Source organism: Leishmania martiniquensis, chromosome 22 (genome assembly GCF_017916325.1).
Source record: "Leishmania martiniquensis isolate LSCM1 chromosome 22, whole genome shotgun sequence".
Lineage (NCBI taxonomy): Eukaryota > Euglenozoa > Kinetoplastea > Trypanosomatida > Trypanosomatidae > Leishmania > Leishmania martiniquensis.
This window is the reverse complement of record NC_090157.1, coordinates 624432-692238: the sequence shown is the minus strand read 5'-3', so window position 1 is coordinate 692238 and position 67807 is coordinate 624432. Positions and strand designations below refer to the sequence as shown.

The 67807-nt window shown below is 59.2% G+C and overlaps 15 protein-coding genes across 15 annotated transcripts in view; all 15 read right to left on the bottom strand.

Moving 5' to 3' along the window:
* Positions 1-2585, bottom strand: part of LSCM1_03003 (uncharacterized protein) — a gene marked incomplete at both ends in the record, with an annotated part of 8376 nt that extends 5791 nt beyond the window's left edge. Inside the window, one exon of the mRNA XM_067320557.1 lies at positions 1-2585. This exon is cut by the window's left edge and continues 5791 nt beyond it. Coding sequence (XP_067178869.1) covers positions 1-2585 — 2585 coding nt within the window.
* Positions 2586-4516: 1931 nt separating this feature from the next.
* LSCM1_03002 (uncharacterized protein) lies at positions 4517-6553 on the bottom strand (the record flags this gene model as incomplete). The annotated part of the gene is made up of 1 exon (XM_067320556.1): positions 4517-6553. The coding sequence occupies one exon, from the start codon at positions 6551-6553 to the stop codon at positions 4517-4519; it is 2037 nt and encodes a 678-aa protein (XP_067178868.1).
* Positions 6554-10949: 4396 nt separating this feature from the next.
* On the bottom strand, positions 10950-13373 carry LSCM1_03001 (uncharacterized protein; the record flags this gene model as incomplete). Its single annotated transcript, XM_067320555.1, has 1 exon — positions 10950-13373. One exon carries the CDS (start codon positions 13371-13373, stop codon positions 10950-10952), a length of 2424 nt encoding a protein of 807 aa, XP_067178867.1.
* A 3596-nt stretch (positions 13374-16969) lies between these two features.
* Positions 16970-21595, bottom strand: LSCM1_03000 (uncharacterized protein; the record flags this gene model as incomplete). Its single annotated transcript, XM_067320554.1, has 1 exon — positions 16970-21595. One exon carries the CDS (start codon positions 21593-21595, stop codon positions 16970-16972), a length of 4626 nt encoding a protein of 1541 aa, XP_067178866.1.
* A 942-nt stretch (positions 21596-22537) lies between these two features.
* On the bottom strand, positions 22538-23626 carry LSCM1_02999 (uncharacterized protein; the record flags this gene model as incomplete). The annotated part of the gene is made up of 1 exon (XM_067320553.1): positions 22538-23626. One exon carries the CDS (start codon positions 23624-23626, stop codon positions 22538-22540), a length of 1089 nt encoding a protein of 362 aa, XP_067178865.1.
* An 805-nt stretch (positions 23627-24431) lies between these two features.
* Positions 24432-25550, bottom strand: LSCM1_02998 (uncharacterized protein; the record flags this gene model as incomplete). The annotated part of the gene is made up of 1 exon (XM_067320552.1): positions 24432-25550. The coding sequence occupies one exon, from the start codon at positions 25548-25550 to the stop codon at positions 24432-24434; it is 1119 nt and encodes a 372-aa protein (XP_067178864.1).
* Positions 25551-30990: 5440 nt separating this feature from the next.
* On the bottom strand, positions 30991-31983 carry LSCM1_02997 (uncharacterized protein; the record flags this gene model as incomplete). The annotated part of the gene is made up of 1 exon (XM_067320551.1): positions 30991-31983. One exon carries the CDS (start codon positions 31981-31983, stop codon positions 30991-30993), a length of 993 nt encoding a protein of 330 aa, XP_067178863.1.
* A 2873-nt stretch (positions 31984-34856) lies between these two features.
* On the bottom strand, positions 34857-35699 carry LSCM1_02996 (uncharacterized protein; the record flags this gene model as incomplete). The annotated part of the gene is made up of 1 exon (XM_067320550.1): positions 34857-35699. One exon carries the CDS (start codon positions 35697-35699, stop codon positions 34857-34859), a length of 843 nt encoding a protein of 280 aa, XP_067178862.1.
* A 129-nt stretch (positions 35700-35828) lies between these two features.
* On the bottom strand, positions 35829-37685 carry LSCM1_02995 (uncharacterized protein; the record flags this gene model as incomplete). The annotated part of the gene is made up of 1 exon (XM_067320549.1): positions 35829-37685. One exon carries the CDS (start codon positions 37683-37685, stop codon positions 35829-35831), a length of 1857 nt encoding a protein of 618 aa, XP_067178861.1.
* A 2657-nt stretch (positions 37686-40342) lies between these two features.
* On the bottom strand, positions 40343-43231 carry LSCM1_02994 (uncharacterized protein; the record flags this gene model as incomplete). The annotated part of the gene is made up of 1 exon (XM_067320548.1): positions 40343-43231. The coding sequence occupies one exon, from the start codon at positions 43229-43231 to the stop codon at positions 40343-40345; it is 2889 nt and encodes a 962-aa protein (XP_067178860.1).
* A 706-nt stretch (positions 43232-43937) lies between these two features.
* LSCM1_02993 (uncharacterized protein) lies at positions 43938-44663 on the bottom strand (the record flags this gene model as incomplete). Its single annotated transcript, XM_067320547.1, has 1 exon — positions 43938-44663. One exon carries the CDS (start codon positions 44661-44663, stop codon positions 43938-43940), a length of 726 nt encoding a protein of 241 aa, XP_067178859.1.
* A 594-nt stretch (positions 44664-45257) lies between these two features.
* On the bottom strand, positions 45258-46286 carry LSCM1_02992 (uncharacterized protein; the record flags this gene model as incomplete). Its single annotated transcript, XM_067320546.1, has 1 exon — positions 45258-46286. One exon carries the CDS (start codon positions 46284-46286, stop codon positions 45258-45260), a length of 1029 nt encoding a protein of 342 aa, XP_067178858.1.
* Positions 46287-47311: 1025 nt separating this feature from the next.
* On the bottom strand, positions 47312-48799 carry LSCM1_02991 (uncharacterized protein; the record flags this gene model as incomplete). The annotated part of the gene is made up of 1 exon (XM_067320545.1): positions 47312-48799. One exon carries the CDS (start codon positions 48797-48799, stop codon positions 47312-47314), a length of 1488 nt encoding a protein of 495 aa, XP_067178857.1.
* A 908-nt stretch (positions 48800-49707) lies between these two features.
* Positions 49708-53376, bottom strand: LSCM1_02990 (uncharacterized protein; the record flags this gene model as incomplete). Its single annotated transcript, XM_067320544.1, has 1 exon — positions 49708-53376. The coding sequence occupies one exon, from the start codon at positions 53374-53376 to the stop codon at positions 49708-49710; it is 3669 nt and encodes a 1222-aa protein (XP_067178856.1).
* A 331-nt stretch (positions 53377-53707) lies between these two features.
* On the bottom strand, positions 53708-54787 carry LSCM1_02989 (uncharacterized protein; the record flags this gene model as incomplete). The annotated part of the gene is made up of 1 exon (XM_067320543.1): positions 53708-54787. One exon carries the CDS (start codon positions 54785-54787, stop codon positions 53708-53710), a length of 1080 nt encoding a protein of 359 aa, XP_067178855.1.
* Between the last annotated feature and the right edge of the window lie 13020 nt (positions 54788-67807).

The window sequence follows — 67807 nt, the reverse complement described above, 5'->3', positions numbered from 1 at the left end:
ACCGTCAACCACGCGGGCAACGCGCCAACGGAGAAGTACGCGTTCGTCCTACCCTTGTTGGTGAGGGGAAGCGTCGCCATAGCGGGGACGCCGGCTGCGATACGCCCCAAAGACAGCACGCCTGAGACGGCAGCCGGGTCCTTGGAGGCGGGGGCCAGCGGAGGCGTCGTGAGGCCCACAGCTTCCCCCCACGCACACTTCGTCGGCGCTACGCTTCCAGTCAGCAGCAGCACCTTGTCCTCCGTCGCCCCCACAACCTTCAGACGCGCCTCGCAGGAGGCATGCGATGTACCTGCAGCGGGACGGAAAAAAAGCGTCGCACTGCCCTCTGCGCCGGCGCTCAGTAGCCCAGTCCTTGGCTCCACCTCGAACTCGCCCGACGGCGACGCGATATGCCAGCAACACGCCGCGGCGCAGTTGCCCTTGTTCGTAAGCGTCACTTGTGCTGTGCACACAGGCTCCTCGGCCTGTCCAGTCAGCGCCAGCAGTACCTGCGTCTGTGAGAGGGTCACCTCCACCGGCACCACATCCGCCTGGACCGAGAAGCGCATGTGATGCCTATGGTTCACAACGACGCGCATGACCTGCTGAAAGGCCTGCACCGCGCCGAAGCGGAGATGCACGTCGAATTGCGCCATGCGTTGCGCCGGCACAACTTGGGTGGAAGGTTCTACCGTCACAGGACCTTCCGCCTCTGTCGGAACGCCGACCTGGACGCTTGCCTTTGTGCCGTTGTACACGAAGAGTGATGCCACCGCATCAGCGTGAATGGTGACGCGCCCAAGTTTCAGCGACTTGCATGGCAGCACAATATTGAGCACCTCCATCGGCGTCAACTCGCGCTTGCAGTCACGCCGCTCCTGCGGTGTTGCTGGGGCGAGATGGAAGCGCCGCTTTGCCAAAGAGTGCACATCAAACACGGGTGGCGCGACGTGGCTGCTGCTGCAGCTCTGCACCGCCGTGTCTTCTGCCATCAGCGCTGCCGCGGGCACCTGTCGGGGGAGCGAGGGTGGTGTCAGCCCCTCCCCAGGGATCATGCCGAGGTCCACCGCCGCTGGTTTCGCCATCTCGTCCTCCGCGCCGGAAGGGCGAGAGTTCGCTGGCAGCGCGGCGCCCTCGCGGTATAGCGGCGTTCCCCGCAGCTCCACGACGCTCCTCACCGTATCGTTGGCGATGAGGGTGAGCGTCTCGACGTACGGCTCAAGGCGACGCGGGCGAAACGCTATGCGCAATGTGACGCTTCCGCCAGGGGCCACTACGCCGCGCGCCGGTGTGACAGAGAAGTGCGGCGGGCACTGCACTGCGTAGCGCATGGGCAGGTGGGCGACGTCGTTCGTGAGCGTGAGTGTCGACTCCTTTGACTCCTTCAGGACGCAGGGTCCAAAGTCAATCACCGACGTAGAGAGGCGGACGAGAGTCTCGCACGACGTGCCCACCATCCGGAAGCTTTGCGTCTGCTCCGTCTCCACAAAGAGCAAGGAGAAGAGGGCCTCGTATTTTCGGACCTCCGCAGTCTCCGCAGGCGCATTGAGCGGAGTGGTGCTCCATCCAGTGCGGCGCACTTTCAGCTGTGGTTTAAACAGCGCAATGACGGAGAGGCGCCCCTGCGGAGGCAGCCGCCCTTGAGTGGGGGCGAAGGAGAATGGGGTTGCTCCACCTTCGGAGAGGTCGTGCGCGGAGCGGATCGCGAAGCTGATCGCATGCGACCCGCCGTTGACGACCTCCAGTTGATGTTTCGCTGTATTCCCAGCAAAGGTCTCGGCGAATTCTACCGAGACAGCCTCCTCTCCTGTCTGTGGATCAAAAAGGCGGCTCCGGCAGTCTACTACCTCCGCTGTCACCTCCAAGAGGGTTGGCAGGCGCTGCCCGTTCATCTCCACCGGGATGTGCCACGTGTATAGAGCAGGCGGCAGCGGCTTCAGCTCAAGCGCGACAGTTGCTCGGCCCTCTGCTGGCACCACAACGGACGTGCTGCTCAGCACCACCCCGCACGCTGCACCACCATCCCTGTCGCCTCTCTCATCCACCACGAACGAAACAGCCGCGTCTTTTCGGCCGCGGTTCACCAGCGTCAGCGCGCGCGTAGCACACACAAGTTGCTGTTCCACCTTGCCAAAGTTCACCGTGGGAGGAAACTCCACGAGGGGCACACGGCACGCCGTCAGCGGTACCTCGACGCGACCACCGTCGCCACTAAGAATGGTCAACACATCCGCGTAGTCTTGCGCCGTGTGGGTGGTGAACTCGACCTCGACAGTGTGTGCCAGTCCAGGTGCGACACGTACCGAGGCACCATTGACAAGTCGAAAGCTGCCCGGGTGCCGCGCCGGCGCCACAAAGCGCAGCGTCAGTATCTCGTCTGTGCGGTTTCGAACCTCGAGCGGCATCACGTAGGTGGTATCTACATCATAATTAATAAACTCCGCTACTGGTGGTGTCACCTCCATCCGCTTCGTTGGCGGCGGTGCCGCGGCAGGCCTATTCGATGAAGCGGGGGAGAAATGTTGGAGAGCTTTTTTCGTGCCTGCGGTGTCGTGAGTGCCTCGCGAGGCGGCGCGCCCCATTCGTGCAGCAAAGGCAGACATGAGGGGCCGTGTTTCCTCAGAAATACACCCCCTGCACTCAGGCCTTCTTTTCCCCCTCTCCGCCACTCGGTCACCCTCCACGGGAGCGCGCTGAGTATGAACGCCAAATGGGGAGTGTGGGGGCACAGCGATATCGATGGCGGGGCGGACAGAGGGGTGGTAGTGAAAGAGCCGTGACCGCGAGGGGAGTAAAAGCGGGGGATGAAGATATGCTGCTAAGTGCCTGTGGTCGAGTAAACTCGAGGCGGCAGCAAAGTTTTTGTTTTGGTACTGCTGCTCCCCTTGCCTGACATCAATCGCCGCCCCGTTCCTTCCACAAAGGTCGAAGTGGTCCAGTCACGATCGCGCAGATGCATAGGGCACAGGCACGATTGTGTGTGTGTGTGCGGCAGAGTAAAGGCGTATTCACAGAAAACGCTCGGGGCGGCCAAAGGCCACGCGTGGGAAACGTCACAGCGGTTGGGGGGCAAAGGCAGAAGAAAATGCGGGGAAGGGGTAAGGGGGAGGGAGGGAGGAGGGGGGAAGCAGTCATGTAAGCTGCGGTGGCAGGCGAGGGACGTCTTTGAATGGTCCTGCGCATGCGCACAGCCGCCGAAGGGGAAAGGAGAAACGGAGGGCTCGCAGCGCCACTTTGCTGTTAGGCTCCAATCGAGAAGGGCGGGTGGAAGAGACCGAGAGAGAGAGCAGTGGTAATCTATGCGGGCATGCGAAAGTGCGCCTCTCACACCTTCCTCGCCACCACCACCACCACCAGCACCCCCTCCCGCCCCCTCCCGTTGATATCCCAACCGTCTCTCACGTGTGCACTGCACGTGCGTGACAGAGGTGCCGCTGCCAAGTCCGCCACGGCAGCACACACATGCTCCTGCGGATGCGCAGGTGTTGTCATCCAGTTTGCTGCTGCATCGTCTCGCTGCTTTCTAGGCATCTACAAAGCTCCCTTCAAACACTGAACTGGGTCTTATGTGCGTATGAGCACCACTTCACTGCTTGAGTGCACGGCGTAGCAGCTCCCTCTGTGCGTGCTCTCGCCGGGCTTACGCCCACAGAGACCGGACAGCAAGAGTCGGCCAGTCGCACGAGGCACAGGGGAGGGGACCTGATGACTGCGTTATAGTAAACTTATGGTATCCCTTTAACGTGTCGTTTCTCTGTAGCAAATAGCTCGGCAAGTACGCGCGCAGGCACGCACGCCTCACCGCCCTCCCACCCCGCTGCGAGCCCTGCGGACTCATCCGGGGCGTCCCGGATCGAGCCGTCAACCATCAAACGGGCTCTGCTTGTCCTTCCGCATCCCCTCTTCGCATTCATGCTGCGTCATCGGCGCCGGGCGGATCTGAACCGACCACACACACACCTTGATCCCAGCGGGTCGCGTCCAGGGCCGTGCTCGAGGGCGGAAACGGAGACGCCTGCCATGAGGGCAGCAGGAGGATGGTTCACGTGCATTCCCCATGCGCCCGAGGAGGCCCTTGGCCCTGTACGCGTGTCGTGCCTCCCCCCTCAGCCGCCTCAAACCGCGGCACTCCATTATGTCACTTGCCGACACCTCACACCGGCGCCTGGAGGAGTCGATGGTGCGATTTTAGAGGTGTTCCTCCGCACGTTTACGGCATCTGTGCCGCGCCACTTGACCCAGTTGGATGGGGGAGGTGCGGCACCTGTCGCACAGGTGCGCTGTGGCGTCGCCTGGCACGCATACCTTCACACCGTTCTCGCTCATCGCTCGTGATAACACACCCACTCAGCAGCTTGCCTCAGATGCGATAGGGCACGCCGAATGTGCTGCACAGCGCGAGGGAGCGCAATTTTAAGAAAATGTCGCATTATCGAATGTGTTTCCCTTAAAGCAGAAGTGAGCGCCGATCGTTTGGGGGAGGGGCGTACCCTTGCAACGGCTGCGAGGGCGGCAGCGGTGGTCTCAGCGGCTCTCAAAGAGACCTCTTGGGCTGTCGCAACACGTGCATTTGGTGTATCTGCGCATGCCGCGATGTTTCGATGGGATGCGCCCCGCCATCACGGAGAGCCGCCTCCTTCTTTAGAGTGTGCGGAGCGCCGACGTGTGCGGTCATGACACCCAGAGAGGAGGAGGTGGTGAGCGACCAGTCCGTGTAGCAGCGCATAATGCTGATGCACTCGGCAATAGTCCAGTCATACATTCGCTCCTCCTTTCCATGCGCCTGAGCCGCCCCGGCGTGGCTCTTCATCTGCGTGCCGCCGTAGATTAGCGTGGCCGCTCTCGCAGCCACGGTGAGCAGCAGATGGGCAGCACCGAGAGCGCCGCTCGCCAGGCAGGCTTTCGCAGCAGCACAAAGATCTGCTATGTACCGCTTCTTCTCCATCTCCGACCTGAAAGGGCCGTCGTCGCCGGTGGAGTCGAAGAAGGCCGCCACGGATGCTTCAGCGGGAGGAAGTCGCGATAGACCGCCGTTTTGCAGCGGCGGCTTGTCCGCAAGGGTAGAGGCGATGGCGAGAAGAAGACCTTCTGGTGGCGCCTCCGCGGCTGATCCACGGCGAACGCGCAACAGCTCCAGTACGGTGTATGGATGCAGTGACCGTGCTATAATACTGTAGCGGATGTAAGCCAGAGCGTGCTGATGTGGGTCCGTGCTGAGCAGCTGGTCGATGATGCTCAGGATACTGTGCGTGAATCTGAAGCCGGAGGCGGCATCGCCGCTCTTGTGAACGTAAACGCTGTCGCGCAAGATGTAGGGGAAGGTGGATATCTTTCCAATCGCGTATTGCAGCGCGGCCTCTTTCAGGCGTGCGGTGACTGACGTGGGCAAGGAAGTAGATCCGGAGTCTTCAGCGGACCTCGACGTTGACAACATGGGTGCAGGCTCCGACGGCCGCTCGCCCATCGCTCTCATGTGACTGATATTCACAGAATATATTGTGTGTCCTGCGAGTACGAATACACCGTTTGCGGCCGCGACCATCGCCACCTGCGTGTCCGCCATCACGCCCGGCAGCACGAGCTCCTTCGATGGGGCGCCTGTCACCTCCCGGAGGAGGACTGAGGAGCTCGTAGAGGTGTCACACAGCCATACATGTGCTCCGTCACCGTCACTGCATAAGTCGCTGGAAGCGGCCACCGCAGCAGGAGAGGCGCCACTCACCGACGCGGCAAGCTCTTCGGGAGACATCCACTTCGCTATTTCGCGCCCTTTTGTGGGCTGGAGGGAAAATCCGGCGAGGCGTGGGGCTCTGTCGGCAGAGGAGAAGCACATCATCAGCATTTCCTGCCGACTCCACCGCACTGTCCATCTGGGGGCACACGTCACTTTGGGATCGGGGGCACAGGATGGCGAGAATCGCACCCCCGACATCGCGGTGCGGCGTATGACAACGGCAGACGTGCAAGAGGAGCAGTCGATCGTGGCTATAAAGACGCGATCGAATTTGGCGCACATAACGCATATATTCTTCTCCCTCTGTGCCGAGGAGCACGTAGGCGAAGTTAGGCCCACCCCTGTCGCCTGTTCACACACCCATTTCGGCAGCTCACAGACTCCGATCTTTGTGGCTGTGTTCGCGGCCAACGGGGATGGGTCTAGCGAGTAGAAGAGAACTCGTTGGAGCGTTCGCACAGCGAGAACGGACTGGTAGAAGATGTGCAAGCTGATCACACACTCTGTTATGCCAGAGATGATCTTGGTGGGAGCGGCATTAGGTGATGTTGCTGCCGTTGTACCGTCCGTTTCGGCTAGTGAAACAAACACATCGTGCACTGGACCACTGCCCACAGACCAAACAGCACGCACGCGAGCGACAGGTGCTCCAGGAGTTAACCACGGCACAAAGCTGCTCGCCTCGCTGTGGGATACGCAAATGGCCTCGTCCACTTTAGTGTCGCCCCTGTGCTGCACCAGATGCGCCACCCGGCCGTCACAGGCGGCCACCACGTCGCTGCAAATGTACAGCAGCCCTGTCCATTTCGTCTCTGGCAGCGTGGCGATGGCTGCCATGGGCGCAACGGTATATATATATATAAGTGCAGTTAGAGATGCGGGCCAAGACACGAATGCTGTTATGTTTTGGTGTGGATGGGTGGCGAATAGGGTGAGGAAGAGAAAGACGGAGCCGCCACGTCCACGGAAGGCAGAGTGATAACCACAAGTCCCCTGGGGAGGGTTAACCGTATGGGCGTGTGTTTAATGTGTGCCACAAGCAAAGAAAAGATGCTATAAGGGCTGGGGAATTGGCAGAGCTCCAATCCAGCACACGCAGACGCAGATGCACACAGGTGTGGGAGGAGAGCGGCAATAAGCGGAAGAGGGGGGAAGGGAGTCAGTGTACGGAAAGAGAGAAAGGCAGCAGCATGTAGCGGAGAATACGGATGGAGAGGGGTGCGCTTTGGCAGAGCGACCGCGTCATGCCTGCGCACGTGTGGAGGCAGGAGAGTGTCTGGAGGAGAAGCGGCACGCACAAGTGTCTGCGCGTGTGTGTACATCTCATGGGCACAAACTGGTAGACATTCTCCCCTTCACAGACATACTCCTCGTAAGACGCACCTGTGAAACAGAAACAAGGAATGAGGAAGTGCGCACATGCGGGTTCCCCATTCCTCTCCCCGTACTCCCCCTCCTCCTCCCCCCTCACTCGCTCACTCCCCCCTCTGCGCTAGTCGGTGCTTTGCCGACTCCCTCGAAGGTGCTCCGCGGCACATGTGTGAGGGAAGCAGCGCCCAAGGTGCACAGCTAATATCTCGAGCACAGGAGTCCAAGGCAGAAGAGAAGAAAGGGGGGAGGCTGGTGTTGCGAGCGCATAGCATACATCGCGCGCTACACCTATGGGGGCACCGCTCTGCGAAAGGGCAGTATGTGCACCGGTGGCTGTAAGGGGCGGCCGCTTTTCTTCTTAGTGCAGATCCGTAGAGAGGGAAGGGAGGTCACAGAGAGGAGAGGGGGTCCAGGCGAAGAAACACACACACACATAAACGTTTACGAAGGGATAGAGAGAGGCCCTCTTCCCACCGGCACTCGAGCACAGAAGACACAGAAGCGAAAACGAACAGTGGGGCGCAGGGCCCGAGTGAAGTACAGAAAAGTCTGGCGGGCGGCAAACGGCGAAGAACAGACGCAAACAGTGGGGAAGAGAACTGGCGCACAGTGAGAGGGGATATATATGTGTGTGAATGTGTGTAAGTCTCTGCAACAGAAAAAGTGAAAGGGGCAGAAAGTGAGGATGGGAAGAGGAGAAGGGGGGCACTCGGCGGTGGACATCGAAGAGCAACGTAAGGGCAAGAAAGGGATGAGCGCACTGGAAAAGCCCCTTGCGGTGCCCTCAGAGCAGACGCAGGTATGTGCGCACTCGCCTTTCCTCTTTTCTCGTCCTTCCCCCCCCCTCTCTCTTCAGAAACACACACACAGAGCAGCATCATACCCTCTTCCCCCTCTCAGAGCCGCTTCTCCCTCCTCTCCTTTCCGCTACCCTTCGCAGTCTTTCGCCTTCGCTTAGGGGGTCACCTTTTTGTTGTTGTTGCGTTGGCAGTCAGGATCACGGCGCGTCGCGGGGACGGGCGCCCTGATAGAAACGCTCCGAGACGCAAAGCACGCGTGTGTGTGTGTAAGTGTGTGTGTTGGTGAGAGAGGGCTTAGACCCCACCGGCGCATTGGCCTTTAGGCTCACTCGGCAAGTACAGCATCGCGCAAGAGCAACAAGAAGCCACTCACTCCCTCGCATGAGAAGCGCCCCTTTCCTGCCCGCAGGTAGCACTTGGAGTATGCTCCCGCCCCAGTTAGTTGGCCTCGCCGCCACCGCGGTGCCCTCTTTCCGCCCATCTCGCGAGCGCTGCCAGCCAACACGTCCAGTTTGCGTGCGCATGGCAGCCTGAAGGGAGGAAGCTGAGAAAGAGGAAGTGAAAATGAGAAGTGAATGACAGCAACGCGAAGTCGAGTCTCTGGCGCACATGCGATGTGCGGTCTGCTGTCAGCCGTGGGGCCGGGACGCACTCCGCCCATGCCGAGACGCACACGCGCACCTCCTGCACGCCCAAAGCGCTGCTCGCCTCTCCATCCTTCTCGGCCCTCTTGCACAGGTGTGCGGACCCACCTCTTGCTAGGGAGGCAGGCGGTGCATCCACGCTCCCACTGAAAGAACAGGGCACAGGCCGCAACGCACCGTAGTTTAGAGCCACCGAAATTCATTCCTCACGGGCGCGCGTGCAGACCCGTCGCAGCGGAGATGCGCACGCGCACTGACGCACACGCGCGCACAAAAGCTTAGTAATGGGAAAGGGGGAGGAATGTGCCGGGCATAGATGAAGGCAAGAGAAGCTCACACGCACACGCACACACATACACGCAGGGGATGAAGGGCACAAAAGAGAGGAAGAGTAAAATATGAGGCGACGACGGAATACATCACTCACACGCGCACAGCAGAGCGAAGAGAGACATGCAAAACCCACACGAAAAAAAGAGAAAACTTATAGAGGAAGGAGGAAGGGGGCAAGAGAGTGGCACTGGTACACACGGAGAGAGAGAGGGAGGGGGGAGGGGAAGCAGCCACCATTGGTCACATAGGCCCACACAACGGCGAGAGAGCGTGCGGCGACTGCCCTCTGATGGCTCATACATAGAAGGACAAAGAAGACGCTCGCAGGCGCACACACACAAGCTCAGACGAGAGAGAGAGAGAGGACAGATGCTGCAGCGCTGCGCGTGTGTTTGCTCGTGAGCGTCTGTGACGTCGAAACATGCGTAGATGTGTTTCCTTGTCATTCTGCTCGTCATCGCCGCTGTTACAAAAAGGCCATCTGACTCTGCTCCTGCCGTGCTCCCCTTCCCTCCCCTCCCACACACATACGCACACCCTTGGACGCACCGGTCTGTTCCCCCTCGCGCATGCGCAGCACTGGTGCGTGTGAACGGTGCTGACGTACCTGAAGTGCGCGCCTGTGTGCACATGGCAGCATGAGCAGTTTCGGCAAGACTGCTGCAGCGACCTCCACCCCCCCACCCCCGCATATTCGCCAGGCGAAACCGTTTGAGGTCGAAAATGACCGCACCGCCGTCGGCTGGGTAAATCTCATCGCGGCGGGGCAGGAGGGGGGAGAGAGAGGAAGTGCGTGAGTGGCAAGCGAAGTGGGGGGAGGGGGGAAGACATCGGCTGCCACGCAAAGAAAAAAAAGACCGAGGCTTAGTTGTGAAAAGAAGAGCAAATGGGAGAGGTCAGGGGAAATCGAGACGAGGGGAGTGCGACGACACACACACACCGTGCTCTCCACGAGGGCGTCTGTGCCGGTCTCCTTCTTCCCCTGGCTAGCCTCACACCTCCCTCCCTTTTGTCCCCAAACCCTCAAACTATCATGCCCTTCGTGCTACTCAGCAAATAGCGTTGGCGGCCCCTGCTTCCGCCCCGCGCAGCGCATCCCTGCATAGGAGAGAAGCTCAAGAAGCACAGGCAGCCGCACACCCTTTTCTTCCCCATGCGGCAACAGGCCGACGAGACGTGTGCGCGTCGATGCATCAGCGCGAGAGAGAATAGGGGACGGTCCTTATCAGCAGTAATGAAAAATAAGAGGCATCTGAGGAAAACGGCGATGACAGCGACATCGAAGGTGACGGTGGTCGGAAACGTCTGCGCGCACAGAGAGAGAGAGAGAGACGGGAGGGGAGGAGTAGCACGTTTCGTTCCGTTATTGAGGAAAGCACAAAGATGAGAAGAAGGGAGGGGGAGGGGGGCCTCGACGATGTCGTGGCGCCTCTGCACTGCTTCACGCTCCCGCAATAATTGGGAGAATAGGGAGGGAAAGGGAAGTGCTATCGATGAGGGGAGGGGGGAGGAGACGCTGTCTGTAAGAGGGGCTCTGAGGTCGGCATAAACCCTCAAGAGAAGGGAGGGAAAGGCAACGATGTCTATTAGAATGCAGCGAAGAGGCCCCCGTCCAAACGGGATGGGAAGACGAAGAAACGCGCACACAGAAGGGGAAGAATCTTTTCCGCCGGCAGCAGCCGTGCAGGGCGTGCAGGCGCCTACGCCGCCCCGCAAGAGTACACATACACTTAGGCTGTATGCCCCGCCCTCTCCCCTTCCTACATCTCTATCCATGAGCTCTCAGCCCCCAACGTCCCCACGGCACCGCTCTCCTCGAGCGGCATCGCCCTCCTTTCCGCCCCGCTCACTGTGTGCGCTGCGCAACAGCTCAGACGCGCGAGAGAGAAAAGGAGGGCGCCGCGCTCCTCCCCGGAGGTGTACGCTGAGAGCGCAGCGGTCGTTCGAGAAGAGCGGGAGCCACCACCCTCCACCAGAGCGCCGGGAGCGCACTGCGGACGTGTGCACAAAGGCGGCCCCCCACGCACACAGATGTCGCGGGAAACGCCCGACATTCCGCGGGTGGAGCGGGGCGGGCACACTCCCTCATGCCAGCACCAGCGTCTCCGCCCATTTCACGATCCGCTTAGACCACGCAGGGCTCTCTCTCTCCGCCTCGAGAAACTTCCGCAGCTCGGGCTGCAGCTTTCTCCCCACCGCCTCCATTTCCTCACAAACGTCGAAGGCGAGCTGCAGCGTCGCCTCCACCTCTGCGAGTGTCGCAGCGTTGGTCTTCGGCATCTCTGCAGCTGCAACGAGAATGAGGCGAGTGAAAGGCTCCCAGAAGGCCTCCTGCGAGACTGTGTCGGCGCTCTCTGACCCGAGCATCGCGTCGATCTCCTGATCGTATAGAGGCATCGCGAGCAGCACCGCAATCGCGGAGAGCTCGCGCGTGGCGGACAGAGCCAGCAGCGTCGCGCGCTGCACCTCGCGCGTGTTGACGGTGGTCGTCTCGATGAAGCGCTCATTGGCAGCGCACGTCGGAGTGGTGAGGCGAAAGGGAGACGAAGAGGTGGGCGTCATCGGCATGTTAGTGCTGGTGACGGTTGCCGTCAAGCTCGACACCTTCGCGCTGGGGGCAGCGGACGCACCGGCGACACCCCCCTCCTCGCCCACTGTGTAACCCAGCGGCGCCTCCAGGAACACAGGACGAGAATCGGCAATACCGTTCATCATGGCTGGCGTAGCACGCGAGGTGGGGCGAATAATGAGCTTCTCGAGGTCCACGTCGTCCTGCTCGTAAATGTCGGAGCTCGGCGGCGGCAGACCCTTTATTTCATTCTCCAGCTTGGGCAGCCCCGGGACTGAGAAAAACTCGCCAGCGGGGCTGTCCTCGCCGTAAACCACACACGTCAACGGGTCGCCGTAGACGCAGCCGGTGTCGATGCCGCAGGCGTGCGCGTGCGCCTGGAAGCCAGAGTAGGCGTCGTGGCCAAATATGACCATCTCCGGCCCCTTCCACAGCTTCGCCCAAGGCTCCCCGTCCGTCCCCTTGGCGATTGCCTTGAACATGCCGGGCTTGTTTGGCACCGGCTCCAACCGGCGCAGGTGCATCACCTCATCGACACTTTGGCTCTCTAAGGGGTGCTGCATATTGAGTCCGGCGTGCACGAGGAGGACGTTGTAGCGAGGTATTCGCACTATGTGGGGAAGGCCACGAAGGTAGTACTCGCAGTCCTTTGGTAGCCTCTGGGCTAGCCGCTTTACGGGGTCGCGAAGGTCGTCAGGGGTGAAGGGGCGACGCCGCATGCGTGCACAGCACCGCAGCAGGGTGTAGTCATGGTTGCCCAGCACCCCATAGGCGCCAAGGCGCTGGCATGCGCGCACCACGCCGATTGAATCCGGCCCCTTGTTCACATAATCACCAATGATGAGAAGACAATCCTTTCCTTGGACATACTTGACCTTCTCCACCAGCTGCTCCAGCTGATCCACGCAGCCATGCACGTCACCAACAATGATGTACCGTCCATTCCGTGGAATCTCCGGCGCCATGCGGATAATGGGCTTCGTGGCATCGAGGTTGTCTATTGCACCGAAGGCGTCTACCAGAAATTTGTTGGCCGGGTCTGCTAACTCCTTCTGCGGCTTGCTTGAGGAGGACGTCGGGAGTGCAGAGCGTGCGCTACTCGAAGCTTTTGGAGCAGAGGTAGTTGCAGGCGACACGGACGAAGACAACGACGTCGCTCCTGCTGCTGCTGCGGTTGCTCGCTCCCTACGACCTGCCTGCGCCTTACCGCTTGTTGAGTCCGCGAAAACAACGGCGCTCTTCAGCACCGCAGTCGGCCCTACCAGCGGTGGAGGCGGCCGGGAAGCACCGGCAGCCTTGTTGAAGAACTCAGCCACTTTCGGATCCAGCGACTCGGCTGCAGCGGGTATCATTACGGAGGCGGTAGTCGTTGTTATAGCGGCCTCCACGGAGCGTGGCTTTGGTACGGTGACGGTTGGGCCTGCCGCTGCCGGCATCGGCACGGTCCTTGCCGTTGTCGGGGCCGAGGTGGGTGTCGAGTTCGCAGCGCCGTTGCTGGACGACGGAGATGGGGAGTGACCGATTTGTGCGGCGAGTGACGAGAGAATGCTAGCACCGCCGTCATCGCGGCGGCTACCAAGAGACCCACCCGTCGCAGTCGCGCTGTTCGCCAAGGAGCCTTTATTTTGAGCGAGGAGTCGGTTGATCTTATCGGTGACAGACGAGGTTTGTGGCTCAAGCTCCTTCTTTGCCTCCGCGCGCGGCGCACGGTTGCCGCGGCGCTGCTGCTTACCCAAAGCTCCGTTCAGTGGATCGGCTGCGTGGCTTGCTAGTGCAGCCACAGGAAATACCGAGGGGCTTGTGGCACTGGGGGATTCACAGGAGCTCAAAGCAGAGAGCGTGGGGGGAGTGTTGCCGCTGTTCAGGCGGCTGCCGACGACGGAGCCGTCGCTGAGACGCAGCCCGCTCAGCTGGCTTAGAAGATTACGGTTCTTCTCCATGCTGAGCGGCACAAGCTGTGCGTAGAGGCAAGTAAGAAGGAAAAGCGCACGCGGTGCGAGAGGGGAAAGCGAAAGGGGAGGAGAGGGGGAGGGGGAAGAGAGGCACGAGCACAAGACCCAAGTCGGACGCAAGAGGAGGACAACAGAAGAGAGAGGCTGGCGAGCTCTGGGCGAGCGAAAGTAAAGACGACGGAAAAACGTACGCTACTTGACAAACACACGCGCGCACACTTAAGATGTGTACAGACGTCGTGCACGTGAGAGAGCACAGCGACGCGTGTAAGCGGGTACGACTGAAGGGAAGGAAAAGGGAGGGGGGAAGAGGGAAGGGGGGAGGTCAGATGGAGTGGCGAGCACCGGCGCGGGCGCCAGCGATGAGCAGGCACAGGGCGAGAGAGAGGGAGAGGGGGAGAGAGACGGCAAAGCGCACAAAAGCTGCCGAGCGCGTACACGCACACACGCTAAAATAGAAGACGAAAAGAGGCGCACAACACAGAATCGGCAGGCGGCACGGCACCACACAGGGGAGACGGAAACAGAAACGCGATCACAAATCAAAGACAAGTCAAAATAGGGAAAAGGCGCGACTTGGGGCAGAGTGAAGAGGGCGGCCCTCACACAGGCACAGGCAGAAGGGGAGAGAGGAACAACGACGACGGTGGGGAAGGGGGTGAGGAAAGGTGAGAGAGCGCCTACGAAAAAAAAATGGGCAAAAAAGAGGAGGCAAGACGTAAAGCGAAGGAGAGAGAGGCGTATGGTGCAGTCAGCCCACTCAACCCAATGGACGGAAGCGAAAGGAATAAAAATAAGGGCGCGCACCCCTCAGACACACACACACACACAGGGAGGGAAGGGAGAGGAGGGAGGGGAGGGAGGGGAGGGAGGGAAGGGGTTTTGTGCGTGTGCGCACGCGATCACTCAATCGACAGCAACAATGGATACTACGCCAACAGCAGGGGTGACACACTGCTGCAAATTGAGCAACAGGAACGGCGAGAACGTCAGCAAGATGAAGCGCAAACGGTAAAGACAGAGATCACAAGACGCACGCATGCACCTCTTTCCTTCTTTTTCTTGTCTTTGCGCACGTACACACACACACACACAGACATATATAAATATATATAAAGGAGGGAGTCGGATACTGGTAATGATATCGGGGGAGGGAGGGGGGGACCTCTCACTGCTGCGTAGCCCTTCGGTAGGGGCGCACCAATTCAGACACGCGCGCACAGCCAATACAGGCGGAGGCAGACAGGCAGACAGAGACACACAGAAGGAGAGAGATGAAGCGGAAGACGAAAAAAAAAACGGAAGCAATGAGCGAAGCGCACAAGAGAAGGTCACGAAATTTACGTCTTACACACACAGAGACAGACAGAGAGAGAGAGGCAATCCGGGCTCGTTTCAGAGACAGACAGGAAGGGAGAGAGGGAGAAAGAGTTGCAGAGGTACACTCCTACTGCTCCTTGCTACTGCTGTCTTGTGCCGCACTTGTGTGCCTGGCTCAGCGTACAATCGCTTTTATGGAGACGTGTGTATCTCCACAAAACCCACGCACACAGGCGCGCACAAAAATTACCGCCACAAAGTTTATAAAAGCAACAAAAGGGAAAAAGGATGACCGGAAGAGGGAGAGGGGGGCACAGGCGACGACGCGATGGCTCTCGCTTCGCTCGCTCTAGTCCGTGTGTGTGTGTGTGTGTGTGTGTGTGTGTGTGTGTGTGTGTGTGTGTGTGTGTGTGTTGATTACCTGTAGTGATGCGATGTCGATGGAGAGAGGGAGGATGGGGAGTGAGGGCTATGACCGCTCCCTTTGTTTCTTCGAAGCAAACACTCGTCCTCTGTTGAAGAGACAAGCCAAGTAGGAAAAAGGCGCTACAACGGAGAGTGTGCGTACTTCAAAGATAGGCTGGCGGTGATGTGAGTGGCGATGATCGTGATGGCGTGGGTGAGGGGGGCGGCGTGATAACCCGCGGTAACGGAGTGAGCACTTGGGGGCGGAGAAATGAGGATGGAAGCCGGGGATGGAGCAGAGGCTCCAGTCGAGGTCAGAGAAAGCTGTGAGGGGTAAAGGGGACAGGCAAGCACAGAAGGAAAGCGGTTCTTCGGCACTGAACAAGCGCAGAGTGAGCGAGTGAATGAGTGATGGTGAGGATGTGAGAGAGGGAGGAAAGAGGTGAGGAAAGGGGGGGGCACAGAAGAGACACACATGAAGACGAGGGAAGAGGAGAGAGCGAAGCCGCGTGGCGGTGCAATGGGGGCGGCGTACAGTTCCCAGTTCCTTTTGTTCGTCGCCACCTTTCGTATGCGCGTGCGCAAGCATTCGTGCCAAGGTCGCTTCCCCCCTCCGCGTGCGGCAGTCGTGGAGGGCTGGAGGTGATTGAAGGTGAGCGAGATGAATGCGCAAACTCGCGTGCGAGCGCCGATAAGACGAGTGGGAGGGGAAGCAGCAGAGACACGGGCACTCACCGCACGTCAAGCAAGCTGAAAATAATCCCGACAACAAGGCGGCGGACAGCGGGTACACTGGAGGGAGAGGGACGGCGAGCTTTACATCGGCATCGCTTATGCGGAACGCAGCCAGACGGCATTACCTGAACACGAGATGTGCGAAGTCGTACAGAGGGGGAGCACTCACGGTGAGGGTATTAGGCGGTGGACGCCCGCCTTCAGTCTAACGGCTTGGCACTGGACTCGGCACGACGAAAGGGGTAAAATGGGGAAGAGGGGCTTTCAGCCAGTGTACAACGGGTCGGAGTGCATGCGTGCGTAGGCGCGTCTGCAATGGTGTGCCAGTAGAAAGGATGAAGTTGGGGAAAGAGGAGGTGGGCTTGTGACAGCTCTGGCCGTCAGCGGAGGTGGAGGAGGGAGGAAAGCAGCGAGGGGATATCGATAGCGCTATTGGTTGAGTTTCGGGCAGATGAGGAGACGCACAGGGCACACATAAGATGTGGTGCAGGGTGTCTGTAGGTGGTTGGGGCAGGGGCGATGGCACCGTTCGAAGGGATGAGCTGGCGAGCGAGAAGAGAGAGAGAGGGAGTTGGTGCGCAGCGAGTCGGACTGGCGGTAAGCTGGAGAGGAGACACGCCTTACTGTGCGCCACACCATGAGCTCCATCCTGACGCACCCAGCACTGCAGCAGCGGTGGCGCATGGCGTGCGAAGGATATGACGGCAGTCGTCCCACCATAAACCAAAGCGCCCGAGGACGCCTGCCACGCTAGGGTGGAGGATCTCACGGCCACAACAAAGGTGGTGAGAAGAGAAATGGGGCACAGATGAAACACAATCTGAGTGACATCCTTGAAAAGGTCTGTTCGTTACCCACAACAAAGTCAACCGCCGAATATATATAAATATATATGTAATAAAAATAAAAGGCACACACTCGACGGGCGGATGGCCGATAGAAGTGAAAGGCGGTGTGTGGCGTGAACATGGAGCGGAGGGGGTGGCTAGGGAGGAAGGAGGTCAGCGGTAAGGGAAAACGAGAGCGGCTCCCTTCGCCGCAGCAGAGACCAGTTGTGGATAGCTGTCCCCCACGCTCCTCCGCCAGGCTTTCCCTCACACACGTGCAGTGCACGAAGAAAGGCATCAAGACAGATTGAGCACCTCCGCACAGTCATCCACAGTGTACGCGCCATTGTACTCCTCAGCCAGCAGCGTCTGCACAACGTCATCGAGGGCGATGAATTTGCGATGCGCCGCTGCCTCGTCGCCAACGGATTCCTTCGTTGCCATTTCGCCACTGCTCCACCCATTGCGCACTACCTCACGCAGCACAAAATACTCGTTCACGGCGTCCACCATGATGCACGCCTGCTTCAACGCTTGCGGCGCTCCCACTACCGGCTGCAGCGCGTGAGCAACGTGAAAGGGACGCAGGTGGTAGGTGTGCTGCAGGCGCCCGGGAAAGGACGGGTGCACAGCTGCGGAAAGGTTTAGCGCGTAGGCGTCGGTGATGGCCTGCTCCAGCCGCATCAACGGATGTGCAATGCTGAAGGGCAGCTCGTACGCGCTGTAGAGACCCCCATCATGGCATGGCAGCAGCAGCAGACGCGCCGACCCGTCTTGGCGCTGACTAAGCGACTGCAGCGTCACGTGGCGGGCGTTGCAGTGCAGCTGACTGGGGAAGCGGCGGTGAATCGCTTCAACGCGGCGAAGAACACGCGCCTTCGTCGGGACGGAGGGAAGACGCACCGCGTGGGTGAGGAAGGATTGCGGCCCGTCCGCGGAGCCGATGTAGGCATCCTCGTGGTTGGCGTGAAGTGCCGCTCGTGATTTTGTGGGGGAGGAGGGCACGAAGGAGGCAAATATTACCGACACATCACCCTCCACGTCCGTCCGTACACACCGGTCGTACAGAGACGCCTGTGCAATGACACAGGCGCCCAGCGACGGCTCCCGCGCCTCTACGCGCATCTTCCACGACACCTTCCCATAATCCTTTAATGGTCTCGTCGTCGCCGTCGAGTAGGAGGGCGCGAGGGACTCAGTCGTATCGTGCACCGGGTACAGCTGCAGGTAAACGGTTGTGTCACCCTGTGTGCACACAGTCACCACCGGGTAGCACAGTCCGACGGAGCTGGCGCACTCCGGGGCCACCACGCAGTGCTGGAAGTAGAGCGTGTGCCCTCGCAGCGTAAAAAGGTGAATCCCAAAGTCGACGGCGACCGTCACGAGCACCTCCGACATCCCCATATCATCGCCCTCACCCGCGCGCGAGAGCACAAGTTGCACCGACCCGTCGATGGAGACGCACCTGCCTTTCGGCTCTGGCTGGGCCAGCACATCCTCCAGTGTCACTTTTGAGACGATTCGCAGCGGGTTGCCGGCCACCACCTGCAGCTGCACATCGCCAGAGGAGGCGTGCAAGGCGCACAAGAGAAACAGCGGCGCGGCGGGCTGCTGGCCAGCAGTACGCGCAGGAGTCGGCACGGGGGCCATCCAGTGGGCAACGCAGTCATATAGAACGATTGATTCCAGCGTCGCCAGCGTTGTCGTACGCAAAGTTGTGAGCCGCGTGAAGAACTCAGCGTCAGCCGCCACCATCACACACAAAGCCAAGTCTCCCTCCTCACCATCCGGTGAGCTAGCCATTGCGATGAGCGTCTCGCACCCCGTCGCCTTTGTCTGAGGCAGCGTGACTTGATGCGTACATACGTAGCGGGTCGGCGCAGTGGGCACCATCGCAAACGCGCGAGCACTGGGCAGCGTCGCGCCGGCAGTCCGTTTAGCGCGGCGGAAGACATGTCGATCAAGCGCCAGCAGCGTCAGCTTGTCATGATGTGCTACGAGAAGGTCGTACGCGAGGGCACCGGTGACAGTGCAGCGTTCGAGTAGAACCGCTTCGCGCCACGAAGACGCCCTCACCTGGGCGGCATCGAGCGGTTCGAGGATGGCGCGTACGCTATTCTCCAGTCGGGTGCTCCATGCAGCATCCGCCTCGTCGTCCTCGCGGTGGCGCCGCATCAGCGGTGGTGTTTGTGTGTCGGCCTCCTCGAGAGGTACGGAGAAGAAAAGAACGGCGCCATCTCGCGGCTGCAGCAGCGCCCCATCGAAGCCGTTCAGCGCATCACCGCCTCCGGCTCGCAGCAGCGGCACCGCTGCTGTTGCAGTGACCGGGACACCGTTGCCACCCCGCCCGTTCTCGGCTGCAGCCCACGCATGGTGCAGCGTCGGCGCCCCTGCTGCCGTTGGCGCCTCAGCCGCACCTGCAACAGTCGGCGCCACTGTTAGGATAGACACCTCTCCGCTGGTGTGGGTCGCCATCCAGCGTGCGTGCGTCTCAGCACGCGGCAGGGGCAGCAGTCGCTGCACCGGCGAGCCGGTGGTAAACGTCGGATGAACCGTGCAGGTTGTCACGCACCGCCATGATGTCTGCGGCGCGCACTGCAACTGCGCCAGCGTCACCCCACCCTCCCACCGTCCCATCACAACCTGCAGTGCTGCATCATCAAGTGCCGTTGCCGTGATGCACGACCACGGCCCAGAGGCCAGGTCTGCAAGGCGAAGTACCCGAACGCTGGTATCCGTCCCAACGGCAAGGCGCACGGCAGTGTCGCACTTCGCAGCCGTGACGATGCCAACGCACGCAAGGCCAAGGGTGGGAAGCTCCGCGATGGCCGCGTGCGAGAGGACGCACGGAAGCGTCTGCACAACACGCCCGACATGCCAGCGTGTTGCCGTGCACTGCGCGAGCATGGCGGTGCCGGCGCCGAACGCCAGCGTGGGCTCGTCCGCCGTGTAGGCCCACCCGTCCGCCGCCGTGACACGTACGCCGCCCTCCTCCACAGAGAACAAGTGTGACGTGAATCTTGTGCTGATCATGAGGTAAACGCCAGGGGCGACGCCGTCGCTGTCGGTGGTAGTCCAGCACCGCACACGTGCGATGTGCAGCGCATCCGTCACCCCAGCGAGGGTGGCCGTCCCGCATACGTGCAGCGGCGCGCCAGGCTGAAGGTACCGCAGCACCCCCTTCGCAAAGCTTGCTACGAAGCCGTGCGGGGCGTCGCAAATGTCTGTCATGGGGCCATCGGCAGCCATCGCCGCCACCACCCGGCATTCCACAAGGTCGACGACATACGCGTCTTGGACTCCATCAGAAAAGATGGCGTAGCGGCCTGCACAGGGGTACGGTGACGTATCGCCTCCAACGCGGCCAGGGCTTTTGAGGTGCAGGTGGGTGCCGATGAGGTCATCGGCTGGCAGCAGGCGTCGGCAGCAGAAAGACGGCGGCAGGCCAGTCACTGATATGCTGGGCCACCCCGCACGGGCGCCCTCTCCGCCGGCGCTCCATCTGGAGCGCAGCGCCGGGACGGAGAACTTCGTCACGACGCCGTTGCTGAGCGCCACCCACACATCGTTGACAACGTCACCGCTGTGTGAGCACAGGAGCACCTGGCGCGGGTACGCGGCATCGTGCACGAGTCCGTCGAGGAGCAGGTGGTGCGCCAACAGCGGTGTGTGTCGCCTCTGCAAGTGGTAGACCGCCGTGTAAGAGTCGTTGCTCACCATCACGAGCAGCAACCACTCTAGCCCGCGCCGCCCGCTTCGCCGTGGCGCAACCAAAGCAATTGCATTCTTGTGCGAAGAGGCGTACTTGTCCTTGAGTGCGACAATCCTGGAGCCGAAGAGCGTCGGTGGTGCGTGGTGAACGGCGGTGCCGGATCCGGTGCCTCGCACGTTCGCGAAGCCACCCAATGGACTACCACAGTACTGCGCCGGCGATGGCATGAGCGGCGATGGTGAGGTGTGGGCCTCACGGCGCAGCCACACATCGCTCACGCCGCAAAAGTCGTCCGTCAGGGACGAAGGCGACACCGTCGCATACTTCGAAGTCGCACATTGCGTTTCTGTTTCTTTGTGCCGTGCCAGCTCCCCCACTGAGTGGTTCGCGATAAGGTCCTCGTCAGGTATGTTGGCGAAGGGAGAGCATGACTGCCAGAGCCGCTCTAGCCGTGCCTGATGATCCGCCCTGCTCTCCCGTGGACGCCGGATAGCGACACTGCAGCTCTGGGTCGGGTAGTGGAACCCGGTGCCAGCGTAGGCGCGCATGTAATTGCCGGTGTGCCAGCGGCAGGTGCGCAGCGGATCCGACGACAGGCAGCCCTTATTCCCTGGGGCACAGGATGGTGCCCACTTAATGCAGAGGAGGAAGACGTGTTTCTCGGAGAAGCGAATGAAGACGGTGTCCATGCCCTCGTTGACGCCCATCTGCGGCATCGCAAGAAGCTCGCTCGTGTCGGGGCACCAAAGTCGCACGCGCCGCACCACGTACCAGTGCTGTTCCTTATGGTGCAGCGGCGTCGGTCGTCCGTCCTCTTTATATACTCGGCATGCATCGGCAACACCTGCGCGTTTGACGGGGGGGACAGCGAGGTTGGCCTGGTAACGCACCAGTAGGCACTCCTGGTCTCGCGTCCAAACGACGAAGCACTGATTCGCCAGCGCCAGCAGCCCGGACACGCCACAGCCCACGTTGAAGACGTGACCTCGCGCGCTAAACCCACAATCCAGCTCGGACGAGGAAACGGATGAAGGGGAACTGGTGGCCGCGGAGGCGGGCGCGAGATCGAAGACGTGAATCGACTCCGCCGAGGCCGCCAGAGCCACCGCTTTGTTGCCCCACGGCGCCGGTACCGCCGCGTCCGATGCCAACCGCAGCACGCACACCGCGCTCACTGCCGTCGGCTCCACCAGTTTACGCACCGCCAGCATCGCCCGCAACGTCAGGGAGTGCTGGTCTCCGGGCAGCTAAGCCGTCGCACCCCGTTCAAGCCAGCAGCGGGAGCAGACAGACGAGATGGCTGAATGAGCGAGCGGGAAGGGCAGGGGTGTGTGCCGGTAGAAGGCATGGAAAAGTGAGAGTGTACACACAAGCGCACATGAGCTCAGTGCGGGGAGGAGGCGTCACGCGAAGGCGGCCCACACCACCACTGAAGAATACACCGGCAATCGCTGCAGGTGGTCCACCCACAGCTGGCGAATGGCCACGTGTCTGGTCTGTCTGCGTACACCGAATCTCCTGCAGTGAGGAGGACGTGTAGGGAGAGGAGGAAGGGGCGGTGTAGGCGTGTGAAGAGCAGAGAAAGGCAGGGGGCGAATTCGAGTCACGCCCGCTCTTCACGATACGAGAGGTGGCGGACAGACGCCGAAGGAGACGAGCAAGGGAAGAACGATGAGCTGAGTGGCTAAGCTACAGAAGAGAGGGAGCAGAGAGCAGGGCGGCACCTCTCCCCATGCCCTCAGCCCCTCGACTCTCCCGCACACATGGGCATACGTGAAGATGTGAGCGTCTTCGCACACGCACACACACGCAGAGACACAACGCTGCCAGCACTTCGAGGGCGAGTGAGGCGCATGTGCGAAAGGTGACGGCGTGGAACGCCGCGGTAGCCGCCTTGCACTGCATCATCGCGGGCTCTACCGCTTTCTTGCTCCGTTGGCCGAGTTGTAGAAGCTGCATTTACTCGTTTAGTGCCGACCAGGGCAAACAAGAAGACAGGCGGTGAGGCGGCACGGAGAGCGGAAACAGAGAAGGGCATAGCTCTGCCACCTTGCCTTCCCGTACCCCCTTCCACGCACGCAAGCATCAGTCTGCGCGTGCATGGTGGAGTCGGCCAAAAGCGCCAGTGGTCCGCCGCCCCTCGCTCTCGCTCGCTAGTCTGTCTTGGCCTTCTTAGTGGCCTGCGCCCCATCATCCCCGACAGTGGTTACAGCTTGGATGCCGCGACGCTCCTGTGCCCATAGGAACTGGCTGCGTACCGCCTCCCTGCGCTTCGCATCGTGTGCCTCCATCGACTCCTTCATCTGCGTCAGAAGCGCCTGTGCGAGCTTTGAGGCCGTCTTCATGCACCGCTCCATGTGCGCAATCGACACATCGCAGCCGTCGGCCTTCTCGAGTGAGCACACATGCCCCTCACCGTTCACAGACACGGACACCGTGCACGCGGCAGCAGCAGCCTCATCCAGCCCCGGATCGACCACTACCTGCAGCGCATCGTAAGACCAGGCTAGCTCTTTCTCGTGAGCGTCGTCTTCGTCCTCGTTGGCACGCATGGAAGTCCCGGCTGGAGGTGCCTGTGCTCGACGCAGCGTGGCCGCGCGCACAGCCAATTGCACCTCCTGCGGATTGGCGCAGACGGCAAACGTGAAGGAAAGAGGAATGTGGTGTAGCGGCAGTGGCACAGGGTCCCGCTCGTGCGGAGGGTGTACAATCACGTCGTCGCCGCGGATGGTGAGTTCGGGCCTGCGCACGTGCTGCAAGGCGGCCATCACGGCCCACTGCGCCACGTCCTGCACGTTTCCATCGCTGTTCATGACGATCACCTCTGCGTCAATGCTCCAAACGCGGCGGCCCGGGATTACGCACAGGCCCTCCGTCTCGAGGACACTTCCGGAGAGGAGTCGCGTCAGGTACATGCTAATCCGCTTCAGCTCCTTGGGTTGATCGAGAGGATCGCGCTCATGTAGCAGCTGGCGGGCATGCACCTCGAAGAAGCCGTGCTTTGGACGATAAGGAGAGGGCTCTACAAGGTCGCAGCTGACAGTGGCTACGGCGACGGTGTTGCCGCACTTCACCTGCACTATGTCGCACGAGAGCAGCGGGAAATCGATCTCCACAACCCGAAGCTCGTTCGCCTCTCGCTGATCAGGACGGAGGCCGGCCTTCCACGCAGCCCGCGTGAACTCCACGTTGCGCTGTACCAGCGCGTCAGCCGGCACGGGCACCGCGGGGCGGTAAAGCATGGGAGCGGTTGCGATTGATTGCGATGTGCGTGTGTGGGTGTGTGTATGTGTGTGTCGGGGGGGTACGTTATGTGTGCGTGTCGGTTTGCCGACTTCTGCAAGACCGCGACAAGGAGCGCAAGGGGTGGCGGATGAGTCAGAACGGGAGGCAGGAGACACGCACGGCGAGCCTGTCGTAGATCATGTCCGAAGGAGGGGGGCGCAGTGCCGGTTTCCCAAGCAGGAGGCGGGCCTCTCAGCGCCGGCCGTAGACCGGCCATCGTGACGGTACAGGCGTAGGCGAAGTCTGGGGAGATGGTGACGAGCACACCCGCGGAGAGCCATGGTGCATCCCCTCGAGGAGCCGAGCCTTCCCCCTTACGTCCTTCTCGCCCTACGAGCCCCTCCTCACAAGCACGCTCTACCACACATGGGCACATGCAGGGCGCCTCACATGAAAACGCTGGATAAGGCTGCTGCTGCAGCGTAGAGGCAGCGTGCCACCTCCTGTACTGGTAACGATGTGCGAAGGACAGAAATGGGCTACCCCAAAGGGCGCGCCTGCACGTCGGTTGGGTGTACGTCAAGCGAGCAACTGCACCACGTATCCTCATAACGCAAGCGAAGGCGTCCGCACGGTGTTCTGGAAACGCTTCTGGAAGCAACCTTCTCGCACACGCGCGGACATGCACAGAGATGTGAAGAGCAGGGAGCTCCTTTCAGCACCGCCGTGCGAACGCAGCCCCTTCGATACTTCGCAGGGTGCGTGCCCCTCATGACGAACACAGGGAACTGCGGCGGTGGCGACAGCAGCAGAGACAACTCATCACAAATCCAGCGGATCCTCTCTGTCGTCTGTGAACGCGGCCACGGTGTAGTCGGAGTCTTCGTCTTCGTCGAGCCGAAGCTGCATCGCCGCGGCAGCTGCTTTGGGCGCGACTGGGTGTGCCGGCACTGCACCTAAGTCGGCCGGCACCTCGAGTCTCTGCGCCCCAACTGCTCCGGCGCGGTTCGAAGTCGACGCTGCCGCCTTGGCGCTGTCGCCCATTCCGCGCTGAATCGCCTCCTCGCTGCTAATGCGAAAGTCGTGGTCAGGATCGTAGACAGAGAGGTCCGGCTCGCTCAGGGTAGCTAGCGTGGCCGACTTCCACGCGTCCATCTCCGCCTCCCCCTCCTTGGTGCTGACCGTCGACGCTGTATCAGTACTTGCGAGGAAAGAGGCGTAGTCGTCCTCGCTCAGCGCGTCGGCGTCACCGCCATCGTTGCCGGGAAAGGAGGCAGACGCGACAGCTTGCGAGGCCGCGAGACCGACTGGGTTCAGCGCTCGCCACGCACCGTTGTCAGGGGATGGCGTGGCGCGATGAGAGCTGGTCCAATCGTAAGGGTTCTTCTTTGATGCAGCCAGAAGCGGGAGAATGCCCTCGCCGATCACCATGCCGTCCGCCCCGAGCAGCCGCAATGAGTTCTCGTCCTTCTCGAGGAGACGCTGTTGCCGACCCTGATGTTTCTCTTCGATTGCCTCCCGCTCCTTCGCCACCTGAGTCATCTCCGGTATGCGAGCGTGCTGGACGAGGCTGAAATGAGAGGCCATGACTGTGCGCATAGCCAATCGCACATCATTCTCCGTCAGCTGATGCTCCTCCGCCGCGTCCAGGGCAGCGGCACTTCCCTCATTGGAAGAAGACGCCTTGGCCGTTGTCCTCCGGCTGTTACGCGTCGATGTCACGGTGGGGGATCTCTTGTTTTTGCGTCTTGCCGGTGGGGTAGACACCGAGATACGTGAGACGCGGCTCGAAGCGAGGCGAAGACTGCACAGCGTACTCGAGCAGGTGAGCGAGAGCGACTCTTGGTGCAGGGGCGAGTGCCAAGTCATCCGCGCCGAGGGCACTTGAGCGCGACCTGCGAACGAGCGCAAGTAGCTGCTTATGCTCAGAGCGGCGCGCATACACACACACACACACAGAAACAAACGCGGCACACGCTATTCAGAAGAAATACTCTCTGCGACCACCACGTCTCCCTCCGAAGAAGAAAAACGCAGCAGATCGTGTGTTGAGCACTGATGCAGCGCTGCTCTCTCCGGCGCTGCCGCCCGCCGTGTGCTGCCGTAGTGACAAGGGCAATAGAGGGGCGGCGCACGTGTGTACCACTGGGAGGGATAGGCGGAAAAGAGCGGATGTCACGCGGCGGTGTGTGTGATGTGCTCTGGCGAAAGAAAACGGCTTAGGGGGAGGGTAGATTGGAAACGAAGCTGTCCGTTCGGCGCATACAAGCACGCGCGTATATGAGCGTGTATGTGTTGGCAGTGCCGCGTGCGAACGGTGTCAGCGTCCCTAATCCTTCACATGACATTGAGAGGAAAAGGGTAGAGGAAGTGCACGAGTGAGCACGTAGTGGGGAGGAGAACGAAGAGGATGGGGGAGGGGGCAGCGCACCTTCCCGTGTTTGGTATCGATGGAGCAGAGAGAGAGGGGGAGGAGGGGCAAAAGCTCGCCGCGCCGCGAGAGCCAAGAGCGAAACGGAAACAGTAGCGAGAGAAAATCAGACGTCTTGTCAAGAGAGAGAGGCAAGCGGGAAAGCGCCCCACCACCCACACCATCACCCTCGGCTTGGGTGCGTGCCCCTGACGAGTCGCCGCCGTACACATCCTTCGCCCGCCTCACCGTACGGCGATGCAGTGCCCTTCTCGTCCCACGGAGGCTCGCCTACTTCCGCAGCGGCCACCCGTTTTCTCACATCTGCGTACGAGAGAGGCGGAGCGGATCGAAAAGCTGCTGGAGCTGTGAAAACAGTGCAGCAGGGGGCGCTCGCCCTTCACACGCCGGACTTCGACCAGTGGCCGTCGCTCGACGGTCAACGAAGGCGACAGCAGGGGCGCCATTCGTGCACGTAAAGTTGCGTGAAAAAAAGAAAGCGCTTTATGTTAGGTGCTATCAAGGGCTGCACAACATGCTCCTGTGTCCTGTCGAGACTCCATTTATCATTTATGCATGGTGACTAAGGTGCGCGCCGTCGCCGGTCGCCGCGACCCAACACCATCCACGACCTGAGCGCCACCATCCGAAGCGATTGATGGCGGTGGCCTTCCCACGCCCAAAGACATTGGCCCTGTCACCAAGCAAGGGTGATTGGGCATCGTCGGGAGAAAGAGGGGTTGCTCGGCTCCCCCAGAACACGGTGTGGTGGTCCTGGTCTCCGACTTCACGGACTGAGGTGCGCCCCAGCACTAAGGGGAAGGGGGGGCCGCGGTGAGCAGAGAAGTACTACACAAATACATGCACACAGAAGTGATGGAGAGAAAATAGGGGAAGACAAGAAAAAAATGTGGGATCAAATGGGCGCATTCACTTTTGCTTTGGATGGAATTGGATGGAATTGGGTTGGATTTTCTTTGGCGGCTCTGCGTGTGAGCGACAATTCGCGCCACTCTCTTGCGCATCTCGCGAGCACAAAAAAAAATACACCAATTTGCCTCCACAGAGACGCACGCGCTCACTTTTACGGCGAGTGCTTTGGCGTCGTCAAATGGAGGCAGTCACAATCAAAAACAAAGAAAAACGTCTCACCCCCCCTCCAATCCGAGAATGCACGTGCTCATGTGCAGGCATTAGTTGTCGGGTGAACGGAAGAGGGGGGGCAACGCCTTATCCGCGTAGGTGTCTGCGTAGCGGGCGCGTAGAGAAGAGGCGTGCATGCGCCTATCGCGTTCGTCTTGACGTTGGCCGAGTTCGCTTCTGCTTGTAAATACACGCACATTCGTTTGTGGATGCGCACCTCTTGACGAGCACCTTTGCTTTGCTTTTACATGGCTGAACCTGTTTGCTCGCTTGCTTGCTGCAATGGCGCCTTGGAGTGCTCGCTCAAAAGGGACCATCGTCTCGGCCGGAGGTAAGCGGAAGGAAAGGGAGAGGGTGGCGGAAGGCGCGTCAGTCACCTTGCAGCCACCACAGGCCCAGGTTTCTTCCCTCCGGGGCTGCCACCTTCACTACTGCCGCCGCGTATGCGCGATGTGTAAGCACGCGCTTCATGCACAGCGCAGCTGACCCCGGACAGTGGCGTGTCAAAGGAAGCGGCTGAAGTAGTCACGAGCGAGACGCAATAAGGCGCTCCCCCGCAGAGTGGGAACGCAATAGGCGATCCACGACGGAGAGAGGCGGTCTATGGAGGGGGGCCGACATGGAAGCATCAAAAAGAGACTTACGGTCAGTCGCGCATTGATACGGCTTCGAAATTTGCGAGGAAACCAAGTGAAGCCAAGCCAGCGCCGACCGCAGAATGATGCGACGAGAGTCGAACAGCGAGAAGGCGAGTTTCGAAAATAAAATGGCGGCCCGCCGGATAAAGATACTCAACGCGCGGGAAGGCGGGGGGAGGGGAGGACGTCAATCCAAAGCCAATGAGCCAGAGGAGAGAGTGAAAAGGGAAAGTTAAAAAAGGTGGAAGTGACAAAAAAAGACGGGATAGGGTGGAATGTACAGTAAAAGTGGCTGGCGGTAGAGGCCAGGGCGTGTTTACAGGGGCAGGCACCCTTGACCTCCGACGTCCCCTCTCTCGGCCCAAGTGCGCACCAAATTCCTGTTGCCAATGCCTCACCGCGTCGCTCCCCCTCAGCCTTGGGATTATCGAATATTTACAGCTCTCTTCGGTGCACCGCCTCACCCTTTCCCTCCTCGCCCACACTATCACACCCGCTTTGCTCTCTGCGCCCGCCCATCCACAGCTGAAACGGGGAAAGGCCTCCTGCGGGAGTCCATGTATAGGGCTGGTCAGAGCTGCAGAGGAGCTCTGGACAGAGGGAGAGAGGTATGGAGAGGTGTGAAGGCGAGGAAGCAGCTACTCTAACCCGAAAGCACATACGCAACGGAGGCACAATGGTCAGGTGTACACGCACAAGAAAGAGGTGAGAAAGAGTCGAACAGGAAAGGGGTGGCGACTCAGCGCGAAAAAAAAAACTCGGCAAAAAAAGAGAGAAGGGGGAGGGGGCGAAAACGCCATCGGCGGAAAATGGGGGGAGGCCACACATAAACACAGAGAGAGAGACCAACACAAAAAAAGAGGAAACATTACTCACTTGAGGTAAGGCGGGAAACGGACGAAACAAGAAAACAAGACGGGCACGCCGATGGAGTAGAGAAGGGGGGGCAGAGAGACCCCGCACAGTCCGTTTCATTTTTTTTGCGTTTCGTTTCTTCAGCAGCAGCAGCCACACAAAGACACACAGAAAGACAGAGAGAAATGTACACGTTTATGTGCAGATGTGTATGTATATGCACATAAAGACATCGTTTACGCTCCTCTCCGCACCACCACGCATGCGTCAGAGATGGCAGGCCAATGCATTTTTTCTTCACGAGAAAGAGAGCAGATATGGGAAAAGCATGTGCACATGGGGGAAGAACACGACGACACAAAGCGCATGTGGAGCATGGAGAGAGGGAAGACAAAGATGGGAAAGAGGAAACAGAAAGTCCTAATTGAAAAGGGGAGCGGAATAGGACATCGCCTTTTCTTCTTACGTGAGTGAAGTCGAGACGGTGAAGAAAGGACAGGAGTGAGTCCTGAGAATGCGATCATGAGTCTGTCCACGTCGCCGTGGGCGACTGTTGAAGTGACGACGAAGGAAGAACACGGCGGGTAACAGTGTTAAATGGGGAAAGCAAAGGCGAATACGCGCACAAGCGCAGTGATGGCTAAAGAAAAACGCTCCTTCACCGGAAGTACGCCAAAAAGGAAAGGCACACAAAAAAAAATATGATTGTAAATGAGAGAGGGGGGAGAGGAAGGAGGAGGGAAGGGGGTGGACACAGGCACACAGGTAGAGGGAAGGGGCACTTCCACAGGGCTACAGGCGACGGGCTCGAGCGACTCGCACGAAGGGCTCACGCACCCACCTCTTCACTGGACCACAGCGAAGAAGCACCAAGCGACAAAGGGAAGCAAGATAGAAAGAGCAACAAAGGAGAGAGACGCGGAGAAGAAGAGAGAAAAAAGGGACGTTTATAAGGAGCGCCGGTCACCTACATAGTACAAGAGAGGGCAGGAGGGAGGCATAGAGAGAGGAAGAGGGAAAGGGCGGAGCCCGTGCACGGCCAAGAACAGGAAGAAGGGTGGGGTGTGCCTACTAAGAGATGCTACACTTATGTATTCGGCGAGCGGAGCAGACGCAGAGAACCGCGGCAAGAAACATATCGAGGCACATGAAAAAAAAGTACAAAAAATGTGCGCATAAGACACAAGACAGAAACCTTCAGTGCAGCCGTTACAGAAGCGTAAACGCGCACCGACCGAACAGCAGCAGCCCATCACGAAACCCTTTTGCTGATGTATAGAATTGACGAGAAAAGCGTCCCCTAAAAGATGCCATAGAGACTGATAGGGTGGGACAGTCCTTGCAGGAAACTGAAAAGCGCACACCTGCGGATAAGCATATGCAGGGATGATGGCGAACATGAAAAAGGGGCGAAGAAACGGAAGAGCTGTCAACGATACCTCGGGGAAAGACCAAACAGTAGAGGAGGAATGTGTGTGTGTGTGTGAGGGAGAGAGGGGTGGGAAGAAAGAGGGAGGGGGCACTGTAAAGCTGAGCAGAAGAAAAGGGGCACAAGGAGAGAGGAAGCCTAGCCGGGCGCGCACTCTTTTCGTTGGGTGCGACTGCTTCTGTTGTCGCCTCTCTCTCCTGCGTTTCTTCTCTCTTTGGAGGGGATGCGAAGAGCCCACGAGGAAAGATAGAGACAATGCAAGGAGAGGAAGAAAGGGAGGGAGAGGGGCAGGGCGGCCCCTCCTCCTCCCCTCCCGCTTGCCTCGACGTGACTGAGGGTCTCCTACTGTTAACCTGCCGGACAAAAATGCAAAGAGAGAAGCGAAAAAGAGGAGAAAAAAAGAAAAATCCGCCGAATCGAATCCAAGTGTGATACGGACAGGGGGGAGGGTGCAGGAGCGTGCCGTCTCGGATGAAGGCAGCTCAAGGGGAATACACATACTATATATATATATATGGGCACACGTGTCCACAAAAACTCGCTCCATATACTAGGTAGGGGGGAGGTATGGGCACGGATGCGAGTGCACCGCGGGCACACACGACTCGGCACATGCGGCGATGGCGCAAAGGTATGGGAAACCGAGAGAAGACAGCGAGAGGAGGAGCGCCACGGAAGAGCGATCCGCAAATATGGTACGAGCTCCTCGTTGGCGCATGCGTCCCTTAGAGACAGCGTTTACACCCCTTTCACGGAAGCGTGATTGCTGCGCGGCAGGCTTTCACGCCAAGCAAAACGAAGGAGCACGCGCGCGTGCAGGCGGGGAGAAGGGGGCGTACAACCCAGGCGCACCTTCCCAAAGTCGGGAGCCCAGATGCGCAGAAAACGCCCCAGCTTGGCCACCGCTCACCGAAACTCTGCGTCGCTGCCAGCCTTCGGCACCCCCCGATGGCGCCGGGCTCCGTCTCTATGAAAACTTAGGGCCGCCTGCGGGTCAATGACGCGGCCGCGGAAAGCGCTGCTGGCCGAGGACTTGTCCGTCACAGTCGTCTCGGCAGAAAAAATGCAGTCGCTAATGGAAAGACCGCATAGGCTGCTGTGTGCCGTATCGACGGCGGCCCAAGACGAATCCTTGCAGGCGGGGGCATTGTGGTCGGCTCCCAGAGACAGGCTCGCTGCCAAGCCCATTGCGCCATCCTGCGAACCGAAGAAGGCAAGCATATTCTCCTCCAGCGAGGCTTCACTCCACAGCGTCGCCGAGCTGCTTGCTTTGTTGGACTTGGGTGGGGTCCTGGTCTGTGAGGCGTGGCGATTCCGCAGCCGACGCGTCGGTAGTACTGTCTGCCCGCACTGGGGCAGCTGCTCAACGCATGCGCAGTTCGCGGCAAACGGCGACGCTATTATCTCGGCTGCAGGCCGCACACGCACATTCCGCGCTGGTGGATGGAGGGCCGGCTTCGCCTTTCCCTCTGCCACAGCCGACTCGACAACAAGTGTTGAGTCATTCATGGCGACAGTGCGAAAAGGCGAATGTGCGCAGGTGGTCACAGGTCTGCGAGTCCCCTCGCTGGGAGAAAACGCTGGCAGCACGAGTGGGGTGTCAGTGGGGTGCACAGGTACCGGCACGTGCAACAGCTCTGCCGCATCTGCCAAAGGCTTCGCTGCCAGTAGACGAGGTGGGCGAGAGAGGCACTCCATCGGCCTCTGGACTGTGCAGTATGCGTCTGGGGGCACCGGCTCTGGAAGCGTTTTTCTGCCGGCAAAGCCGAGCACGGAGTACGAGCCAGCCAAATTATAGTAGCTGCGTGCCGGGGTGGCATGACGGGGCTCCAGCCCGGCGCCTGCCGGCTGCTCAAGCGCATTTGGCGCCGTGCCAGCTAGCAGTGCATGATCCGTCATTATTTGTTACCGACGTACACGGCGAGGCGAAGAAAACAAAGGGTGAGCCGCCGAAGGAAACGTCAAAGAGTGTCGGAGTGTGACGTTGCCTCCAGAAGAACGAAGAGTAACCCTCAAATGCGCGGGCGCAGAGCAACACAAGAAGAAAGCAGATGGCGCTTGCACATACACGAACACACGGACACACACAAAGGAGGAGAGGAGAGAGGGGGGAGGGAGGGAGGGAGGGAGATGGACAGGGAGGAAAGAGAGAAGAAACAGAAAAACTATACGTAAGAGACACAGCGTGGTGATATGGAAGCCTCCGCTTCAGCAGGGCTGAAAGAAAAACAAAAAACATACAAGAGATATGCCACTACGAGCACGGACAGATTTACGAGCGACAAAGGGGCGAGAACCTCCCTCGATGGTACTGCTCTCTGTCGATGCGCGGAGCGCGGGTAGAGGAAAGGACGGGGAGGTGAGTCCTCACCGGTTGCTTTTTATGAGCTTTGCGTCTGAAAATTATGTTTGCGCAGCAGATACCGACTCGCGTCTCCCCGCACCCCTGCACACGCACACAACCGTTTTGCCCGTCTTCGGCTGGTGCCCTGTTGGAGGTGCGAGTGTAGGGAGCGCGCCAAGAGACTGCCTTCCGCTGTGTGTGAGAGAGGTGATGGCGTGGAAGAAAGCTCGCCACCCAATCACGAGCGCGCTGCAACACCCGAATAGGGCCCAAAAAAAAGGGACACGTAGAGAGAGGAACACAAGAAGTACACAAATACGCCACAATGGGCGCAAGAGGTGCGGGTGAAGAGAGAGAGGGAGGGAGGGAGGGAGAGAAAGAGGGGGGTGCAGGTTTCTATATCCTGCCTCCATCGCAGGTGAGGCCACCTCTACGTCCGTGTACCCGGCTCTTCGAAAAACTGAGGCTCCCCTGGGGTGGGGATAAATGTCTGTGAGCGTGTATACCCGCTGCGACGTCTGATGCCTTACCGCGAGCACGTGGCAGGAGGCGTGTGATGCCACGGAGACAGCCTTCCTTCCTCACTGGCGCTCGTTGAGGGGGATTGCGGAAGGGCCAAAGGGGACGCCTGCGCATAACCAAAAAAAGAGGCAATTTTTAAAAGGGCTGCAGTTGGGTAGAGTCGAGACAGACTGCGGAGGAACTGCACGCGCTGTCACGGCAGGGCACTTTCACACACAGACACCGAAAGATCGAAGAAGCGAAACAAAAAAAAAGAAACGTGACAGCGGCCACAAAACAGAAAAAGTAGCGGATTCGAGACGTGGATGAAATGCTGAGGGCGAAGAGGGGGGCAATCGTCGAGGTGTGCGTGTGTGTGAGAGGAGGAGAGAGAGTGTGGGGAGCGCCAGGACGAAATAGGCAGTAAGCAAAAATGGGAGATGTGTTTGCACGCGCACGGAAAGACTCCAATGTAACTCGCACGTACCCCCAGCACACTGCACTCGCACCCTCTCCTTCCTTTCTGTTTTTTTTTCGGATTAGTCGCGTGTTCGGCTGGGCACCTGCCCCTTCAACTTCGTGCGGCTTCGTAGTGTGTTATATGCAGCTGATTGCGGCCCTCACACCTTCTATTCGTCCCACGTGTCGCAGTCGCACACACACACACACGTAGGCGTACACGAAAGCAGGGCAGAGCGACCGCGTGTGGGCTGAGGCAGCGAAACGTGAAGCGTTTGGAAATGGGGGAAGGGGGGCGGAGAGGTAAGTGGTGGTGGCTTCAGAGAAGGGCGGGCGAAACAGCAGCCAATGAAAAATGGAAGCCGCAGGAGGGGAGAGACGTCGCTGAGAGTGATGGGGCGAGAGAGGTGAGAGGAAGAAGAGAGGGGGGAATCGAGAATAACAGCAAACAGATACAGTAGCGCTGAGGGAAGAGGAGGGACGAATCAAGGAAGAGGACGTACGGAAGAAAGACCGAGTACAAAAAAGGGGGAAACAGACTGCGAGGGCTCCTCTGTAATGCGTTCCTGTGCGTGTGTATGTTCAGTCCTCTTCCAGGGGTGGTGATGTAACGCTCATGCACACAAAAGAACGAGCAACGGGAGCCGGAAATAAAGGGATATAAAAAGAGAGAGGAGACACCGCTGGTGGGTCGCTCCGCGCTATGCGTACAAAGAAGTAGGGAGATTCGTCTTGTGCCCGCTTTTCGGTCCGTAAGTGCACCCCTGTACCATCCGCATGAGCCTGAAGAGTATAGGGGCAGAGGATACTAGACGAGTCGCGGGTGGGGGGAGGAAGGGAGGGAGCGGTGGACGTCCTGCACGCTCTACTTGCCTCCTCCTCCTCCGTATTCTTCCCTTTAGCTTTTCTTCCTGTGACTGCGCGTTTCTTCGTTCCGCTTACTAATGCCGGTGTTGAGTAGTGTGTTGGCGTCTGGCCCGGTATAGCCGCGGCCAAAGCGGTGGACGTCAAAATCAACGAGGATGGAGAGGGAGGTGAAAGAGGAGAGCGAGTAGTCTCAACATGGCTGCACCAACAGGAGGAGGAGCAAAGGTGAAACGGGCGGCGTCAATGCAAACGCATGCCGCTGCGAGCGAGAAAGTAATGGCGTAGAACAAGGTGAGTGAAGGATTTCGCTCAGCTCACCACCGAAGGACTCGCTCGTTACCGCCCAGGCCGTTGCGCTACAGCGCCGCACAGCCACCAAGAGTGTCTCCGCTCCGCCCGGCTGGCACGACCGTCGTCTGCTGCCGTTGGCCGGGTCGCACTCCCTTTCCCACGCCAGCGTGTGCCAGTCGTGTGCCGGGCTGCTCTTACGCGAGCACATCAGCCCGTCGACTTCGTCGGCAACGTTTTCCTCTGTCTGTTTGCAGTAAATGAAGCGAAATCACAGAAATATGAAGAGTCGGGGGTGGGGTGGAGTACGGCCTCACTTCTTCGCCTTGCGCGCAGCGATCGCCTTCTGCATGCGCTTCCTCGCGCCCTCGGTCGAGTCCATCTTCGCGGCCTTCTTCTGCATCCTCTTCAGCGCAACCTTGTGCCACGACACAGGCTCCTTCGCGTCCTTCGCGTCGAACACCTTGCGCGCCCAGTACGCGCGAGAGCGGCGCGCAACGCGCAGCTGGTAGCGCTCGAAGTCCGTCGACGCAGCGCACGCCTTCTTCGCCTCCACGCGCACAGCAGTGCGCGTCTTCGCGTACTTCTCCAGCGCCTTCGACGAGCCCAACGCGTCCTTGAGCGCCTTCGTGCTGCAGTTGCGGCTAACGCTCACGCAGTACTTCAGCGGCTCCACGTTCTTCAGATTCTGCACGTGCCGCCACATCTTCGCGTCCTCCGGGTTCTCCACCAGCACGCGGTTCGCGTCGACAATGTCGACGATCACACCGACGCGGTCCTGGCGGGGGCCGCGCAGGATGCGCACCAGGCGACCGGCGCGGATGTAGTGGGACTTGACCATTATGCACAATCCAATACCCTGCGCACCACAAGACAGCAAAAGAGAAGGGGAAACAGACGGACCGTATGTGCGCCGGTGTGAGTGGGTAGAGTCAGGAGAAGAGGCACAGAAGAGAAGAGAGAGGGAGAGACGGGTGGAGGCAGCAGAGCACCAGACGAGTAGCCGCGGAGGAGGCGCGGCAGCGAAGCATCTGCCCACTCGCCTGCTGGCAAGACGCAAACGCACCACCGTGCGCGCTAATGTAGAGCCAGCTCGCCGCAGTGTTGCATGAGGGCTCACGCGTTCGTGGAGGAGGCGACGTAAAGAAAGAATCATGTCGATGGTTGATGGGATTCCGCGGTGGTAAACCTCAGGCAAAACGAGAAAGGGGAGTGAAGGAAAGGAAATGCCAAAGCGCAAAGAGAAAACAGTCACTCTTCACGGCGACGTAGACCGCCGCCATTGTCAGCTCAGCTCTGAGAAGATCACGTTGACGTCTTTCATTAACAGGGACGATGAGTTCAGCTGATCGTACAAGGAGTACGTCTCGTACACATAGAAGGCCACGCTCAGTGGGTTCTGCGTGTATAGGCGTTGCATACTAGGGAGCGAAATGAGCCCGGCACCGATTGGCGTCTCGTCTCCGTCGCGGGGCCGCACCTCAGTCAGGTTGAGGCGAACAAACTGCTGGGACGTCGCGCCTGGCCACTTCCTCAGCACCAGCTGCTCCGCCCATCGCAGGCTGCCGCTGGCGCTGTGATAGCTAGGGAGGGTTTCGCCATGCACGATCTGCCAGCCGCGCTGGTCCAGCAGCGTCACACTGACTTGGAAGGATGGCGACAGGCCGGTGGTGGGCTCATAAACCATGGGAAACCCGCGAATCAGCCCGAGAGCGATGGTGCACAAGCAGGTCTTCTGCGAGAGATTCAGAAGCGGTCCGCGCGACGGGAAGGGGTTGCTGACGGCATTGTCGCGCACGACGAAGGAGGCGTTCGCGTCAAAGCCAAACTGAGATGTCACGTCGCTGATGGGGTCGAGATCGATATTTTCCAGCCTGCTGAGCGCGGAGACGCCGGTGCCCGCCTTCTGCGAACGCAGCCTCTGCTGCGATTGCGGCTGCCGCTGGTACGAACCACTGCCGTACACTTTTCCCATTGTCACTGGCACGCCGTTGGCTCGAACTAGCACATGCTCGCCCTTGTCCTTGTCGAAGGCGACAATCATGCCTTCGGTTTGGTCGATAGGGGCGCTACGACTGATGAAACGGTACACTGGAAGAACAGCGTGGATAAGGGGTAACTCCTGCGACGGCAGCATCTGTCGATTTGTGATACACGTCATGTTTACCCAATAGTGGAAGGGCAGGTCTGTGTTGCTTGATGTCTGGGGGACCTGATTATGCACCTTGATGAGAACCGGCGCTGACGGCTTCTGTGAGCCGTTCACCGTGAGCTGCAGTTCCAGCGTCTTCATGCAAGCGTGGCTATGCAGGTTCCAGGTCGCACTGAAGTACACGCGCTGCTGTGGCCGCACCGTGATGACTTGCGAGGGCTCTGTGGCAATGTAGTTCGCCGCCGACCGCAACGGAACTAGTTGCATGGCAAGAGAGCTGAACTCTGTCATGTTCATCGCGCACAGCACGTTGGACACGATATACTCACCCGTCCCTGTGAGCAAGAAGGACGGGTAATAAAAGTCAACAGTGGACACACGTACGGTGCCGTAGTTGTACTCGAGCGGTGTGAAGTTGAAGTCGGGTGACTCGTGAAGTAGACTACTGTGAATCTCCACCTCTGCCACCGCGTGCACCGCGGAGGCGTCGATGGAGGTGTGCGTAGGCAGCACATGAACGGTGAACTTGGTGTACTGGCGGCTTTCCGCCAACATCGACTGGGTGTTCATAATGCCGAGCCCCAGTACGCTTTTCTTGCCATGCCGGAGCACGCATACCTCAATCATCAGCACGGGGTCATCCCCTAGTGGGACTGATATACTGTTGTCCTCTCGCCATTCGATCCCGCTCCACGACCGCTGCTGGGAATGCCGAGGATTACCAAACAATAGTTTCTGCGGCGAGGTGCTGCCGTGTTCCTTGAACTTGTTGCTGATGGAGATGAAGAGGGGCTTGCCGCCACCCCACTGCTGCTTCGCCCGCGAGGACCACTGCGCGCTGTCCTCGGCTGTATCAACCAGAACGAGACGCCGCACCAGCAGCTTGAACGTTTCCTTCCCCGTCTCTGAAGTATGTGATGCAGCCACGCTATCGAGGGTGCCAGGCAGCGCAGCCGCGGCCCTCGAGGCGGAGGGCGTGGATACAGTCATAGCACCGCAAGGGCAATATAATTGCCCCACTAAGCCCTGGCGCCTCTGTCCTACCGCGCAATCAGTCCCAAAGGATCAGTCTGGAGGGCTCAGAAAAAAAGGGAGCAGTGCAGTGACTAATCGTTTGGTCGTACGCGTAGGTGCGTAGTGTGGTGGCGCCCAAGAGCCCACCCTACAAGGAAAAAGACTAGGGTTCTATTGCCTGCAGCCGCAGCGCCGCAATTTCGCGTGCGCCGTCCTCCTCCACTGAGCGTTAGAGCGAAAGCGGCAGTGTGCAAGAAAGACCGTGTCCTTTTTGTTTTCTCTGCTGTTGTGCTCCCACCCACCCCTTTTGTAGAAGATATGGCATCCGGCACCGCGCACGTGAACGAGTGGTGCGTGGACTGGTGATGCACGCACGCTTCTCCTCTGAGAGTGGGGAAACACGCACAGCACCGGCCAGAGACTCAACGAACTCGCTTGGGAGGGTGGTGTGATAGACACACAGGGCGAGGAAAAGGCAGACAGGGACAGCGCACAGATACCCTGGAAAGCAAAGAGAAAAGATGAAAGCAGAGCAGGTGATGTTGCCGGACAAGAACGTGGCGCGTTGAATTAGTGAGCGATGGAACACTGCGTGTGTTGGCTTCTGTGTACTTGCTTGGGTAAACCTGCACCCTAGACGGAGGTGTGTATTTGGAGTGGTGGTAAGGGCGGTGGGTCGACGTCCTTTCCCCCTCCTCTCTTCACAGAATCGAGGCTGATGACACAGTACTGGTGCCCCTATTAACAAGATAAGCTTCGTGCACCCTTTCTTCGCTTCCCCATCAACACAGAGCGGAAACGGGAAGCGACGCAGCGAGAGGAGAAGCAATCAAGTGCGACATCCGTCACACGGTACGTGCGCTCCATCGAGAGAGAAAAGGGGGACCCCGTTCGCAAAGAAAAAAGAGGGAGAGAAAGTCACATGAAAGCACTTAGCGGTTGTAAAGAAGCCCGCAAGGCGGCAAGTGGGACTACGAAGGGGCATACACACACACACGGTGAGGTGTCTCCCCCTTCTTGGCGGCAGCTGTACAGCGCACAAGAACAGTCCTGGGCCACCTGAGTCCACCAGTGCGGTATCTCAAAAGGAAAGCATCAGACCTGTAGGGAAGGAGGAGGAGCTCGGCGCAATGTGATGCCTGCATCACATCACAAGCCTGTGCGTCACGGCACATGACGCCGCACCAGAGGGAGCAAGAAGAGGAGTGAGGAAGGGCCTGAGTTGGAGACGGCATATGAGGCTTACCGCAGACCGTGCGCGTGCGTCCTTACCCATCCACCGACTCCTTCCTGCTGGCAGTGCTGCACACATGTACAGTTTTGTCACTGCCCCACCGCTTTGCTGTTAGAAGGCAAGGCTCGCCTCTCCCTGTGCGCTTCTATGTGTGTCTGCGTGTTGGCTCCCCTTTGTTTGTACTTCTTGTAAATGCTGCTTCTTACGGAATTCTCAGGGCATCAAGCCGCCCCACACCCGCATATATATATATATATATATATATGGACGCCTTCCCTCACCCATGCACACGCTTACGTTGAGGCATCCCGCACCTGGTGCACTTTTTACTTGTTTTAGGTACGTGGGTGTCGGTGAATTTGTACTTCACGCTCGTCTTCTCGATTCAATCGCTTTAGGGAAGGCTTTCGAGAGAGAGGGGGCAAGAGCAATCCGCCGCATGGGTAGAAAGATTGACCGAGAAGGGCGACAAAAACGGTGCGCTAAGGGGACAAGGGACATGCCTCAGCACCCAAGCCGAACAGCTCATCTGCTCTCCCACACACGCACACGCATGGCCCGCCTCCGTTCGTGCTGGTGATGGACAAGAGACCGAGGAGAAGAAGTCGCGCGAGTGACTAAATGGAAGGGAGAGAGCGCCCCGAAGCTGTCATGGGCATCACAACTGAAACAGTGACGAGAGAAGCGGGAGCCTGGAGAGACAGGCAGCGGTGCAAGACTGCGCAAAAACAGAGAATGGTATGCGGGCGAGAGAGAGGGAAGAGGAGAGATTAGTGTGGCAGGGGGAGGGGGAGGGGTTACAGGAAGACAGAGAAGCCTCAGCCCCCCCGTCGTACCTCAGCGCCCTCACTGACCGGCACATATAGAGAAACAGATAGGCTCAAGAGAGTAGCGCCTACTGCAGTGTAACGTGGCCAGTCGGTTATATTCACACGCGCTCTCTGGACCCACACCCCTCGCCCGCATACCGAGTACCGGCAAAGACGGAAAAAAAAAAACAAAAGATTCGGCGCAAACACAGCACAAAAGTTAGTATTTGTGGACGCGGGCGGCGTTTCCTCGCCATTTCGCGGCCAACTCAAGGGGAGGCAACGACAACTAAAGATATTAAAGGCGGCGCACAAGTCGAAAAGGTTCTCTGCCTCGCTTCGCCGTCACCACCTCTTCGAGCCGGAGAGTAGAGAGCGGAAGCTGCCCCTCCCCTATCCTTCGCTGCCGACATGCACGACTGCAGAAAAGCGGCACCGGAGAGGAAAGGAGAAATGAGTCGTCGAGGCCGGCTGACGCCCCAGCCACGGCCCACGTCTCCCCAGCACACTGGTCTCGAGGACTGCCGCGGCCTCATGAGCGGCGTCAGCACTTACTTAGCGCCGTGGTCAAGGGGAGGGGCAGTGTCACTCTACAGAGACGCCTTCATCTTCTCTGCCTCCGCCGTGGCCTTTGCCACAGCTGCAGCGACGTCCTTGGCAGGGAGACCAGACTGAGCGGCGTTGGGCTTACCGCCACCCTTGCCAATGGAGGACTTGGCCCACGTGACGGCGCTCATCTTCTTCTCTACAAAAGCGGCTGGCATAGACACAAGAGCGAGCGCCTTCTCGTCATCGCTGCCGATGAGGAAGACGCCGACCGGTCCGCTCACGGTGCTGAAAAAGCCGTCGGAAAACGCCTGCAGTGCCTCACGCTCAGCGCCGAATGCGTTCACTTGGTGAACGAGGAATGGCGCGGCGACGGCGTCGTACGACGCGCCGAGGGCCTTACCCGCCTCTGCCGCCTTCTCCTTCGCCTCCGCAGCCTGCGACTTGAGGAACGCGTTCATCTGCTTAATGGCCGCGTCGATGTTGTCCCGCATCTCGTTCTTGAGCACAAGTGGAACAGCGCTGTCGCCCACCTTCTTGTTCAGCACTGACAACGCCTTCACGTTGGCCGCCGTTGCCTCCCGGCTCACCAGCTCATCATACTGCCTTTTCAGCTCAGCCCCTGCCCTAATGGCCTTGTCAGCCTCCGCCTTGGTGACCACTACCAGGCGGCGCACACCCTTCATGAGGGCCTCCTCTGAGATTATTACCGCCCTTTCGGCCTCCTTGAGATTCTTGAGGTGCGTACCGCCGCAGAACTCAACGGCGTAATCGCGCCACTCCTCCTTCTCGGGGTTCGCCAGCATCTCGTTGACTGGAGCGCCGATGGAGATGACGCTCACGGGGTCAGGGTACTTCTCGCCAAACATCTGGCGAAGGCCATTGATCTTGCTTGCAGCCCGCAGAGGCACCTCCTCGCGGTAGACGAGCAGCCCCGCCTGGATCTTCTCGTTCAGCAGCTGCTCCACACGCACAAGGTCCTCGTTCGACAACTTGGTGCTATAGCTGAAATCGAAGCGGAGCATCTCATTCGTCACGAGGGAGCCTTTCTGCTGCACCTCCATAAAGTTATCCGGTTTACCTTCCAGTACACGGCGCAGCACCCAGTTCAGCTCGTGCGTGGAGGTGTGGTTTGCCGCGATCGGTAGGCGGCGCTCATAGTCTACCTGCATCTGCACCACCGCAGACGAGGGAATCGGGGAGGTGGAGTCCGCGCTGAGGTTGCCCACGTGCACCACATAGCCAGCCACGTTGTGCACCTTCTTCACCTCGAACACACAATCGCTAGCCGCAACCAGGCAACCGGTGTCGTACACCTGGCCGCCAGACTCGGCATAAAAGTTTGTGGTGTTCAGGATTATGCCGACCTCCTCGGCGCCAAGATCGTTGCCAGGCTCGAGAAGAGAGATAAACTTGCTGTTCTTCTTGTCAAAGATCGCGAGTACGTCGCCGGTGGTGTCCTCCCAGACGTACTTCGCCGCGTCATCGGTCAGCGGAATAGCACGTGTCTTGAGTTCGTCGAGCTGATACGCGTCGATGAAGGTTTTGGCGGCCGCCACACGACTCGAGCTAACCTGGCTCACCTTCATCTCCGCATTGAAGCCCTCCAGATCCACCGTCATGCCATCTTTCTCAGCCAGCAGGCATGTCAGATCCACTGGAAAGCCGTACCGGTCGTGCAGCACAAAGGCATCGGTGCCGCTAATGATCTTGGAATGTTTTGCCCGACACTCGTCCACGGCATGGTTGAAATGCTTCAGCCCCATCTCCCACGTCTTGGCAAACGACTGCTCCTCGTCGGTCAGTACCGCCTTGATGCGCTGAATATTTCGGGGGTCCTTCAGGTGTGGGAAGAACGGCCCCAAGGAGGTGCACACGCTGTCCACAAGCTGCGTAAAGAAGCCGGGCTTGGCACCAAGGAACTGCACACCGTAGCGCACAGCTCGGCGGATAATGCGGCGCAGCACGAAGCCGCGGCCGACAGAGTCGGGCATGACACCGTCGCCCACGGCAGCCGTCAGGCAGCGAATATGGTCGGCAACGACGCGGTAGGCCACCAAGGCGTCACTGTCGGGGTCGTTGCCGATCTCCACGTATGACTTGGGGTATCCAGTAACGGCCTGGATGGCCTCAAAGATGGGTATCCACGCATCTGTGTCGTAGTTGGACTTGACGCCCTGGAGAATAGAAGTGATGCGCTCCAGACCCATACCGGTATCGATGTGCTTCTGTGGCAGCGGGGTAAGGAGCCCATCGGCGCGACGCTCGAACTGCATGAACACCAGATTCCAAATCTCCACCACCATCGGATCATCCTTGTTGACCAGGTCAGCAGCGTTTCGGCCACCGATGCGATCAAAGTGAACCTCCGAGCATGGGCCGCACGGGCCGGTGTCACCCATCTCCCAAAAGTTGTCCTTGGCGTTGCCTGGGATGATCTGACGCTCTGGTAGAAACTGCCCCCACAGCTCCTTCGACTCCAAATCCGGGCCCAGGCCGTTCTTTTCGTCGCCCTCAAAGTAGGTCACGTAGAGCTGGTCCTTTGGCAGCTTGTACACCTCCGTCAGCAGCTCCCAGGCCCACTGAATGGCCTCCCTCTTGAAATAGTCGCCAAAGGACCATGAGCCTAGCATCTCGAAAAAGGTGTGGTGGTACGTGTCGCGCCCCACATCATCCAAGTCGTTGTGTTTCCCGCCAGCTCGAATGCACATCTGCGAATTGGCCGCGCGCTTCAGACGGCCAAAGTCGGTGTTGGGGTCCGCGGTGCCCAAAAAGAGCGCCTTGAACTGATTCATTCCAGCATTGATGAACAGCAGCGTTGGGTCATCATGTGGGCAGACAGGGCTGCCAGGCACAAACGTGTGTGCCTGTTTCTTGAAGTAGTCGACGAACTCCTGGCGGACCCGACTCACCGGCCACTCAACGGACGGCATCCCGCGGCGCAGCAACGGGAAGAATCGTTTCAGCTTTTCGCAGCAGAATAAAGGGGGGTGAGACACAACAACAAAGGGGGCCTTTTCTTTGTTTAAGGCCTACAGAGACACCCTTACGTGTGTATGGCAATGCTTCAAGTGGCGGTGTGATCGGCAAGACGAAGTTATCCTGGCGTGAAGAGCGCAGGGTGTAAAGAGGAACGCATGTGCACGCACGCGCACACACATCCTCACCGTGGCGCCGTTAAGCAAAGATGATTGTGCAGAGAGCAGCGTCGAGAAACAAAAGTTTTCGAAAGAACAAAAAAGGGGGTCCCTTCATACGCCAAATGATGGTCCATACGGCGCCATCACCTGACTTGTCCATCTTCCGCAGCGGGACATTCACGGCACGGAGAAGTGTGTGGCACACGGTCAGCACAGCCTCAAATCAGTGATGCGACGAGAAGACTGCGCTTCGCTCCTATCAAGCAGCGAGAAAGGAGTGCGTCATACGTGTCAGTGAGCCGATTGTTGCCTCCTTTCATGCGCGCGTGTGTTTGTGTGTGTGAAAGAGAGAGCATCCAACCATATAAAGGCAGCGACTCTACTCCCGGCCCCGTCCAACGAAGACCAGAGTCGTCCCCTTGATGGCAACTGAAACGTCTCACCCGAGACGGGGGTGGGCGCCTTTGTGCAGGCAAAGCAAAACAACAAGCCCCACCGCTCACGCTAACAACATTCGATAGCCGGCGTAGCCCACAGCAGCTGCCGCAGCAGCAGCCACCGTGCCAAAGATGCACGTCAGCCGCTTGTCCGACTGGCGCGACATCCACGAAACGCACGCGCGTAGAGATCCGCGGAGTGCTTCGAAGTCTTCTGCAGAGTCATTCTCAATGATATAGTCAGCAAGCCGACGCTTTGTCTCGAGGGACATCTGACTGCGAATGCGCTGCAGCGCCTCCTCTTTCGAAAAACCGTTACGGCTACGCAGTCTCTCGATCTGACGCGCCTCTGAGCAACTCACCACAACAGAGGCACTGATCAAGTAAGTTAGCGCCTTGGTTTCGAACAAGGTAGGCGCGTCCAACACCACGATGGATGGCGACGAGGCAGCGCCGCTGCGCCAAAGGTCACGCCACCACGCGGCGGCAACGCGTCTCAGAATGGCCTTGAAGATGGCGGGGTTCATTATCTGCCCCAGTTCCCGCCGAGCTTCTGCATCGCTGAAGATGACCTTTCCTAATTCCGCTCGATTCAGTTCCCCAGTCTTTGGATTCACACAGAGGGGCCACCGCGCTGCAATACGTCGAGTACACGCAGCATTCGGGGCCTGTAGATCACGAACGACACGATCTGCATCGATGACTTCGATGTGAAACTCTTCCTCCAGCATACGCGACGCAGATGACTTGCCGCAAGCAATTCCTCCCGTGAGACCGATGAGAATCATTTTTCCTCTGCTTTCCGCGATGCAGTGAGAGTGTATGTGTGTCTGTGTGCGCGCGTGAAAGACTCAGACACGCCGCGGTGGCAGTACGGCTCTTGGTTCGGAGACGCCTGTACGGTGCAAAGAGAAACGAGCAAAGAAGAGAGGAAAATATTCTAGAAAGAACCGTCAGCTCACGCATGTCGACCTGACCGCTCTTCCCACTATGAAGTTGCCAATGCAACATGGGCCTGGCGTCTCTAGAGGCCATAGCTGAGGTAGAGGGGGACTACAACGCCAGCTTCCACGTGTACATAGGGGGATGGGGGGAGGGCATCGGGCAATCGATTGAGACTCACCACAGCACATGCCCACAACAAATGCGCCGAGCGAAGAGCACTTGCATTCACTCTTCGACCATGCAAAGTGCAGATACGCACTGCTCGCCTAGTCTTTGGTGATGAGCTCAGTCGTCCCTCAGCCATTCACGTTTCTTTTTCTTCAGATGAAAGCGAACTAAAGAAACGACACGACAGCGATCTGACAGCAGACCGCTCCGCAGTAAATGAAGCGAAATCACAGAAATATGAAGAGTCGGGGGTGGGGTGGAGTACGGCCTCACTTCTTCGCCTTGCGCGCAGCGATCGCCTTCTGCATGCGCTTCCTCGCGCCCTCGGTCGAGTCCATCTTCGCGGCCTTCTTCTGCATCCTCTTCAGCGCAACCTTGTGCCACGACACAGGCTCCTTCGCGTCCTTCGCGTCGAACACCTTGCGCGCCCAGTACGCGCGAGAGCGGCGCGCAACGCGCAGCTGGTAGCGCTCGAAGTCCGTCGACGCAGCGCACGCCTTCTTCGCCTCCACGCGCACAGCAGTGCGCGTCTTCGCGTACTTCTCCAGCGCCTTCGACGAGCCCAACGCGTCCTTGAGCGCCTTCGTGCTGCAGTTGCGGCTAACGCTCACGCAGTACTTCAGCGGCTCCACGTTCTTCAGATTCTGCACGTGCCGCCACATCTTCGCGTCCTCCGGGTTCTCCACCAGCACGCGGTTCGCGTCGACAATGTCGACGATCACACCGACGCGGTCCTGGCGGGGGCCGCGCAGGATGCGCACCAGGCGACCGGCGCGGATGTAGTGGGACTTGACCATTATGCACAATCCAATACCCTGCGCACCACAAGACAGCAAAAGAGAAGGGGAAACAGACGGACCGTATGTGCGCCGGTGTGAGTGGGTAGAGTCAGGAGAAGAGGCACAGAAGAGAAGAGAGAGGGAGAGACGGGTGGAGGCAGCAGAGCACCAGACGAGTAGCCGCGGAGGAGGCGCGGCAGCGAAGCATCTGCCCACTCGCCTGCTGGCAAGAAGATAAAGTCGATATAATGAAAAGCGCGTGAAACAAAAGCAGAGTCTCGGCCATCGCCAAGAAGAGCGGATGCGTCCTTGGCAGCATGCACGGGGGCGCCAGAGGCGCTCATCCCTTATCGTCTCTGTGATACCCGTCCTCTTCGTCGGCGCTCGAAGCGTCGACTGGTCAACTGGTTGAATCGGTGGAAGAAGCTGGCCGTAGCGTTGCGCAGGCCATCTCGCTTCGAAAAAAGTACCGACATGGCAGACCCATATACGGGGGAAGAGTAAGACAGCTTCGAGCATCAACGCGCGCGATACGCTAAACTGCCGATGGTGTTTCAGTGTGCCAATACTCGTTTATAAGAGACGCCCGACTCACCGCAACCCCTGGACCGTCGCTTGCCCACCGCGGGGCTGAGGGCGTCGCTTGAGGTTCCCGGCGGCAATGTCCCGGTCCCGCCGCGCCACCCGCCGTCCGCCACGTTTCCCGCAGCGCCCCCGGCTCCCCGCAGAAGCCGGCACCGGGGACAGGGTAAGGGAGTACCCGTGCTTCGCAGAGACGGCGCCCACCATATAGATGGCGCCAACACGCGCGCTGCCCCAGACCACCCCGATGCGGCGCCAGCCGCGATACGCCCGCCCCCCCCATCACACCGCGGGAGTTTGCCGGTGCTATTGCTGGCGGCGGTGAGGCGCTGGCAAGGGGGATGGCGCTTGTCGGGTCCGCTGCGGAGTTGGTACGGCACCCCGCTGTCATGCTATTGTGCCCCCGCGTCGTGAGGGCTGGACCAGAGAGTCGCAAAGGGAGAGAAGAGGAAGGACATTCGTCACCATAAGAACTCCTGAGACTCCGCCACGGCAGAGCGGCTCACCTCTAAAGCAGAGTTCGATGCAGTGGGGAAACCTTAGCGGACAGCTACTGAGAGCCAACAAGAAAAAAAAAATCCGTAATGGTATATGGAACGTGGGCGCAGGAGGAAGAAGCAAGGGGTTGAGCATGCCATGCATCTGTATGTGTGTCTGTGTCTCGTCCTCCCACCTGCCGGCCACCCCCTTGCCACCTCCGCTCTTGCCCGCAGAAGGCATAAATTGGGTGCACAGGGCACACCTGCGTCCTTGATGGGAAGGGGAAAAAGTGCAACCTTTGATGAGCTGATAAGTATAAAGAACAGAGAGAAAGCCGTCTTCATCGCCCAATGCCTTTCGTGGAGCGCTTCTGAGAGAGCGCTATGCAAGAGAATGGCCATGGAGACGTCGTCTAAAGTCGGCAATGTGGTACGTGAAAAGGCTGCCGCACCGACTGCCGGTCTCCGCACCGCAGTAGCCGCCTACGCGCCCGCACGAGTGACGAGCGAGATGGGTAAAATGTCCATCAAGACGCCCATATCACCAGCATTACAAGAGGTGTTAGTGATTTTGGCGTGATTCACAAAAAACACATAAGGGCCCACGCCTTCTGCCTTTGCTGGCGGAAGCTCACCAACCAGCTCGATATCGACAGGCGCCCTGTTTTCATTACCTTCCCGAATCAAAACGTGAAACCCAGGCGACGCAGACTTCGAGTCGCCGTTCTTGCCGCTAGCGGTGTCCACGTACGGGCTAAGCACAGCCCAGGTGCACGTGAAGTAGGCACGGTCGCCGCGCTTCTGGAGGACTGCTTTCTTCTGTGGCAATACATGCATCCGTCTCAAGCCTTCCGGCAAGGCGACCTCCAAGCTTACGGAGTTGTTCGTGCAGCTCTCCACGCACAACACATTCGTTACAACGTAGACGCCCTTCCCATCGAGAAACTGGGAGGGGAAGTAGAAGGTGTGGGTGGAAAAGGCGCAAGAGCTACCGGCAAGGAGCGGCGTGGGCATCGGAGCGGACGAGGCGCTGGCGGCAAGCGAAGCCACCTTAGCGATATCCCTTGTCCCAATGACGACGCTGAACTCCAGCACCGCGTAGATCGCGCTTGCACCCTCCGCATTTGCGTTGACTGAGGTGATGAGCACAGCGTAGTGCTGAACGTTGGGTGACTCTGACGCGTCATCCTTTAAGATCGAGTGCACATTCGCCTCTGCTACGGCCACCTTCGCGCCAAGCGCCGTAATGACTTGAAAGTGGAGCTCGCCTTTTGGTGCGCCAGAGATGCTGATCGGCGTGCAGCCGCTGAAACTGGGCTTGCGTGCGACCGGGGCCACAGGTGCCGAGACACGCGCATCGCCACTGACCTCCCCGGTGGGCCCCTCGCTCCACAGGGAGCCTGCCAGCGCCGCCGACGAGGACAGTAACACTGCCGGACCTGCTGTCGCACCTGTAGCGGTTTTCGAAGCAACAGCGGACGGCTTGTCTGAAGTAACAGTGCGATCACCCCCAGCCGCTCCCCCGGCAGCAAGTTCGGGCTGTGGCGGATTCGAAGTCGGAGACAGCTCAGCGCCTGCGGCCACACCACCTGAGGGACTGGCATGCTGGGCGCAGTCATCCATCGTACTCACCGGCGTCACTGTAGACGCGGTAGCCTCTACTGGCTCGCTTTCGTTGGCTGAGACCTCGTCACGTGAGCCGCCCGCCAGCGATGCCGCAGGCGCTGTCTGAGCTTCCATCGGCTCCTCCACCGGGTCTTCGTCGATCCAGGAAACACACACTGTAGGGTGCCCTGCCTCTGACGTTGGGGTAAAGAGAGCGGGGATTGTTGATCCAAGCACCTTTTCGTTAGAATCGTGCACGCGGACGGCGATGAGGTCACCGTAGCACCATTGCTTCTTCAAGTGGCTGCTCCACAGAGTCTCTGGCTCGGCCCTGTCGATGAACACTATCTTCCTCACGCACAGCATACTGGCAGCTTGATGGAGGCTTACCAGATGGCAAGTAATCTGCCTGCTGACCGTGGGCCGAGGTGATTTAGTAAGCGCTTCTGGGTACCTGCACCGCATGCCCGCAAGAGTCCCTCAATGTCACGCGCAAACGTTACGCAGAAAAGAGGAAGAAGAAGTGAAGAAGCCACTTTAGTGGCAAGAGTTCTCTGTTCTTCTCACAAACAGCGTCTCTTGGCTGCTGCCTCCACTGCTTCGTCCACATCAGCGCTGCGCTGAGTCGCTTGTCGCCCCGCAGCGCATCGGACAAATCCGCAATGCTCCTTGCTACCTGCATAGCCGCGTTCACTGGCTCATCCACCTGTGAGACGTGGGGCTGCTACCTCTTTATCTACCAGCAAGAACCGAGAAGAGCAGACACGTTGCCCCAAAACTATGCGGAGCTCTCTATGATCCGTTACTCATCATCCTATCAAGAACGCGGACTGCCCTTGCCGTTTTTCTCATCGAAGCAGATTAATGAGGAGCGGTGCGCAGAGGGCTCCACCTCCTGTCCGATTGGGGAGGGGGGTGAATGCTCACGCCTGCTGCGAGGGCCTCTTCTAGCGTTTAGCTACTCTTCTTATGAAATGGTTGCACATGAAGACAACAGCGCGACAACAGAAGCGAGCAAACATCAAAATGAGAGATCATGTGTTTACGTCCACGATGCGAAGGTCAAGATCGCACGTGCATTCCCTTTGTAAAAGTATACCGATCGAGCGGGAAAAAAAAGGAGCTACAGAGTCTTCCTAAAGAGAACAAACAACTGGCGGAATCGGCGCAACGAGGGGGAACAGCATTGGCATCAGCATCAGTGCATCCGCCCATCATTACGATGCCTTCACAACTGGAAAGCGTAAAGAGGCAGCCGTCCATTCGAGAGCCGCTCACGCTTTTTGCGGAACTGGCATCTCCGCCAGGTTCAGGTTGGCAACGATGATCTCTTCGTCCTCATCCCCATCCTCATCGTTTTCCTCATTGTCGCCAACGGCCTTCACCCCTCCTCCTTCTGCTTTCTCTTCCTGCAGAGATGACAAGTTTTCCGCTTTCTTGGCTGCGCACAAGAGCTCTGCCGCACCGTCGTAGCGGAACACCGCCAAGTCACCATAGGCAACCGTCACTGACGCCTTTTGGGCTGCGGTCAACTCATGCAGGTATGCGTCGTCGTCGTCATCTCCAAAGAACGGTGCCTCGTCTTCAGAGACATCCGAGTCCACGTCACCCTGCACTTGGCGGCGGGCAAACGCGGGTATATGCTCGCCGGCCGGCTGCATTCGTTGAATAGCAGGATCCATGTGCACTGGCCCAGCAACGGTGGAGGCAGGCGTATCGATGCCAGTGATGGGGTATCCCACAATCTGTGCCAAAACACGCACCAGGGCGTCTGGGAACTTCTTGGCGCGCACGCTTTTGATGCACGTGGCGAGGAAGAAATCTAAGCACTCCCGCGAGGTCTGAAGAACGCTGGCCAGCTTCTTCGGGGCCACGTACAACTTCTTGTCGCCATCGAAAAACATCGCCGCGTACTTCTCCTTGCCTGGCAAGTTATCCACATCTAGGTACACCGGTGGCGCCAGCTTGCTCTCAGTGTCCTGCAAGAATAGTGCTGGCACATCAAGCAGTGGCCGCACAGTCAGCTGGCGCAAGCACAGCACAACGTCAATCGGGGACACCGCTGTTGCGTCAAAAATGCTCAGCATCGCCTCAAGACTCATGCGATCGTAGTATACAACAAAGGAGTTACCACAAAAGTCTTTGCGCTTGTAGAACGCCAGCACCGAATTGGTAGAGAAAACAGCAGCCTTGTTGTCCCAGCAGAACACCTGAGGGTTGTGCCTGTCCCGGTTGGCACGGTATTCAATGGTGGCGAGGCGCGGGTACAGAGACCAGAGGAGAACGAGCCTCACCAGCCCCTTGTTGCTTGCGTACCGCGACAAGTGAGTCTCCGGGGACGCGATCCCTTTCGCAAACGACGAGTGGAGCACCAGCCTGATGAACTGCTGCTTCGTTCGCTCCAGCGAGCGCAGTGTGTTGTTGTCGGCAAAGTGGGAAGTCGCGTACTGCCAACTTCGGCCGCTGCGAATCCACTCTGTGAGCAGCGTTACCACGCAAAAGTGGTCCGACAGAAGGCCGTTGTCCATGCGAAGCAGGTTCTCTTTAGCGGCATTCCTCTCAAAGGCCTGCGGGCGAATGAACGGCGTCTTCACCGAAAGACCGGCCGCAATCGTTGCGACAGTGTCTAAGACGCCAAAGCAGGCAGCTGTAAAGAGCATCTTGCCCAACAGTGGGTGCGTAGGGAGCTCTGCCAGAGCCCTGCCCAGGTTGGTCATCATTTCCTCAGCAGTAAACGCACCCATATCCGTCAAAAATTGCACTGCGTGCTCTACCGCCTCCGTGGGCGGCGCATTCATCGCCCGTGATAGTACGTGCGCACACTTTTGGCTCGACTCGATGGCCTTCAGTTGTAAGCACACCTCCTCGAGAGGGCATCGAACGATTTCGGGTGGGAGAAATCCAGGCAAGTCTTCGTACACCGCCTTGGGAAGCAGATGATAGCACACGCCAGGCTGGCAGCGCCCGGCACGGCCTCGCCGCTGCACCCCGTTTGCCTTGCCGATAAGCGTCGCCTTGAGGGCGCTGGTGTTACCAATAGGGTCGTATGACGTCCCCTTCATGAGGCCGCTGTCGATTACGTAGACAATATCGTCGATAGTGATACTTGTCTCAGCAATGCTACTGGCGAGCACAACTTTGCGGTAGTGTTTCGGCGGCCGATCGAAAACGCGCTGCTGTTCCGCCGTCGTGAGGCTGGAGTGCAGCATCAGGATAGAGAGCTCCCTCGCAAACTGTGAACGCTTGAGTCGATTGGCAATCGAGGAAATCGCCGCCCATCCAGGCAGAAAGACCAGAATGCTCTCTGCACGAGAGCGAGACTCGTCGTGAATCTTCTTAATCAAAGTGCACACAAGGTCGTACGGAACAAGCCCCTCTACATCCCGGTCAAAGGTATCGAAGACCACCGACTTCAGCTGTTCGTACAACACCGCATTCCCCACCGCCTCTGGCGCACCGGCGTCCCGCTGCGTCTCTCGCTTCCGATTTGCAACGAGTCTCATCGCGGGTGCAGCGGATGCCGGGGCGCCGACTTTGCGCAAGACGTCTTCCAAGAAAAACTCCTTCACAGGAAACAGTGTTCCAGGGATTGTAATGAGTGGGATATTGCGACCGCCGTTGTAGCCAGAAAAGTACGACACAAGCGCGTCGACCTGCACCGTCGCTGACATCACTACGAGCTTGAGCTGGAGTGGGTATCTTCCTGGATGCTCCTCTTGTGCGCGCAGTCGATCGCGCAATAACAGCAGACAAAAGTCTGTCTCTACATCGCGCTCATGCACCTCATCGACAATGACGCATGCGACACCCTTCAGCTCCGGCTCGGAGTGGAGGCGGCGCAGCAGAATACCCGTAGTTTGGTAAATAATCCGCGTGTTCGCACTCGTCATGTTCTCGAAACGAATGACGTATCCGCAGCTGTCTCCAGAGGCCTCACCTCGCTCCGCCGCAACGCGCTGTGCCACTGAGAGTGCGCTGATTCGACGAGGCTGCGTACAGATGACGTCATGGTGCCTGTCGAAAATTCCAGCGTCGTAGAGCATCTGCGGAATCTGCGTGGTTTTGCCGCAGCCAGTGTCGCCACTTATGACAACCACAGAATTCTCCTGAACCGCTTGAATTATCTGTGCCGCGTGCCGGTATGCTGGCAACGACATACGAAACTGATTCAGCGGAGCGCGGTCAATGGGTCGGCTAAGTTTAGGTGCCGCAGCAAGGCCTCCCTGACGCACGTGGAAGCGCTTTCTCTCCGAGGGTGCCGCATTCGCGACGCCCTTAATCTCTGTTGTCATGCTGCTTTTGTGCGGCTTGAGTCGTTCCACGAGTGAGATAATATCACTTTCGGAAAGGTGGTCGTGCTCGAGGTGTTGCGCCCCCTGATACCCATCGATAGTCTTGATACGAACCCCGCTTTCGGCAGCTTCTTGCTGTCGTCTGAGTGCATCGATCGCTGCGCCAATTTTTGTTAATTTTAGCGCGCGGTCAGCACCCTCGCCGCTAGATTTGTGATCAAGATTAAATGTCATTGCGATTCGATGTACAATGTTTCGCTGGGCGGGTGTCAGGGTCGAGGGAAACAAAAGCTCGTTGGAGTCTTTATCCTCGACGAAGGCTTTGACAAACTCGTGGAAGTCTTTTCTCCGCCACGTTGAAATATCGTTTTTGTCCACTGTGGGGCCGTTGGACCCCCTCACGTCTCCCAGTGGCGGCATCGGGCCGACCTCTGCTCGACTTGCCTGATATCCCGCGAAATTAATATTCACTTGTACGTCTCGTTCACTGTTGAAAGGAGTGCCCTGTCCTGTGCCGCTTCGGTGGTTGCCATCGCCACCTGGCCTTTCCAGTTGCTGTTCGCTATTCCATCGCCCAGCGATGCCATCTCGTTGGCTGTGATATGCGCGCCTGCGAAAGCGATCGCCTTTGTATTCCCTGCCGGGATGCATTCGTAGATGGCCTATATAACTTGAGAAAAAGATTCTTTTTGTGGGGAAGAAAAAGGGTGCAAGCGTGAACTTGGGGCAACAGCATGACTGAACTTCAGCACCGATTGGGGCCAACAAGTGCCTTCGTTTCCGCCCGATAAAGATGTTTCCAGTGAATTCTCAAAGATTCAGAAGACTGATATGCGCTTTTTCAGAGACTTTTCGCATTTGCCATAGCATTGGTGCAAACCTTGAAAGAGCAGAGAGGCAGAAGCTGAGAGGTGGCATTAGAAAAAATCTTGCGAAAAGCGGGCTTGTTGATTTTCAAAGGATGATTATTGGAATGGTATAACTATAAGTCATCGACAATATCATTCTCCTCAGCAGAGTCGCCACCTCCGGCTGCATCGAGGCCGTTTCCCTCCTCAGCGTCTGTGTGGAGAAGGCCCGAAACACCCTCGCGCAGCTCGCTGATCACGAGGTTAACAGAGCTAGCCCCAGTAATGCTGTCGGTGTACTTGAAAAATACAAGCTCTAGCACTGCGACCTCTCCATACATCCAACGACTCATGCCCACATCAATTGCAAGCACCTGCCCATCGCAATATTGCCCAATGTTACCTGATTCCTGTGGCGTGTGACCAACGACAACACGCGTTGCGTTAAGCTGCTTCAGCGCCGCCCTCACGTCTGCACATTTGTTTCTCATGCTTTCCCTAATCATTTTTCTAGTCCAGAGAGGCCCGCTGCTTCCTAGGTATGAATGCCTGGACACGCCTTGATGCAAAGCCTCACGGACTTCAGCGTTGAGCGCCTCAACGTCCTTGATCTTCATTCTCGTCTCGATCCCAGCGTGAAGAAACAAAACTCCTTCATCCATGTGCGCGACCTTGAAATTTTCAACAATGTACTTGCCAAAAGCGCCTGTAGGCTTCATTCCTTCTGCGCGAAGTGCTTCGCTCATAAACCCACCATAACTCTTCCTGTTAACGTAATGATAATGTCCTTGGAGATTCAAAAGCTCGTGATTTCCAATGAGCAGCACAACCTTGTCTTTCAATCCCGATTGAGCTGCTTGCTCCTGAAGAGAAATGGCGACATTCAGAACCTGCAAGTCCTGATCACCGCGATCTATCAAATCGCCTACTTGAATTAGCGTCGTTCTCACGGTCGTCCCATTTGCTTCATTTGTGGAGTGCTTCCAACGCGGTGGATTCTCCAGCACATCTGCCGCACCCGTTGCGCTCTCCTCGACCAGATTTGCAATACGGAGAGCTTTCAGAAAACTATCGACATCACCGTGAACGTCGCCCACTGCAATAATCCGGTGAACCTCCGTTAGCTTTCTCCTGCAGTAGGTGGGAGCTGAGAGCAGAAACAGGCAGACCAAGACGCCATAGCAGCAGCCCCTCCGAAGAGAACGCATCCTCATATTATTATTCGATACTACTCTATGTATTGTTGGCAGTTCTTCCGGGCCTAAAACAGCAGCGCAAGAAGAGAGGGGTTAAGGTTGTAGATTGCGGTTAGGAATTCGTATCATAGAAAGAACAATGTCCGGCACAGTTCTCAACGCGCACAAAATACATTCTGATAACCTCACTGAACTCTTTTGCACCAACGCTGAAATTCAAAAAAAGCATGGTATCTACACCGCTCTTGACCTTCTGTGAAGCACAAGGCCTACCGCATGGCGAATAGAGCTCGACTGCATAATTCATGCTTCCGGATTCTCATTAAGCAGAATGCTCTTCCCGAGGGTACGAGCATGAAACCACAATTGACTGAGATGCGCATCACTATTCCAGGATACCTTGAAATTTGGTTCGGCACGTCGTTTTCATAGCGGTAGACACTGAAATTAGCTAGCGTAATGCTGCCTGAAGAACCAGAAACTTGCTTTGAAATATTGCGACTAAAAAAAAGTTGGCTTCATTAATGGGAGAGAAAGCAATCGTTTCAGTCGCAGCGGTCAATGACTTTCGAAATTGGGGAAACCGACTTCGCGCGTATTAGAGCGTACTTATCATTCTCACTTTTTTCAATCACTGTAGAACCGCTACAGTTCTTGATTCCACGTGAAATAAACCTGCAACTCTGAAAACAAACGCAGGCAAATTCAGCTCTGACTGATCGACCACTTGGGGTTACAGGATAACATCTGCGACAAAAAATCCTCATGCCAGGGTTCTAAGATCCTTATAAGAAAACGACCTACACGTGCCGCTATCCCTCGTATTCACATCTTCAGCAGTAGAGCTTTTTCAGCCGCACCCCTTCCCTCTCACTCACAGAGGCAGTTGCGATACAAAAGCACAAGTATCCCGATACGTGAGAAAACCAACAGTGTGATCACATAAGGTGTACGTTAGGTCTGGCGCCTTCTACTGGGCATTTCCTTATGTTTCCTTGCACCCTTTGGCGAAGTAAACACCGACCCCAAACTCAACTTACACGAGCCACAACCAGACTGGAGAATCCACAGTGTCCCCCTCCCGACCCCGACGCGTGCGTCTTCTCAGTAGCTGACTGGCACCTCATCTGTGAGGCCGCATTCTTCTCCACCCAACAGCCGAGCGTGCGTACTCCACTTCGCGTGAATTCCGCACAACACTACCACCACCCCGTAACCGTAGTCATCAGTGGCCTTCAACTCATCTCCCTCACCATTCGATAAACCTTTAATGCTTCCTAAGCGCTTCCTAGGCGATCTCGCCGAATCCACAATATGGGGGCAACCCCGCCGGACGACCCCAAAACGCGGGGGCACAATTGCATGACAGCGGGGTGCCGTACCAACTCCGCAGCGGACCCGACAAGCGCCATCCCCCTTGCCAGCGCCTCACCGCCGCCAGCAATAGCACCGGCAAACTCCCGCGGTGTGATGGGGGGGCGGGCGTATCGCGGCTGGCGCCGCATCGGGGTGGCCTGGGGCAGCGCGCGTGTTGGCGCCATCTATATGGTGGGCGCCGTCTCTGCGAAGCACGGGTACTCCCTTACCGTCCCCGGTGCCGGCTTTCTTGCCGGGCGCTCAAAGTTTCAGGTCGGGGCGGTTCCGTCCCGCGGCCATCACTTTTCAAAGGGGCTAAGGGGAAGCTTGGCGCAACGCCGCTTTGGGGACTAGAAAAACAGCGAGCGCGAGGTCCTCTAATTAATGTGTTTGGGGGGGCTGAAAGATAGATTCTTGGCCCCCTGCTTCTTTCCCCGTAGGCATCCATCGCCGCCTAAGGGGGGACCAAAAAGAAGCGAATTTCACCCTTGTGCCCGACGGGGTGTGCGTGCGGTTTCTGCCGTTGCCATTTTGCAGGCGCCGCAGGTCGCCTTGCCAAAACTCCTTGTACTGTGACCCAGCGGCGCCAGCGCAGCCATTTTTTCAGGCGCAGAGAAGGCGGCGCATTAAGGTTTCCATGTGGACAGAAACGAAAATAGCCCTGTTTCTTTCCACCCACCCCAAGCCCACCCTGCATGTTGTAAACTTCAAACGGGCATTCCCCCTTAGGCCTTCTAAATCCGCAGGTGCCGCACGCCAAGAAGAAAACCTTTTTCACACTATCCGCCTAAATTTTGAAGCGGGGGGCTGCTGCACAATTTTGCGAAATTTGGGGTTCTCTTTTTTTTGATTTTCTTAACCGGCGGGGTTGAGGGGGCGCGCCGCTGCCCGGGACCCCACGCCCCAAGCCGGCCCTGCCGCGCGAAACAAAAAAACCCAAGGGAACCCAGAACAAAACGCCAGCGGAAACCCACCACCATAACCCTGGCCGGTTGCCTACGGGCCTTGCTGCCGCGGCTGCCATTGGCCGCCCGCCCCTTTTGGTGGGGCGCCGGGCTTCCCCCTCCTTTCGAGCCCCCGAAGCCGCCCAGCCCCCGCGCCCCCGCGGAAGCCGGCGCCAGCGGCAGGACGAGGGCGAACCTGCGCCGTGCGAAAACGGCGCCCACCACACAGGCGGCGCCAGCACGCGCGCAGCCCCAGCCCACCAAGACGCAACACCAGCGGGGAACCCGCCTTTGGCGAAAGCCGCGAGGCCCCTGCCCCCCCCCAACCGCCCGACCCGACCCGACCACGCCGTGACACCTTCCATAAAGCCTCCCTTTTGGACAGAAAGGGAGCGAGACAGGGTCACAGATGCAGGAATTATGACGCCAACCATGTTTTTCTGGCTTTGTATTCCCTTTTGCGCAGCCCATGGATGCTAGGGAAAAAAGTTCCCGTTAGGACCCCCGGTGGGCGAATGGGGGCGCCCAGCGCTGGCCGCGTTTTTATCCGCGAGGGAAAGCAGGTCGTCTTGTAGGGCACGGGTCCTCAGGCCATTTTGGGGCATCAAATCCCCAGGAAGCACACAGACACACAATCCCATTCGGACGATGTGGCCCCAGATACTTACTTTTCACATAACGTTTTAGCCGCCCACAGAGAGTGGGTTCAGGGGGCGCATATTTTTTCTTACGGAACGGGCCCTCTTCGCCGCCGCCCGCTCGTTTCTCTTCATTCCAGACCCCAGCCCCTCCGAAAGAACACCGAAGCCCCGGCGCCACCATCCCCAGGGCCAGCGCAACTCTTTTGCCCTACCAAAGGGTTTGCGGAAGCATGCCCACGCCACAACCCTGTATGCTGTGTAAAAAAGCACTTTTTGTTGTGAGAGGCGCCCCCCCCGTGCCCTAATGCGCAACACGGCTAACCGAAATGGCGACACCAAAAGAACACCACATCCCTCTAAGAGAAGAATGGCCAGAGGGGTAAACACAGCGCGCTTTGACTAATCGGCCCCAAACCCAACGCACGCCCTCCCTACGAAACCCACACATTCGCGAGGTGGATTGCGCCGCGCCTTTGCTTTAACCATGGCCCCATGTAGCCGTTTTACGGGCTTTCCGCTTTGGCCATACCTTTTGTTTAGTATCTGTAGCCGGAAAAACGTTACTGGGACTTTGGTCAACGAAGAACTCTGTATTTTGTTAAAAATAAGCACAAGCATCACGCTGGAGTTGGCATTATCCTAGGGCACATACTTTATGTGCCCGGTGCGCGGTTCAACTTTGTTTTTCCCCGCAGCCTAGCTGACTTTATTTAACACGCACCACGCGGCATTTTTCCGTCCGCCCGTTTTCGCTTAGAGAAAACGAGAGGCTAGAAAACCACCCGGCCGTGCGCTGTGCAAAATGTGGGTTGAAAAAAGATCCCTAAGGGTAGTTTACTCAGTACGCCTAAAAAGTAAAATGTGCGCATGAAAACGGGCACAGATATTTCCCAATCCAACACTTTAAAAAGGGAGATCTTGCCTATACAGCATGGAAAAGGCATCAGGCCCTTCCCTTTCCCTTGCGGCATTTGGCCGACGGCCTGGTGGAAAAACCCGGGGGCGCGCGGCCATGGTGCTGCGGAAAGAAAAACCCGCCCTGATGGTCACCTTTTGCTTGTGCGAGAGTCGCGTTCGCGATCAAAGGAATTGTGTGAAGAGAACGCGTTTCCTTCCGGACTCCATGGTCGCTCGTGCGCTTTTCGCCATCCCCGGGCTTTTCCGCCTGCATTTAGGCGTAGCCGGCGCGCTCGCCTGTTTAACCCTGCCCCGCGCCGCCGCCCCAGCCTTTGGCTTTGACAGAAAACATCCCAAAAAAACACCGTGGGGTTCGGGATTTGAAGAAACGATACTGGTTAGCATCTGTGCCGCTTTCGGGTTCGGGGCGCCCGCGATTGCCAGCCCCTGCCCGGCAAAAAAAGGCAGAGGTGGTGCCTGCGGGCGCCCCACGCCAGAAGAGACCAGGTCCCCCTAACCCCAAAGGGAAAAAAAAACAAGACCCTGCATGGGGGCCCCTAGGGCGGGAAGAACGTTTTTGAATGATGGCTAGAACCTCAAACATTACGCCAAGTTTCGAAGCATGTCGGGTGGCGCCCTGTATCTCGCCTGGGGGCTTCTTAAAGATTACAAAGGCGATAAGCCCCCTCCAAAAAAAAGCCCGGGAAGGGGGAAGCAACCAGCAGCCCCCCGTTATTTTACCAAAGGCCAGGCCCTCTGCCCCCCAACAAAATGGGGTCTGTGGCGGGCTTTGGCCATTCATGAAAAGTCTGTGGCATGGCCGGGGCCAAACTCTTGCGTTCTGGGAAGGTGGGGTGTGTCGGGAGGGCATAAAAAGGCAGCGCCGCCGGCCTTCTGTTACGAGAAAGTCCCGGCGGGAGCCTACGATTATTTAGGGGCCGCCGGAAAGCTGCTCGCGGCTTTCCGCGTGGTGGCTGGGCCGCGGGGTCCTCCTAGTGGGCGCCGCCGGCGCTCAAGAAATCCGCGACCCACCGGCACGGCAACGGCCAATATTTAAGAGCTGCAGATGGGGGAAATGGCTCCTTGACGAGCCCAATCCAAGGAGTAGCCCACCTACCAAACAGATCCCCTGCATTGACACTTCCTCAGTCATAGGCTTCTGCGCCAATGCGTCTCCATGCCCGGGGCGTTCGTGGCGGGAAGGCGTGGTTGGCACCAGGGGAGCCCAGCTGCTTCAGGTTAAAGCGGGTCGCCAAATGTACCGGGCGACAACTAATCGGACAACAGAGCTCGATGCGTTTTTTGCCCCGCCAGATGGGGCGGAGGTGAACCGGAGGCCCGGCTCGCCGACCAGGCTGCACGGCACCGGACACGCGTGGACGCCACCTTGTGTGCGGGATGGTGACTCTACCTCTCCCCCTGCGTTTCCCACCGTCTTTCCTGCACACGCATGAGTGCTCTGCACGCAAACGGTGGATACCTGGTGAAGCAGCAAAGCACTCTCGCCCTCCACGCCACCATCACCTTTCACACAATAGTTTCGGGGGAAAAAACGATCTGCATTGACCCCTACATCCAACCATCACTGTGAACCATGTCCTTGGACTATAAACCTACGAAGGCAGAAGAGGTGCGGCAATGCATCGAGAACCTGGGACGCCTCAGGGAGATGGGGGCCGTCGACGAGGAAACGTTTCGTGCCAGGGCGAGTGTGCTGATGGAGGTGATGGAGAGAGCAGTCACCGAGGGGAGCGCGGGCGACCAGGGACGGATTGTGAGCACCATCGGGTTCGACTCCGAGTGTAAAATCTATCCCTGGAAGGTCCCCATGCGACAGGTGGAACGCGCACGGACCAGGATACTGAAGGAGATCGACGAGGACGAGACGGAAGAGCGGATTCGACAGAGCTTTATCGTCCGGGCACGATCCCGTTCGCTGACCCCGGTGGAAACGATGCTGGCAGCATACACCATCTTCTCGGGAGACCGGGATAAGGCCACACTGGAACTCACCCACCTGATGGTACATGCCCCATCCTACCAGCAAACGGTCTACCACAACTGGCACCTGGCAAAGCGCCTCTACGGGGACTTCGCCGACACGTATGCCGAGCGCATCTTGCGTCTGGAATACCCGCTGTTCCCGACAAGGGAACTGGACCAGGAGAACTATCGCCTGCTCGAGAGTACAGCGACAGGGCTACAAGGAGGGGGCGACCAGCCGTCGGACATGGACAGCGAAGCGGCGAAGTTGTTCCGGGCAACAAAGCCACTGATCATCCTTGGGGGAGGCTACGCACCCATTTACGGTCCGGACGGACAGCAGATGGCGGCAGCCGACTACACAGCGCTGGAGCAACAGATGGACCAGCTCCAGAAGCAGATGGAGGCGTACGCCAAGCACTCGCAGCGGCAGAGCTAGCCACGAGAACCGCCGCAGCAGCCCGCACGGAAGAGCGGGGGGTACCGCAGCCGAGGGGCGCGCCAGCCGCCACCGCAGATCATGTGGCATGGCGGTGGGGTGGAGCCCAACGAGCCGGCCAGCGCGGTACGGGACAAGGCCGACCCAAGTACAAAAAACTGAGAAGGCCTTGCCGGGACGAAGACAGCGTCCTGAAGAAGGGCCGGCCCTCCACAGAGGAACTGTGGGGTGGGGACTTGCGCGCGGGGAAGACGTCCAACAGGGAACTGGACGCGATTCTTCAGCGCTACCTCCCACCAGGGAAAGCACTACCGTGCGACACGTTGCCTAACCTAACTCAGCAGCACATCGCGCGCATTCAGGACTCGGTGCGGAAGCACGGGGTCCTTTACTTTCCCCTTTTTATTCGGCACCACTGGATTGCGGGGGTGCTGACACGGGCCGAGGGTAAGCGCACCTACGCGCTCACGGTCTTTGATTCCGCCCCGTCGGACCCTGTACAACGCGACTTGCGTCGGGGTCTGCAGGCGATGTGGCCACGCCTTGCTATCCCCAACGGATACTGCGCGAGACAGGCTCGCGGCAGTGAGGACTGTGGGCTGTACATGGTGGCATCGTTCTTCTCCCACCACTACGCCTGCCCCATCGGCGATGCCTCCGCCCTGCCGGGCCGACTGCGCCGCTTCCTCACCCGCGCTACGCAGGAGAGGATGTCCGCCGAGACCTTTACGGCGGCCATGCGGAAGGAGCTGGAGCAGCGGCCATTACCCGCCCCCCCATCCACCACGGCGCCTCGACAGGAGGAGCCAGAGCTGGAGGGCGGCCACGCGTGGAGTGTCGAGGAGCTGATAGAGGCGCACGACGCGGCCACCACGGCCGCCGCGCGGCGCAAACCGCGCTACATGCTCACGGCATCGGCGCTCGCGAACTTCGCGGACGGCGCACACCGGTCCTTCGCCGTGGAGGCGATGTGTGGGCGCGCCAGAGCGTACGGATTCGATGCCGGCAAACCCGCCGACGTGGCGGACGCCCTGGTGCGCATGGGCTTCTCTGTGCACCCGTATGGAAAACTGGCGCGCAACGGGAAGGCCCGCCTGCTGGACGAGTCCGCGCTGTCCGACACATCGAAGCACTTCCTGATTGTGCAGGGAGTCGCGCACGCTGGCCTGCCGCGGTGCCTCAGAGGAGGTTGGGTGTTCCAACTCGGGGCGCGGTTCACAGGAACGGCGTCGGCGCCGAGGGAGCATATGAGGGCCACTATGCGGTGACGGCGAAACCGCGCGAGGCGACGGTCGGCGTGTACACGGTGGCGCCTCCGCGGGCAGCCGAGGCAGCGGAGCAGGCAGAGGACTCGCGCACGTTGGCAGCACCAACGGTCGGCCGGCAGGCCGCGGAAGCTGGCGCCCCGAGGGGCACCCACGCGAAGGATCCCTTCCTGGCGGACGCGGGACGAGCAGAGGAGGACGGGCTGAGCACCACGCCGCCCGACACGGCGCCCGGAGAACTTCTCCATGAGCAGCACGCGGCGCTCTACGGAGAGACGGCGCTCCCCCTAAAAAACGGGGACGGCGGGCGAGCTGGGGGGCGCGCCTGCCCACGAGGGTGGTACATCTACCCGGACAGGCCCCCACACGTCAGCGCGGTGGCATAGGCCGCGGTGTCGCCGGAGGTCCGCGCGGGCCACATACGCTGGTTGCGAGAACTGCGGTCGATGCCGAGCGACCTGCTGGACTGCGACCTGGCAAAGGCGGTCATCCACCTGATCGTGCGAGCGGCTCGGGCGCGGAACTGGCAGTGGCCCACCATCTCCAAGGCCCTGGCGTCCGTCAAGGGCGCGCTGCTGAACCTCCCCCTGTACACAAACCAGGCGGACGGATACGATTTATCGACCTCACCGGAGTTCCGGGCGGCGGCCACCGCGACGAGGCGCTTCGAGAAGGAGTCGGAGACGCATCCACCCGCCCCGCTGCGGGTGGAGGAGATGCAGCGGGCCTACAGGGAGCTCTGCCGCACCCACCCGCGCGCCGCGCTCTTCCTGAAGCTGGCGTGGCACTGCGCCGCACGAGCGGGCGACCTGGGGACACTCCTGAAAAAGGACGTGCACATCTCCGCACTCTCGGAGAGCTCGCCGACGGCCTCAGTGAGTATCACGATCCGCTATGGAAAGGGTGCGGGGTTCCGCGGGCCCTATGCGATAGGGACGCGATTGCAGCGAGAGGACGCGGCCCTGCTGCTGAAGCTGGTGAGGAGCCGAGGCCCAACGCAGCGCCTGTTTGCGGACGTGACGAGCCTCCGCGATCAGGTGCGAGCAGCGCTGCGCCGCGTGAACCCTGCGGCGGCCCTCCCATCCATCCGGAAGGGTGCCGCACGTCACCTGGCAGCGAACGGCGTATCCGAGGCGGGCCTCATGCGGATCACCGGCCACACGCGAGCGGACACGCTCAAGCGGTACCTGGGCTATGGCCTCCAGCCAACGAAGGAGGCCGTTGCCGCGCAGGAAAGCGCCGCGCAAGTCCTCCTAGGATTGACCAGCTAGGATGGGAGGCACCGACGGCGAAGAGCCTGGGGGTGTCGGACGCGGAGCTGTATGCGGAGACGCGCCGCATGCAGGGGCTGCCACCGGTGGCGACGCTGCCCGACGCGCGGCAGTGGCCCCTGCACCTGAAGCACACCACGCCGCTGGACCTGGCGGCCGTGCGGGAAATGCCCACGGCGCACAGCCGCACGAAGCGGTTCCTGGAGCAGGCCATCCAATACATGAACCCGAGGCGGTTCGTGGGCCTGCGCACTTCACGCACGGTGAAGACGGCGTCCCTGCCGCTCGCGGACGTTCTGAGAGCGGTGGAGATGGGGAAGTTCGAGTGTTGCGACTGGCAACCTCGCCACCCAGCCTCGCGCCGGCCGCTGCCGGAGGGCGTGCGCGGGGTGAACACGTTCTGTCCCAGAGATGAAAGGCCGACGACGGCTGATCACCGAGTCGCACCTCAACGCCCTGGTCTCGAAGCAGGAGCTGCCGAAGGTGGAGCATCCGACCCGCCAGTGGCGGCGCCAGGAGCTCCGCTACGCGCGGTACATGTTCCAGCTCGACTTTGTGGCGTTCTACGACGCCATCCCCTTGCCGGAGGAGATGCGGAACACGTTTGTGTTCCGCGCACGCGACCATGTCCTCCACCGGTGCTGCACGCTGCCCACCGGCGCACGATGGAGCGTAGCGGTGGGGCAGGCGGTGACATGGACGATCGTGGACATCGACACACCAGTGACGGTCTTCACCATGATCGACAACATGCTCATCGCGGCGCGCGAGGGGCAGGAGCGTGCGTTTCTATCCGCGGTGCGGCGCATCCTAGCCCGCATCCGGACGGCGAACCTCCTCACCTCCCCGGATCGGGAGACCGTGGCGTCCATGTCGGACGAGGAGCTGCTATCCTTGGCACGGGCCGACAACACGTTCCTGGGAGAGGACTTCCATTGGAACGGGAGCGAGCGAGTGGTACGCAACGCGCTCAAGACGGTGTCCAAGTTGAAACTGGCGCTCCGAGCGACGCGCTTCTCATGCCGGTCTTTCGCGTCCCTGGCGTCGCTGGTCATGTACGCCATGCGCACGACGCGCCTGAACCCGGCGGAGGCGTTCCCCTTGCAGCAGGCGTACCGAGCCATGTTTCGGCTCGTGGACCGCGGCTGGGATTGGGACGACGAGGTGCCCTATGTGGGGTCGAACGTCCTCGCGTGCCTCCAATCGATCGGCGGACGCCTGGTCGAGAACGAGTGGTGGAGGATCGCGGACAGGACCGCGGCCACCTACGAGGATGGCACGTACGACGCCATCTGCTTCACGGACGCGTCGGCCGACGGGTGGGGAGCGGTGGTGCGGTACGCGAACGGCACCACCGACGCCCTGCAGCAGAGGTGGGCCACGGACTTGCACCCGAAAGGTCGCGTCGGCGAAGGCCCGCCACGCACGCGGGTGCCGGACCCGCTGCCTAACGACGAATACTTCACCGCCAAGCACTCGGCGCACACAGATCCACGGGCGGCGATGCTGTGCCTGCAGTACCTGATGGCGCACGGGCTGGTCGCGAGAAGGGGCCAGACCATGCGCATGGCGGTGGTCACGGACCACTTTGCGATTGTGCGGGCGCAGCGGAAGCACAACGGCTTCGGCGGCATCGGCAGAGGGTACTGCCTGAACCGCCTGTACGCGTACACGACGGCCCTCTACTTTACCGAGCGCGTGCAGGTGGTGTTCTTTTACATCGCCGGCCAGGTGAACCCCGCGGATGAGCTATCACGCAATTTCGCCGACGACGGCGGCACGACACGGGGGTGACGCGGCGCGTTGCCGACAACCTGGTGGTGCCTTTTCTGCGAAGCACGTATTCCCCGTTATGCGAGCAGGCGCGCGGATCGCCGTCCACGATTCTCGCAACGGGGCGGGTGGATGGGGGCGACATGGCCCCCCCTCATGTTCGCCCGCAACGGGGCCCCAGCACCCCTGATGGGGAGTTCTTTCCCCGGCCAGCGTTCCCTTACCACGGCAAGGACAGCGGCTACCGGCGCGTCCACCAGGAAGGAGCGACTGCGGGGGTTGTGACGGGCAGCTGTGGCGGGGCCGTTCTTCTCCGCAGCATGCACACGCTGCGCTCAGCGGAGAGAACGCGGAACGGAGTACACTCCACACGATGGGCAAGCACGACTACGGGGGACGAGGGTGGTCCTGGCCAGAAGTCTGCTTACAGGAGAAATGAGACCCGCGAGCGCAGCGAAGCCGCGGCGAGATTTGCTCCCCAAATGTGGAGGAGTGCTATTCAAGCGTATGCGACTAGCAGGAGCGTCAGCCACCCACATCGCGTTCTTCTCCTCCCCTCACGCTTTGCTCTCCCTTGGCAAAATGAGGTCGCGAGGCACTCTGCTTCCAGGAAGCCGGCGCCCGAGAGTGGCGCACTGACAAAGAGAATAGCCGTTTCGTAACCTTCGAAGTTTCAAGCCGGCCTAGCGGGTGTGGGGGTGGAAAGGATGCCTTCGATCAGCTTTGTGTGGCTTTTGAAAAGAGGTGTGGCGGGCCCTTTTTTCATCACGCCTTGGCGGTGCGGCCATTTTGCCAGGGTCCAAAGTGCAAAAGTGTAGCCTTGGCTGGCGGGGGTGCAAAGGCGAGAATATATTTGCATGAATTGATGCTTTTAACGGGCTTTTGCGTTTTTTCATTTCGTCGGGGGTGGTCTTTTGGGCTCTCCGTGTGCATGGGGCGCGCCTCTGGCCACAGGGGCCTGGTGTCTGTGGGTGGGTCCTCTTCCCTACAGCCAGCTTTCCGGGAACCCAAAGGTAAGCAAATCGAGGGGTATGACTGACGCTCGGTGAAGTTTCGCGAAGGCTGATGGTGGTAGCGATAGCTTCGGGAGCCGTAACACTTTGAAAGGGTCCTGCTGGGTGCGGGTGGTTCGCCGGCAGCTGTGGCCATTGGCTCCTTGGCTTTTCGGCCCTTTTCGTGTGTTCTTTATGGCTTGTGTGCCCGCCATGGGTCGTGTGAGGTGTCGCCGGGTGCCCGTTTCGCGCGCCTTTTTTGACGGCTCCGGGGACCATGGCGACCAGGGCCCGCGCGCGAATCCTTGCTTTTTTTCTTCCTTTCGTGTGTGTTTGTGGGCGCTTTTCGCCCGGTTCGGCTTGTTCCTTCTTTGGGGTCCGGTGTCGCGGGCCGTGCCGGCCCAGGTCCTTTGAGAGCGGATGGCAATGGTGATGTTGGGCTGCTCTTTTGCCGTCTTGGTGCGTATTTCGTGCTTGTGGAAGAAGGGGTGCGGGGGGATAGGGCTTCCGGTGGCGTGGGTGGCCGCGCAAGTGCTGCGCGGTGTGGGCGTTTTCGCTTTCACGCTGGTGTTTGAACAAAGTCCCCCTCGTGCCATTAAAGGGAATTTTCGCTGACCTAGAAATGAAAACTTTCCTTTAGGGGCATTGTGTGTATAGACCAAAGGGTATCGGAAAAGAGTGTAAAGGGGATAAAGTGTTTTCATAATGCGTGCCTTCTCTCTTGGTGCATCGCTTCTGCGGGGGTCTCGGGGGTGGGGTTTATTCGCCGAGTGGAATTCGCTATGGGGGCCGTGGCCCGCCGCAGGTCCACGGGCGCCGTCCAGCGCCCGTTGGTAAAGAGTTTCTCTCTTTTTCCCGAGGGCACGGACAAGCCTTTCTTATCCTTTGCATTTTCCAAAACCAACATCCGGCATTCTTTCTTCCTTAGCGCCACTCGCCTTTCGCCGCGTTTCCTGGAAGGGGGGCCGTCGCGGGGGGGGGGGGGCGAGGAAAACCCGCCCTGCCCCGGGCCAGCCTGGCGCAAAGCAAGCCGCAATACGCTCCTCCCTCTGCAACGCCGCGGGGGCTTGGCGGTGCTATCGCTGGTGGTAGTTTGGCGAAGGCGGAATGGGGGGCTTCTCGGGCCTCCCGCGGGGTTGGTGCGGCAGCCTGGTGCTCTTCTGGGGCATGCTTTTTGGGTAGTCTATCGAAGGCGCCTTGTTGTTCGGGAATGAATTGACTTCTTCCAGTGTGCTTCCTGGATGTGATACTGCACTACGCACGAGGAAGGCAAGGCCCCCCTTTTTACCCTCAGCGAGGCTTGCGAACGAAAAGGAAAAATGGTAGTTGGTGTGTGTGTGTGGCGGTGAAGGGACAATAGCATCAACGTTGCAACTGAAGATTTCATTGAGGTAATGGAAGCAAAGGCGGCTCTGAGAGCTATGAAGGGGGCGGCACAGAAGTAAGGTACGTTTTTTTTTGCTTACGAGAAAGTAGA